This window comes from Amphiura filiformis, chromosome 17, assembly GCF_039555335.1.
Source record: "Amphiura filiformis chromosome 17, Afil_fr2py, whole genome shotgun sequence".
In the NCBI taxonomy this organism is placed as follows: domain Eukaryota; kingdom Metazoa; phylum Echinodermata; class Ophiuroidea; order Amphilepidida; family Amphiuridae; genus Amphiura; species Amphiura filiformis.
The window spans coordinates 63,725,067-63,797,155 of record NC_092644.1 but is presented as its reverse complement, the minus strand read 5'-3'; the positions used below and the strand labels follow the sequence as shown (position 1 = coordinate 63,797,155).

Here is a 72,089-nt window from a genome sequence, read left to right as displayed (position 1 = left end):
TACGATTGTAAAGCGGTACGATCCTCTGTGTGTGGAGGGGGTGTGTGCGTATGTGTGTCATGCACGCGTATTTTTCTGCAACTATAACGGGACGCAATACGATACCGGTATGTTATAAGAATCAAACTTACAATAAAGATGGCTCTTGTCAAATCCTACAATTCTGTCAGAGAAAATATGCATATTTGCATTAAATTTTTTATTAATTGACATAATTGATTAATTAATAAATATTTTATTTTATGATTTACCATAATTCCAAACATGTCAAACAATATGTCAAATTAAAGCTAATGAAATGCTTTATAAATTGGTAAGAGCACATTTTGCAGAATGCATTTAGTATTTTAGTTACATGATTCCAAACATTCTATTCCAATTTTTTACTACACACGCATAGGAGCTGTACTTTTAGAATCCGCGCCTAATCAATAATAATAGTCTTTCACTCCATTGTCAAAGTACTGTGCTCCCTGTAGCATTATAGTGACCAGGTCGCGATATTTTTTTTCCTAGTCAACATTTGCATCACATAATACATTTACATGATATAGGCCTATATGAGGCTGGATTGAGCTGTGTTCAGTTTTATACGGCGGATTTATTGCCATAATTATTACCTCTTACTTAAGGGATCTAAAATGAGCGTTTATTGCGTTTCGACAGTATTTTTTGTGGGACATGAGAGCACCTCGGACCTATCGAATTGCATTCTGAATACGAAGCATGTCTTTCTGATATCAAATAATTTTCATTTTTGAAAATCACAATATACTAGTAATACAAATTTTATGACAAATTATAAAAATTTGATATTTTTCAAATTTTTGATATATAACAGTCCTCGAAGTAAATTATATAAATCTAATGATATATTCTTAAAGTGTATGTAGCAGGGAGGAAAAAGCCGACCAATTGAAAATTTTGACATTTCATATTGAAGATATGGATTTTTTCCCAAAAGACCTAATTTTTGTTGGTGTTTTGGGGAAAAAATCCATATCTTCAATACGAAAGGTCAAAATTTTCAATTGATCGTCGGCTTTTCATCCCACCTCATACACTTTTAAGTATAAATCATCAGATTTATAAAGTTTACTTCAAGTACTGTTAAATATCAAAAATATCAATTTTAATGATTTGCCATAAAATGTGTATTAAATTGCGAATTTCAAAAATCAAAATTATTTGATATCAGAATGACATTCTTCATATTCAGAATGCAATTCGATATGTCTGATGTGCTCTGATGTCCCAAAATAAATACTGTCCAAACGTTCATACCCCAGCCCTTAAGGGGGAATATGAAGAATGTCATTCTGATATCAAATAATTTTGATTTTTGAAATTCGCAATTTAATACACATTTTATGGCAAATCATTAAAATTGATATTTTTGATATTTAACAGTACTTGAAGTAAACTTTATAAATCTGACGATTTATACTTAAAGTGTATGTAGGTGGGATGAAAAGCCGACGATCAATTGAAAATTTTGACCTTTCGTATTGAAGATATGGATTTTTTTTCCCAAAACACAAAAAAAAAAAATAGGTCTTTTTGGGAAAAAAATCCATATCTTCAATATGAAAGGTCAAAATTTTCAATTGACCGTCGGCTTTTCCTCCCTGCTACATACACTTTAAGAATATATCATTAGATTTATATAATTTACTTCGAGGACTGTTATATATCAAAATTGGAAAAATATCAAATTTTTATAATTTGTCATAAAATTTGTATTATATTGTGATTTAAAAAATGAAAATTATTTGATATCAGAAAGACATGCTTCGTATTCGGAATGCAATTCGATAGGTCTGAGGTGCTCTCATGTCCCACAAAAAATACTGTCGAAACGCAATAAACGCTCATTTTGGATCCCTTAACAAAAGAAAAACAAATTTATTCCAATTAAAATTCTACCAGGGTTCGAACCCACAACCTTTTATTTAACAGTCGAGATCGAATACCACTACGCTGTGAGCGCTTCTGCCAGAAATGCGTTTGTTCATCATACTTATTGATTACGGAATAAATCGCAAACACACGATATATATATATTACTTGTCTATTAGTAATAAATACGTATATAATCTCCAATCAATAATGAACCTTGCCTCCGACTATGCGGTTCCTATGCAAATGTTGACTAGTAATTAATATAGGCGACCAGGTCCTAGAGTGTGATGGTTTTGTAGCAGATGACAGTGCTCATTCAAGCCTGTCAAGGTCAGTTAGTAGCCACTTGCTGAATGGATGGCCATTATCAGCTATCAAAGAGATGCCTTGTGCAGCTGCCAATCACAGTAGAGGTTTGATAACATTTTGTTAAAAACCCAAATGTGATATAAGGACAAAGCTGTGCATGTAGGTACTTAATTGTTTGGATTCTTATGTTGAAATTCCCTTGTATTAGTATTTTTATGTGTAGTGTATATTGTTCATAAATTATATAGCTTTTAAATTTTGGGCATTTTTGCTCTGTTGCACTGTACCATTATGGAATTTGAGCAAATCAATTACCGACACAAGCAGGTATACAGTGTATTATTTTATTTTTATTTCGTATCTCAGGAGCACAGCTCACTTGGTAAGGCGTCAGAATTTGGTACACGAGCGCTTCGAACTTTAAATCGGAAGGTGGTGAGTTCGAGCCTCATCACGGTCACATTAATTTTATAAACCAAATATTGTTCGAACTTTTCATATTTGTTTTTCTTTTATTGTTTCTTTTTCTTTTTTTTTCTTTTTTCTTTAATTTTTTCTTTATTTTTCTTTGATTCATATTGCCAGGGTAAGGAGTGGAGGGAACTAACGGCCCATTCAGTGATTTTTTCATCTGGACGATCGTAAAAATCATCAAAATTCAGATTTTGTACAATGATATAGTCAGTAATAATCTTTTGATCATTATATGACTATCATCATCCGAAGAGCAGTTTCAGACAATTGCTTGGGATTGTTGGGACAGAGGTTATCTTTTGAATTCTTTCATGACCGCTGAAGCAGAGTCAAACCTGTCAAGGACACTCGGCGTGAATTGAACTGATTTAATTTATATACTGACAGTATATATAAATTAGCTACATGTAGGCCTATTTGAATGGGGCTTCAACTTCGTCGATACTGCCGTTTTCTTGGGTTTTTGCCATTTTTTCATTAAAAAATTTATAAAAGTAACAATTTGATTTTTTTTTCCTTTTTTTCTTGTATCACTGAATGGGACTTTTCAACGCGATATATTCAAAACTTGTATTCACCTACTTTTATAGCATTAATCCGATTATTACACAACTTCGCCAGCGTATTCAAGACATCCAATGCAAATAATCACCTAGAGCGTGTTTATAGTGAGACAATCTTTCCGTTATTTAGCTAAACTACCGCGTAGTCTAGATTTGCAATGGTTAGTAACTGAAACATAAACAAATATAGACTGCCACGCATAAATACCGCATAATCTGGCTCACTATAAACACGCTCATAGATTATGACGTTCATACCGTAAATATGGCGGAGTACTCAAATTCATTCAACAAAAGCATGATTACAAGCTATTGCAATCTACCGCGACAGCTCGTCTCACACACATAACAAATGCACTATAGGATCAAATAGGTTGACGACAACGTTTGATTGAATGCACTGCATTGCGCCATGATTACGGTGAAGGACACCGGTTCAAATCCTTTGTATGGAGCTAATCAATAATTTCACGCACATCCTCTATTATTGCCCAATTATTGCCCGGGATGATTGCACACTGTAAAAGAGCTATTGTTATAATGTTTGATGAAATCGTGTTTAACTATTTGCTTAAGAAAGGCACAATACAGATGAAAGCAGACAGATTTACTACATGTGGTACATGTATATACATATAGGGAATGTGTTCGAGTATTACCTAATTATAATAGGGGCGTATCCAAAAATGAATTCACACCCCTTTCAAATGTCGAGCCAAAGTGCAGGCCCTATGACCCAAAATTTTGTATCTTCGTTATCTGGCCAAATTTCGACCTAAAAACAACTGTTATGTATAGTTCAGGTCTTCGTAAGTCTTTTGACACCATTTTTGGACATCCGAAAATTTTGGCCAAAATATACAAAATTTTGTATCTTCGTTATTTGGCCAAATTTTACCTAAAATCAAACTCTTGTGTGTAGTTTAAGTCTTCTACAATCTTTTGACACCATTTTTGGACATCCGAAAAATTTGGCCAAAAATGTCAAAATTTTGCATCTTCGTTATCTGACCAAATTTCGACCTAAAACAACTCTTATGTATAGTTCAGGTCTTCGTAAGTCTTTTGACACCATTTTTGGACATCCGAAAATGTTGGCCAAATTACTCAAAAATTTGGTATCTTCGTTATCTGGCCAAATTTCGACCTAAAAACAACTGTAATGTATAGTTCAGGTCTTCGTAAGTCTTTTAACACCATTTTGGGACATCCGAAAATTTTGGCCAAAATACTCAAAATTTTGTATCTTCCTTATCTGACCAAATTTCGACCTAAAATCAACTGTTATGTATAGTTTAAGTCTTCTTAAGTCTTTTGACACCATTTTGGAGTATTCAAAAATTTGGCCAAAAATTTCAAAATTTATATCTTCGTTTTCTGGCCAAATTTCGACCTAAAACAACTGTTATGTATAGTTCAAGTCTTCTACAATTTTTGACACTATTTTTGGACATCCAAAAACTTTTGCCAAAATGTACCAAATTTTGGATCTTCGTTATTTGGCCAAATTTCGACCTAAAATCAAACTCTGAAATGTATAGTTTAAGTCTTCTACAATCTTCTGACACCATTTTTGGACATCCGAAAAAATGTGGCCAAAAATGTCAAAATTTTGTATCTTCGTTATCTAACCACATTTTGACCTAAAACGATTGGTATGTATACTTAAAGTCTTCTTAAGTCTTTTGACACCATTTTTGACATCCGAAAATTTTGGCCAAAATACCCAAAATTTTGTATCTTCGTTATCTGGTCAAATTTCGACCTAAAAACAACTCTTATGTATACTTCAAGTCTTCTACATATATTTGACACCATGTTTGGACATCCAACGCTCTTCGGATCAAAATATTCTCCATTTTGTATCTTCGTTATTTGGCCAAATTTCGACCTAAAACAACTCTTATGTATTTCAGGTCTTCATAAGTCTTTTGACACCATTTTTGACATCCAAAATGTTGACCAAAATACTCAAAATTTTGCATCGTCGTTATCTGGCCAAATTTCGACCTAAAACAACTGTTATGTATAGTTCAGGTCTTCGTAAGTCTTTTGACACCATTTTTGGACATCCGAAAATTTTGGCCAAATTACTCAAAAATTTGGTATCTTCGTTATCTGGCCAAATTTCGACCTAAAAACAACTGTAATGTATAGTTCAAGTCTTCTACAATTTTTGACACTATTTTTGGACATCCAAAACTTTTGCCAAAATATACAAAATTTTGGATCTTCGTTATTTGGCCAAATTTCGACCTAAAATCAAACTCTGAAATGTATAGTTTAAGTCTTCTACAATCTTCTGACACCATTTTTGGACATCCGAAAAAATGTGGCCAAAAATGTCAAAATTTTGTATCTTCGTTATCTAACCACATTTTGACCTAAAAACGATTGGTATGTATACTTAAAGTCTTCTTAAGTCTTTTGACACCATTTTTGTACATCCGAAAATTTTGGCCAAAATACCCAAAATTTTGTATCTTCGTTATCTGGTCAAATTTCGACCTAAAAACAACTCTTATGTATACTTCAAGTCTTCTACATATATTTGACACCATTTTGTCATGGAGTCATTTGACATCATTTTTAGACATTGGACACCACATTAGACATTCGAAAATTTTGACCAAAAGATCTCAATTTTTTGACATTCGTTATTTCGCAGAATATCGACCTAAAACCGCTTTTCTACACAGATCACGTGTCCTGGAGTAAAATGACACCATTTTGACCTTCCCGAACATTTTTGACCCAAAAATTTGCATTTTAGACATTCGAGAGTAGAAATTAGACATTCGTGATTTCCGAAAATTGTCATATTTTATCACTTTTCTACATCGATCAAGTGCCATGGAGTCATCTGACACCACTTTTTGACATCAAAAAATTTTTGACCCAAAAAAATTCCGAGGTTAGAAAGTAGACATTCGTGATTTCCAAAAATTGCCATATAAAAACCACTTTTCCTCATCGATCGAGTACCATGGAGTCATCTGACACCACTTTTTGACATCAAACAATTTTTGACCCAAAAAATTGCATTTTTAGACATTCAAAATTAGAAATTAGACATTCGTGATTTCGCAGAATTTCGAGCTAAAAACCACTTTTCTACCAAGATCACGTGTCCTGGAGTAATATGACACCGTTTCTGACCTACCCGAACATTTTTTGACCCAAAAATTTGCATTTTTAGACATTCGAGGTTAGAAATTAGACATTCGTGATTTCCAAAAATTGTCATATAAAAAGCACTTTTCTACACCGATCAAGGGCCATGGAGTCATCTGACACCACTTTTTGACATCAAAAAATTTTTGACCCAAAAAATTGCATTTTTAGACATTCGAGATTTGAAATTAGACATTCGTTATTCCGCAGAATGTCGATCTAAAATCCACTTTCCTACACCAATCACGTGTCATGGAGTCATTGGACATCATTTTTGGACATTCGACACCACTTTAGACATGCGAAAAATTTTGACCAAAAAATCTCAATTTTTAGACATTCGTTTTTTCGCAGAATTTCGATCTAAAAACCACTTTTCTACACAGATCACGTGTCCAGGAGTAATACGACCCCATTTTTGACCTTCCCAAAAATATTTGACCCAAAAAATGCATTTTTAGACATTCGAGATTAGAAATTAGACATTCGTGATTTCCGAAAATTGTCATATAAAACCACTTTTCTACACCGATCAAGGGCCATGGAGTCATCTGACACCACTTTTTGGCATCAACAAATTTTGACCCAAAAATTGCATTTTTAGACATTCGAGATTTGAAAATAGACATTCGTTATTCCGCAGAATTTCGATCTAAAATCCACTTTCCTACACCGATCACTTGTCATGGAGTCATTGGACATCATTTTTAGACATTCGACACCACTTTAGACATTCGAAAAATTTTGACCAAAAAATCTCAATTTTAGACATTCGTTATTTCGCAGAATTTCGATCTAAAACCACTTTTCTACACAGATCACGTGTCCAGGAGTAATAATACGACACCATTTTGACCTTCCTGAAAATATTTGACCCAAAAAATGCATTTTTAGACATTCGAGATTAGAAATTAGACATTCGTGATTTCCGAAAATTAAAAACCACTTTTCTACACCGATCAAGGGCCATGGAGTCATCTGACACCACTTTTTGACATCAAAAAATTTTGACCCAAAAAATTGCATTTTTAGACATTCGAGATCTGAAATTAGACATTCGTTATTCCGCAGAATTTCGATCTAAAATCCACTTTCCTACACCAATCACGTGTCATGGAGTCATTGGACATCATTTTTAGACATTCGACACCACTTTAGACATTCGAAAAATTTTGACCAAAAATCTCAATTTTAGACATTCGTTATTTCGCAGAATTTCGATCTAAAAACCACTTTTCTACACAGATCACGTGTCCAGGAGTAATACGACACCATTTTTGACCTTCCCGAAAATATTTGACCCAAAAAAAATCATTTTTAGACATTCGAGATTAGAAATTAGACATTCGTGATTTCCGAAAATTGTCATATAAAAACCACTTTTCTACACCGATCAAGTGTCATGGAGTCATCTGACACCACTTTTGACATCAAAAATTTTGACCCAAAAATTTCATTTTAGACATTCGAGATTAGAAATTAGACATTCGTGATTTTCGAAAAGTGTCATATAAAACCACTTTTCTTCACCGATCAAGGGCCATGGAGTCATCTGACACCACTTTTTGACATCAAAAAATTTTGACCCAAAAATTGCATTTTAGACATTCGAGATTTGAAATTAGACATTCGTTATTCCGCAGAATTTCGATCTAAAATCCACTTTCCTACACCGATCACGTGTCATGGAGTCATTGGACATCATTTTTAGACATTCGACACCACTTTAGACATTCGAAAATTTTGACCAAAAAATCTCAATTTTAGACATTCGTTATTTCGCAGAATTTCGATCTAAAACCACTTTTCTACACAGATCACGTGTCCAGGAGTAATACGACACCATTTTTTTCTTTTCGAAAATATTTGACCCCAAAAATGCATTTTTAGACATTCGAGATTAGAAATTAGACATTCGTGATTTCCGAAAATTGTCATATAAAAACCACTTTTCTACACCGATCAAGTGCCATGTAGTCATCTGACACCACTTTTTGACATCAAAAAATGTTGACCCAAAATTTTTTATTTTTAGACATTCGAGATTTGAAATTAGACATTCGTTATTCAGCAGAATTTCGATCTAAAATCCACTTTTCTACACCAATCACGTGTCATGGAGTCATTGGACATCATTTTAGACATTCGACACCACTTTAGACATTCGAAAAATTTTGACCAAAAATCTCAATTTTAGACATTCGTTATTTCGCAGAATTTCGATCTAAAAACCACTTTTCTACACAGATCACGTGTCCAGGAGTAATATGACACCATTTTTGACCTTCCCGAAAATATTTGATCCAAAAAATTGCATTTTTAGACATTCGAGATTAGAAATTAGACATTCGTGATTTTTTTTTTTTTATAAAATTGCAAATCTATATAGGTGCTGGAGAGAAATAGCAATGTGATCAGTGAAAGCACACATTTTGTGGAAAATATAATAAGAATCTATTTGATATGCAAATCGCACGTTAATACTGCTTTAATATGAGTAGACCTAATATATACGCAGCTTTGATCAATATCATGATCATATGCGCATGTTTAGGCTTTATGCTGAACACATAATTTTAGTGCCCTTTACTACATGTATTATGTAACACTATTAAACATGTTTGGACCAGACCTTCAAAATGATGTAATTGTAATCCACTATGATCCCACCATGGTCCGACAGAGAAGGGACAAACTTGACCTGTATGGCCGTGTGTCTTGTATTTTGTACTTGTATATGGTGGTGCACAAGAGTGCACTATGTAGGCCTAGTGTGTATTTGATATGATAAAGGCCAAGTAAAATAAAAAAAACATGTTTCACATCCGGATTTTTGAAGAAAAAAAAAAAAGGTTGAGGAGGGGCTTTTTATTTTTATTGCAAAATCGGTGTAAATACCCATAATTAGAGCTGTTTTAGCGTACGCAATAATGCCTGGAAAAAGGAGGAGGCCTCTTTTTATTTGTTGTTCTGAGAGGTAGGCCCTCTCATTGAAGAAACCTCTAGGCCCTAAATATAATTGAAGAAATCTCAAAAAGGAAGCGGGAGGGGACGTGAAACATGTTTATTTTATGTTTTATTTGCCCTAATAATATGAGGATGAGAGGAAAACATCTGGGAAAGTATCTTAGTGCCTGATATTTTGGCTTATTTTCAATTAAAATTAAAGAAGTTTTTACAAACTGTTACCGTCTGTTATTTTCCACCAAGTTACGGGGCTGTGCCCCGGGGGGCTGTACAATAATTATGAACAGGGGGCAAAATCCGGGGGCACAATAACACAAATGACCATATGTATTTCCCCGGAAAGTTCCCCTTTTGGATTTCACAGCTCCGAAAGACCCCTTTATATTTGACCAAAATGACAGCTCTGAACCACCATTGATTTTGATAATTTCAGCTTTAAGAGAAACAAAAAAAATTGCTCATTCCGAAATCCTCATATTTCTGTATTTTCAGGCGATTTTTAACCAGAAAGCCAAGAAAGATCCTTAATTTTGACCCGGGAATTTTGACTGGTCGCAGCTCCAAAAGCCCCCATTTTTAATTGTTCGCTGCTCCAAAAGACCGCCTTTTACCGGTACGCCGACTTGAGGATGCCTCCTCCCTCGATGATGAGCATTTTAACATCACAGACTTATCCTGGGGGGAGCCCGAGGGAGGGCGTTCCGCCAATTTTACCCTCCCGGGATCATAATGCAGACGTCAAAGGAAGTTTTGCACCTACCCTCCTCAAGCCGTTCACCTTGGATTATACTCTTTAAAATTATTTTTAGGCAACAAAATTTTCTGTAGTTTCCTGCATAACCCGTCCCCTTGGTGGAGCCCGAGGGAGGGGGTTCCCCCTGGAGTCGAGAAAATTGGGCAAAAATGTCGCAATCGCCCATTTTAAAAATTATGATCATTTTCTTCTGTAATGCTTCATTTACCAGTCCGGTGGAGGGGTGGCCTGAGGGTTCCCTGGGAGTCAATGATGGCAAAATCGACCATTGTCACAATACTAGAATCTGTACTCGCCTGAAACAATGGTAAGTGGTAAAAATCTTGTTTTTCGAAGTTAATTAACTGATTAATTTAATTGAAAGTGACAAAATAAGACAAATTGTACAGACCTTCAATTTGTTTCTACTTTCGCTTGAAATTACAACATGTATCCACCTATACATTATACTCTCTTAACCCTATTAAATGGCATACCTATTGCAAAAATAAGTTTAACTCCATTCGAAGAGAATAATTACTACATTACAAGTTGACACTCGTTGTTTCTCCTGAAAAAAAGAGAATTTGTGTTGGTGCCCTAATATATATGAGGATGAGAGGAAAACATCTGGGAAAGTACCTTAGTGCCTGATATTTTGGCTTATTTTCAATTAAAAGTAAAGAAGCTTTTACAAACTGTTACCGTCTGTTAATTTCCACCGAATGCTCGTACGGGGAGCCCTGAAATTTTTATCAACTTTTACTTCAAATAGTATGAAATGGAATGAATGTTTGCGCACTACGCGCACGTATCTCATAACATTGGGCCGAACTAATGATCACTATCAAATTTTGTTGTTACTCTCCTCCCGACAAAATTCAGGTACGTTCCTGATTTCAACTCTTTACCATTGGGCCCCGGGCCCCGTGATATTTTGCTGACAGGGCCCTTTTCCTTAAATCCGCCTCTGAGGTCAATGTCAAGCAGCTCTAGTTGTAATTATGCTCATGACTGGAGACAGTTTTGTTAATACAAGAGCATTGCCTCTATCATGCCACATGCATCTGTTTTCCATAATTTACATAAATTCGATTTTTTTATGTTTCTGTTTTGTAAATGTGAAACTGCTTGTGAATTTTTGTCATTACTAACAAATAATTTCCAAATGTTTGCTTATCGGTTGATCTACAAAACAAAACATGGAGGGATTTGATATTGTGTCATATATCTAAAAACATGAGGGATATCCACTCCCCTTGTCCCCCGGGATTTATGTCTCCCTGTCTCCCGGGATTGATGCCCATGTTTGCAGTTATTATCTCACCATTTGAGGGAGGAATAGTTATTTTAAATTTGGTAAATTTGATTCGCTATAAACAGCAGCCGTAGCGATAAATTAAAGATAATCGTCAAAGATGTACTTAAAATTCAGCAAATTTACTATAATATAGCCTAAACACGCTCATATTGCCACGATTCAGATCTACACATCACATCATTGCAAAACTCTTTGTACACAGCTGGTCCGAATGACGTTTTCTACACGTCAGCACAGAGGATGATTTAAGGAAGCCCCATCATGCACTGTAAAAGTGTTATCACTAGAGTTTCAACTGCCACTTTACTTTCCAAATCCCATTGAACTCTGTGCAAAAGATGTTGTTTTAGAATTGCCCGTGTGTCATTATTACTTGGTCGATTTCAGGTCTAAGGTGATGTATGCATGAAGGATAATTCACACCTTCTGTAGATAACATAAAATGTGAAATCGACCAACCTTTTGAAGGTGATTTTATTGTAAATATATCTGTCCAAATTCAAATTTAACCATGCACGTGTGTATGCAGTGGGCGGGCAGTGGTGTCATGTTCACTCACACAGCTGTGCTAACCGCAAGACTTGCTGGGAAGTGCTTAAATCATCCTCTGACGTCAGCATAAGCTAGCATAGTCGACAATACAAACTCAACAACACGGATCTTACATTATTTAACATTTACATTAATTTATCCATAAAATAGACATTATCAAAGTATTTAATTGATCGTTTATGTGAATATTTCTACATGTAACAGTTGTTTGTCTTTGATGTCACTACAGCATCATTTAAACAGAATTAATGGTCAACATCTGTTGCGTGTTATTGTCAAAAAGAACGCACGTAGATATTGTTGAAGGGTTAAATGTTTTCCCTATCAACGTGCATGGGTTCATGTAATAATGTAATATTTACATATTACATGAGTCTTACATATTGAGTCAGGTCTTTTTAACAAACTGTAACGGTTATCACATTATCATTACTGTGTAGCATTAAAAATTAAATAAAAAAATAAAAAAGTTACAAAACTCACCAGAAATATGTCAGATTTATAATAAGTGGCTAGAAAACCATAGAATAAATAATAGTAAAAAAAACACCACAATTTTCTCATGTACTGTATACTTCTTACTAGTTTAATATAATTGAAAGACATAAAGAAAGCTTTATAAAAAATTATATAATTATTTTAGCATAAGCATAATTATTAACTAATTTGTTGTATTAAAAAAACAATGATAACCGTCAGTCCAGATATTTGTTTACATTAATTAGTGTCTTCCTAAATTTATCAAAAAAGTTACAGCTGAAGAACAGCCTGGAAGTGTAGGGCCTACGACAGTTCAAACAAGTCAATTAATGCAATAAAAAAACGTTCATTTCAGGCAATTATCACAAATCAAATAAAGAAAAACCAACCATATTATTCTCAAGTTTGCCATGCATAGAATATTTTATCATGATAATGCTCATCACAGACGGGATAATTATAATTTAATTTCAGTTGACAATAGTCGACATATCAACACCAACGAGAGTCGTAAGTTTTCAAGTACCAGTATTTCAGGTTGTGTAAGCCGGTGAAGAAAGCATAGCTTTCTAGCACACCACTCTTCGTCATACATAAATTCTCGCAGCCATATTTCCCTAACATAATATGAAATTTAAAAAAAGGAAATTAAATTTCGGCAGAGGTGGGCTTGAACCCACGCTGCAATGCGCCGCTATCATGTATGCAGTAACGTACCATATTTTGGAATTGTATATGTTTAAAAACATTAATGTGTATAGCGCTCAATTCAGGCGGCGGATGACACGATCGAGCCAGCAACTTGTGAAACCGCCCGGCCGTATGGCATTTTCCAATATACTCGGTTAGTTTTGTGGGGTTCATTATCGAACCCCAACGGTTTTAGCTTGTATTTATATTATTTATCAACATAGGCCTATTTGTTTGTGATATTTCAAGCGTTTTAAAATTTCAAAATAATCCCATTCAATTACACGGTTGACGATGAAAATTTACTGAATTTAGAGAATGCAATGCGGCCACCACCTGGCTCAATTGTTGATAACTGCGTGTTCTACATACAGAAATCCGACAATAAAATGGGCAGCTATACATGCACAATACATTATCGATTTGAACGCACGTGCTATACTCCAATATTATACCGGGTCAGTATGGAGCCTACCATTTTTCGTACGGTCTGGATTTTTGCAATTTATAGGAGAAGTCCTTGTAGGTCCTCAAAATTTTCTCCCAGATATTGGCGATTAGATTCCCATAAAGACGAAACAGTAATTTTTAGTGGGGACTTTACATAGTTAATTTCCACTAAATTCAGAAAAAATATTTTGGCGTATATAAAATTGAAATAAAATTCTCTGCTTTCTAAACCACATAAACTGTAGCACCATTGGGTATCATGAATCGTCATACATGATGTACAGTTAATATTCAAATATTTTTTATACATATGATGCTTCAGTTTTTACACACAAAATATTTCATTGAAAACCCTCCCACTCGGCTCTTTTAACAAGGTAATCAGGCTTCCTCAGCATGTGCAAGAAAAGAGCATCAAAATGTCTTCTTATTCTAGCAGCCTTTTAGAAATACTGGTGAACGGCGTCCACTGCTGTAGCTTTCTAGTAGTTGCTAGTGGCCAAGCATACAACTCGACGCGGTGGCAAGCTAACGACGAATGGCTCGTGGTCACCACGAAAGTGGGAGGCGATAATGTGCAGACTCGCCTTATAGCCGGTTTCTATTGTTCTAAACATTGTGGAATGCAGTTCAACCGCCACTAACTGCCGGTCAACCGGCTGTTGAGTTTTGAAGCCACCCATAAACTATTATCAGCTAACACACTATGCATTACAATGTACTAAAATGAGCAAAAACGCAAGAAGCCATGTCCAGGGGGTAAAATGCCCGAATCAAACGAAATAAAGGTTATTTTCCCACTCACACAATGTCACTACAATTATTTCCACAAGTATTTTAAAACTTTGGTCAGAGATCACCCATCTACTCCTAGGGTAGAGAACCTAGGGTTAGGGTAAGACTTAGGGTTAGACTTCGGTAAGACTTAGGATTAGGGTAACTTAGGCTTAGGGTTAGTTTAGGCTTAGGTTTAGGTTTAGGGTTAGGGTATAGGTTAGGTTAGGGTTAAGTTTAGGATTAGGGTTAAATTAAGGTTAGGGTATAGGTTCGAGTTAGGGTTAAGGTTAGGGGTTGGGTTAGGGGGGTTCGGGTTCTTGTTTGGGTTTGTTCAGGGTTAGGATTAGACGCGAACAACTCCTGAGAACCTAGGGTTAGGGTAAGGCTTAGGGTTAGGCTTCGGTATAGGATTATGGTTAGACTTCGGCTTATGGTTAGTTTAGGCTTTAGTTTAGGCTTAGGGTTACGGTTATGGTTAAGTTTAGAATTAGGGTTAGAATTCGGGTTTGGGTCAGGGTTAGGGTTAGACACGAGAACAACTCCTAAGAACCTAGGGTTAGGGTAATACTTCGGTTTAGGATTAGGTTTAGGGTTAGGGGTAGGCTATGGGTTAGGATTATAGGCTAAGGGTTAGGCTTAGCGTTGGGGCAAGGGTTAAGATCAGGGTCATGGTTAGGGTTCGGGTTTGACCCCGGAAGAACACCTAAGAATCTTAACCTGTTGTCAAAACTTGACCTTAATACTGATAGCCTTATAATTGGCGCTATATAGGCACAATTATACTCGATGGTGCCTACGTTAGGCTCGGGTTAGGGTAAGGGTTCGGGTAAGGGTTAGGATTAGGGTTAGGGCATGAGTTAAGGTTAGGGTTAGGTTTAAGGGTTAGGTTAAAGATCAGGGTATGGGTTAGGGTTAGGGTTATGGTTATTGTTGTGGTTAGGCTTAAATTTAGGACTAGGATTAAGGGTAGGGTTTGGCTCATTGTTGGACTTAGTATTAGGGTCAGGATATAGGTAAAGGGTTAGGGTTAGGCGTGGGGTTATGGTTATGGTTACTGTTAGGTTAAGGCTTAAGTTTAGGGTTAGGGTTAGGGTTAAGGTTTGGGTTAGGGTTCGGGTAAGGGTTATTTTTAGACGCCGGAACAACGCCTAAGAAACTAGGGTCAGGGTAAGGATTAGGGTTACGGTTAAGGTTAGAGTTCTGGTCAGGTTTGGGGTTAGACGCCGGAACAACTCCTAATAACCTAGGGTTAAAGGGACCATTGAAAGAAAATATGATTTGGTATCAAAATAAAGCCCATAAAATATAGAATCAATATCTAAAACAATTGAGGAACTAACTATTTTAGAAATAAAAATACAATGAAAACAACGTACTCGATTTACCCCTTCCGACGTTACATCGCGCGTCATTTATCAAAAGTAGAAAATTGGGCGCTTTCCTGATGATGCCGGATAATTTAACAACAGCGATCGCGATCTAAATATCGGATGCAATAATCATGATAATACAACCACTTATAATTATTTAAAGGTAAAGTAAAAATAAAATTCCAGTTGATTGTCCACATGTTATCAAAAAGAGGAAGTGGAGGGCCATTTTATTTATCATTTATTAGTTATTTTTTACAATGCAAATGGAACATTTAGGCCGGCCTATGTATTATTCCCGGACATTATTACTAGTTGTGTAATTTGTAGAGGAGGATGATAGGATCGAGGCTCTTGTTATATGTTATTTGATGGTTTTCTGAGAGGATGATTAAAACAAAGCCTCTAAATTGATATGCTTATTGGACAGAAGCAAATATAAACTATTGACAATATTATTAACTTTTGAAATATTAAAAAAAGAAGTTTTCCTTATAATAAAGAAAATAGCATTAAACATTTCAGACTCCCTCAATTGCAATGCCATGCGAAAGGAAGCGGCGGGGACGATCAATTGTTTTGTTTTTAATCATCATCAAGCATGCAGCTTCCTATTTTACTTACCGGGGTATTCATAAATTCAACCCCGGTCAACATGACTAAGATATGATTTCGATGACTTTATGTAGTAGGCCCTACATGGCATATATAAAACCATAAAACTAATTATGAGTATGCCTATAGACCTATGATATATATTATCATATCATGGGTATTATTATTATAGGCCTATGTATTTTTTCCGTAGGACCTACCTAAAAAAATATTCAAGAGAAGATTATTTTTTCCAAAACCTGACAATTGGTATAAAAAGCTTTTTCTTCCATAAGTTAACTTTCAAAAGTGCTTATTTTCATACCCCAAACAATGCAAAGTAGGCCTAGGCCCTTTTATTTTACAAATTTATTCCCCTATAGGCCTACCATGTGTTATACGGGAGACTTGCCAATATTATTTGAGCCGTTGGCACTGGGGCAGTAGCTGAACGGCAGATGAAGAAGTTGGTTCAGAAGAACATGACATGCAAGCTTTTCTTGAAATAAATTACGAGGAGCCCCTACAAACATACATAGGCCGAACATGTTCAAAAAGCCTATATGCTACAAACATAATGGGAAATACTATAGGCCTACACTTATTTTAATCCATGGATGGTTAGGACCGGGGTAGGCCTAGGCTATGCGAAATTGATGTCAGTCATTTCCGAAATATCCAGCCAGGCGCGCTGTATTTTACAAGATTTACCCAATCAACATAAACTTTGTAACTGTAGGCCTACCTTTGATAAAACGCTCGGACACTTTGCACTTTCAAGTTGAGATTGGATTAGGCCTATAAGCATTTTTGATTGATTGATTGATTTTTGGTACTATAAGAATAACATACAAATTACACTACATATACAGTATTATTATAACAAAATAAAATATATTGCACATCAAAATTGTATAACGAAATTACAAATCAACACAAGTACCAAGGATAGCCCAAAAGCCTTGGGAAAAGCTTATTTCCATTGGGGTCCTTTACAAGCAAGAGAAAGATAGGAACAAACTGCCATACAAAAACAAGAACAGAGACAACGTGCACAAAGGACGCAAAAAGCAGAAATGTGAGACCAGCTCAAACCCTCAAAATCAAATGGGCCCTTGATCAGCTAAAAACTGTTTGACAGATTGTTTGTACAATTTAAAATCATTGATGTTCTTGATTTCATTTGGCAGTGAGTTCCAATGATGAATTGCACTATTAAAGAAAGTGAGGCTATTTTGGCCCTTGGAGTGAGGAACCTTAAAGTTGAATGGACTACCCCTGGTACTGTAATTATGAAGAGATGATACTCTAGTAAAATGCATTTTCATATATTCAGGACAACAGTTATGGAAAATTTTAAAAACATGACTAAGTTTTAATTGAACTACTCTGTCTTGACTTGATAGCATACCCACCAAATCCAATTCTTTCTGCCCAATATGAGTACGTGGCCCCACATCCAAAATAAAACGAACGATCTTGTTTTGCATAATTTGTAATTTGTTTTTGTAGTTTTTAGATAACCCTGTATACCATGAAGAACATGCATAATCGAAATGACAAAGAATTAAAGCTGAACACAGTGTCTTGCGTGTTTTCATGCATAAAAAGTCTGCATGTCTGTACAAGAATTTGAGTCTCCCGTTTGCTTTTTTGATAATATTAGAAGCAATTGATTCACCGGAAAGAGTGTTATCGAGGGTGACCCCTAAATATTTCACAGACAGAGAGGTATTAATTAGCTCCCCATTGCAAGCAACAGTAAAACTATCAACTGAATTTAGCTTCCTTTTGGTACCAAATAAGATGGCCTCAGTTTTACCAAGATGAAGGAGAGCTTATTATCTATCATCCATTGCCTCAGACTCAGTTTATCAGCAATCTTTTGGGGATCTTTATCAGAAACAAGCAAGACACTGTCATCAGCGTATAAAAGTGATTTGCAGTCGACACTGGTGGGCATGTCATTCACATAGCAGAGAAAGAGGAGTGGACCAAGGATACTGCCTTGCGGAACTCCACAGGAAATATCAAGTGGGGCAGAATCAACCTGGTTGACATTGACGATTTGCCTCCTACAAGATTTAAACCACTCAACCGAGGACACTCCCAAGGCCTCTAATTTTTTCAAAAGAATGACATGGTCAACAGTGTCGAAAGCCTTTTGCAGATCAATCAAAACCATACCAGTAAAATTGCCAGAAGCGGTCTGACTATGAATATAGTCAGTAAGGTGAGTCAAACATGTGTCCGTTGAGAAAAGCCCCCTAAATCCAGACTGGAAGCTGTAAAGGATGTTATTCTTTGTTAAGTAGTTCTCAAGCTGGACATAGACGGCCCTCTCAAGGATCTTGGAAGTAACAGTAAGAATGCTCACAGGACGATAGTTACCAACTTCTGTTCTTACATTTTTCTTAAAAAGTGGTTTAACACGAGCCACTTTAAATTCGGTTGGAACTGAACTTGAACTGATAGATAAATTGATAATGTGCGTTAAATGATCTTTGATGACCAAGGCTCCATCCCTAAGAAATCTTGCTGGGATACCATCGAGCCCAGTACTTTTAGATATGTTTAATGAACAGAGTTCTTTAAAAACAAAATCAGAAGTGATGGATGAGAGTCTAAAACTGTTTGGTTTCACATCCTTTTCTTTATAAAATTTTTATAAACTTCAGACTCAGTCGAAAAAAGACCTTTCGATGGTGGGAGATCTTTCACTAGGTTGCCAGCAACAGTAGTGTAAAAATCATTAAAACAATTGGCGACTTTTTTAGAATTAAAACACTTCTCACCATTCACAGTTAAAACAATTTGAGAATGATCTTTACCTTTGGAGCTGTAGCCAAGAGATTTAAATTGTTTCCAAAGACCTTTAGGATTGTTTTTGTTTTCTTCAATTTTGTTAGAAAAAATATGAAGCTTTTGCCTTTTGATATCCCGTTGAATTTGATTTCTGATTTTACAGAACTTTGTGTAAACCTCAGGATTGTTATCATGTTTAAAATTGTGCAAAAGCTTATCTCTTGTACGGATGTTATCCAAGATGTCATTATTCATCCATGGTTCGGTTTTATTTTTATTCGAACCTCTTTGACAGGAGCTATTTTGTCAATGACACTCAACAAGTTCATTTTAAATACATTCCAAGCAGAATCCACATCACTGCAATAAACATGTGACCAGTCAGTATCAGTCAGTGCAACCAGCAGATCATCTTTGCTGTAATTCTTAAGAGAACGCACGTTGACCACGTTGTGTTTATTGAACTTCACCTTCTTTGTCTTTCTAGTGCAATAAATAAGAAACTGATGTTCCAAAATTTTGAAATTGTTGGCTAAAATTTTTGAATGTCCAAAAATGGTGTAAAAATACTCGAGAACACTTGACCGATGCATAAAAGTGGGTTTTAGGTCGAAATTCGCCCAAATAACGAAGTTCAAAAATTTTGAAATTTTTGGGCCAAAATTTTGAAAGTCCAAAACGGTCTCAAATGACTCCAGTACCCTTGATCGATGCAGAAAAACGATTGAAAGTGTAATATTCAACGTAATAACGAATGTCTAATCTCTAATCTCTAATCTCGAGCCAACTTCACCGTGCCTGTATATCCTCATGTCAGAAATTGCCATGATAGTATGACGAATCCACTAGTTCTGCAACAGCCACGCATGGCGATTTTGTTCGAGAAAAGCCGATCGACTCAGGCTAAGCACACATCAGGTTACGATAAAAATATACGTTTCTTTCCCATTACATTTATCAGATGAAATGATTCATTTTTACGATCTACGCATGCTCATTACCCTCTTTAACGTTGCCACCTCAAGCAAATTCGATTTTTTTGGGTCAATTTTTGTTTGAAAGACTCGACTTTCATCAATAGGCCTACAATGACAATAGGTTTAGCCTGGATATTTTGAAAGACAGCACTCATAGCTGAAATAATTGCATCGCTGAGCTATTAGCAATTGCTTTTTAGCCAATGTTTGGTTTTTAACCAATTGCTCAGAGTTTAGTATAAGCTTATTTTGTAATAGAAGCTACCGTACTTTTAGCAGCCGGCGCCCGGCGGACAGTTTATATAAAGACACGTCCTTTGAAGCCTATACAAAATAATTCTTTACCTGGCGTGGACGATGTGCGATAAGAATATTATCGAATGATAAAATAACGAAAGCGAGGGCAAGAAAGCCGTGATTGGTGTTCACCCCACCCATACCTCGGCACTTCAAGACAGGCATGCATTTCTTTTGTGATTCGACATTTATCACACATAAATTGCTGATTTTGTCTTTCAAAGATGCATGTTATGCATTGAGTAGGCCTATTATGAAGTCAACCATGACGCGTGAGTTAATCCAAAATATATGGATGGCGGATACCTTCAAAATACGCCTAAGAATACGCCTAAGAATACGCCTAACCTTAGGCGTCTAAGATGCAATCTTAGACGTCTAAGATGCATTCTTAGGCGTCTAAGATGCAATCTTAGGCGTCTAAGAAATTCGCGGTAGACTTAAATCAACGAATCACAGGACCAGACATCCCAAACAACCAATCATCTTAGGCGTATTCAATTATTGACCAATGAAATCTTAGACGCCTAAGATTTTACACGCCTAAGAATTCTTACACGTCTAAGATTGACCATTTAACCGTGACTAGTGATGGACGGTATCGCAAATTCGATCAAAACGTACAACGGACGCTGTGCGTTAGAGAATATTTCGAACAATGGCTGGGTGGTATGTTTTTAATAAACTCATTTTCTCTCCATAGACATGGGCGTCAATCCAAAAGAGAAAGGGGTGATGGGGTGGGAGGGGGATAGGGTACATGTTCTCCCACCTTTCGCCACAATGGCCCATTGTTTTGTTCTTTTCAGCCACTTTTTGACAATTCAGGCGGAACAATGTATTTTTACACAATTACACAAAGGCTTTTTTTCATTTGAACATAATCTAGCAGTTGATGTTGTTGTTGCAAACTGATAAAACAATAATTTGTTTTAAATATTTTGTTTTTCTGATGACTTGCAGTTAATGTAAGATTTCTATTTGTGTGGCTATACATGTAGTGTAAATGATGATGATGATGTTCTTATTGTTGTTGTTGTTGTTGTTGTTGTTGTTGTTGTTGTTGTTGTTGTTGATGATGATGATGATGATGATGATGATGATGATGATGATGATGATGATGATGGTGATGAGGGATTAAATTTAGTATGAAATCTTCCCCCCCCCCACCCCCACAACCACCCATTCATTGTTGTTTTGATACTGAGATAGGAACGGACTAGTATTGGCTCCAACATTGATGGGGGGGGGGAGGGGGTTGTAAGCAATATGAAACATTAATGTTTGCCACTCATGTTACCTGTAATGTTTAAACAAAGAGCACGTGTCTATGGTGTCACCCTTCTCACTTTTCATGAATATGTTTTTTCTTAACACGTATGCTATAACTGAACCAAAAAGACCTCATCTCCAAATACACAGTTAAGAGACCTCGATACCTACATTCAACAAGAAAGTTAACCTGACGGTGTAGGGTATGATGCGTTTATATCCAATACGTTCAGAGGTCAAGTTATTACTGCACACACATTATAAGGTCAACCAACTATGTCTTTATAATTCGAACAGCGTGTGACATATTTTCGCCAAGGCCACCGGGCCAAGGCCAAATCGTCTTTTATAATTGAAGAGATCAGATATGCATAATTTCAGTCTGCAAAGTGCAAGAAGACAATTGGTCAAATTTTCTATGTTAAAAATAGAATCATGGAGGTATATAAATATATGCTAGGCATGTTTGTTCCTCTTTGTTGTTTGTATATTAATTTTCATCATCATCATCATCATAATCATCATCATCATCATTTATCATCATCATCGTCGTCGTCGTCGTCGTCGTCGTCGTCCGCCGCCGTCATCATCCTCATCAACATTAATACCTGACTACTACTAGCCACACCAAAACAGCACACCAAACCAACGAAAATAAAATCAAACCAATTGATCAATTTTGCTGCAAGTCCACAGAGAAAATCACATTGGTGATACCGTCCATCACTAAAATATCAATCTTAGACGTGTAAGAATTCTTAGGCGTGTAAAATCTTAGGCGTCTAAGATTTCATTGGTCAATAATTGAATACGCCTAAGATGATTGGTTGTTTGGGATTTCTGGTCCTGTGATTCGTTGATTTAAGTCTACCGCGAATTTCTTAGACGCCTAAGATTGCATCTTAGACGCCTAAGAATGCATCTTAGACGTCTAAGATTGCATCTTAGACGCCTAAGGTTAGGCGTATTCTTAGGCGTATTTTGAAGGTATCCGCCATCCATAAAATAGTTTCATAACGTTTAAAAAAATCAAAGGATTGCTCTTCACATCCTGACTTATGATAATTATTGACTTTATAAGTTGAAAAATCCTTCTGCAGGAGTTTCGTTTTTGGATGACAGCTCCTCGTTCATGGGACTTTTGCTGTAATTAGTAGAACTCGCTCTAGTTGTCGTCTCTTTAGATATTCTTGACATCGTGGCGTCATGAGGAGTAGCCTGGGCAGGTACTGATTGGATTTGAACCTGGTGCCTGTGTTTGAGTTCATCCAAGCATCTTCTTCGGCCTTCCATTTTCTTTCTGACGTCATCATGTTCCCCAAAAGATGCTCCACGTAGTGCACTTATCGGAAGAAACCTAGACATTGCGCAAGCTAAAAACTGCTTTCGAAACAATGTCTCCTCGTCTACAGGTTTATCACGTTGTCCAGGCTGAAACACAGTGGACTGTAACTTGTTTGTTACGGGGTGCGTTTTATGTTTACGTTTATTACGAGGGACAATTTCCCAAGCGATTGTTGGCTCGCATTTCTTACACCGGGCCCTCCTCGTCGCTGACAACGGTTTGTAAGGCTGTGCATCAGAAGAGCTCCACGCTGGCTTCTTAGCTGTCATAGAACCATTATAACCTGCTGCGGGGTTCGAACTCGGGACCGTCCCCCAAGTAACAGATTGTCGCCCAGTACTTGGTCGAGACGCAGCGCTCTTTTTCCTAGAAGGAGTTCGGTGTAGTGGTTCTAACGAAGCCGATTCATGAATACTTAGTCGACTCGGTGCATGTTCAGCAGATTGCTCTTCAGTCTGAAAGATTCCCGAAACGTCATTAACGCGGGTTCGACTCCGGCGTCTTAAACCAGTTTCTTCATTTTCATGACCACAACAGGCAGATTTTCTCCCGTCGGAATAATCATCAAATCCGCGCACAAAATTCTGACGACTGTCTCCTCTGAAATATTGGGCACTACTTACACGGAAATTCTCCCCGAGAGTTGATTTCTCCGGGGGTGCCGCTCTTTCATGTTCACAACCAGGCACCACGTGAAGCTCGGAATCAGTAAGAACATTTTTAATGGGCACGGTAAAACTTTTCATTCTTTTTAACGACTTACGCCTGGACCCTCTCAATCGAGCGTCAGCACTATTCTTTTGATCTTTTACCATATGGTCTCCGATTTCTATTTCTAGTTTCCCAGCAGCAATTTCACACTGCCTTTCGAACAAGTTAGTAAGATTCTCCAAAAAGAGTTCTTGTTCTTGGTCTAGTTCTCTGGCGCGATAACTTCTGGATTTTTCCAGGTGGTGAAGTTCTTTGTCCCTAAGTGCATCGAATCTCCTATCTACTCGCATAGATTTCCACATGGTATTCATATGTCGACGGGCGCAATATGATCTTGCATCTTTGTAAAGAAGCGATTCTGATTTGGATGTAGCTGCCATCTTGTTGCAGTATCTATAAAAAATCATAATGATAAAATGTCAAAAATGATATGCGGCAAACGATAAAGACAAGCAACAATGCTATTGGCTGAGCACACAGCAAGCTCTCTCAGACCAGTATAAATAACTCGGGACTTGTAATCACAGACCCAACAGACATATCAAATGAAATCCCGATATTTACACTTGTTTTTTGAGCCTAAACTATATGATTTATAAAGAATATTGTTAATTGTTCGTTTGTGTAAGTTTTTTTTAATGTGAGCCTTAGGGTCTGTAACTCATTTAAGGAGAGACTGAAGTTGTAAAGTGTATGTGCATCTTCCATTTTAGCCGAAAAACGCTATGTTTTTGGCCAAAATAGCCTACAAAAAATGAAAAATTTGACGCGCTTCACGCGCACTGGCCTGTTATATAGCAAATTTCAGCTTTAATTTGGGCTAAAATAGTCTATAGTTAAAAATTATCGCGCGCTTCGCGCGAAAATGTCCTAGTATAATCTAAAAACGTGGCCCAGAGTGCACATGCCTTCCTGACGGTCCGTTTGGGGCTTCCAAATTTTGGCCTGGCCCAGGGCCCCAAAAAGGTAAATCCGGCCCTGAACCTATTGCACCATTTTACAACTTCAGTCTCCTTAAGCCCATGCATCTCACACTCACAGTTTGGCAACATGTATTGATAGCAAAATTTTTTAAAAAAATAAGTAAACTTTTCTTACCTTTTAGTATAAAGAATGCGTGTTAAGATGTCGCTTTGGGTAAATGTCTTCTCTGATGTTATCCAACTTTGCTTACTGGTTGTTATAATTATTAAAATCGCAATGAAATCACCGTTGTTTTACAGCTGAACTTCGTTATTACGGCTATGTCTGTCTGGTTTATACAGTCTAATGTTTATGACGGTTGCCAAGTAGTAGAGAGCTGTTGAAGTCAGTAGATATCCATGTAAAAGATTTAAAATAGGCTATATGATGAAACCAGCTGCATTTTGTGCATGGCCCGCAGCTGATTGATGCTGTGTATTCATCATCATGCATAGGCCTATTCATCCACTGAAAGTCACCCGGTTCTTTTGTCTTAATGTTTATATCCATTTCATCGCATAATACCTGTTGTCGCACTTAAATGTATTCTATATATATATATAAAAATAAAGGTTGCAGTGCCACCTTCAGCAATGACCTTTTTTTTAAAAAATATTTCACTGACTCCAGTGCAATAGCGGGCAAACTTACAAGGGGATAAGATAAATGATGGTAGGCTATACACTATTTCACCACCAGGATGCCCACTATTGAAGAGCGCAAAAAGTTGCAGTTTCTGCTAAAATGTACTAAATTTTGACCTACTAGAACAGACCAAATTAAGGTGCACATCACACATTTATGTTCCTTAATTTATTCCGGTATTTCGAGCCAAGTGGATGTGGAAGCGTGGGGGAAATCGACAAAGATATCCACCTTTCAGGCAAAGTGGAGCTAAATGGCGCGCAAAAAAGTCAAAGAAGGTAAAGAAGAAGTTCAATTTGTGCAAAAAAAAGTTCTGCACTTTAGAAATTCCACACACCCCGCACAAACACACTGCTCACGGTTTACAACTCCAAGTCTAAACATTATGTAAACTACACACAATCTGTTTATTTCGATCAATTGTTGAAGTGGTACCGACGTGAAGTCAATCAGGTATCATTAATACAATTAACTTACAGCTCTACTCTAATTACCAAACATTATAAAACAAAAGCTATTTCATGCTAACTTACAGCTCTGCTCTAATTACAAACGTTATACAAAACAAAAGTAATTTATACTATTCGTGCAGATGCGTGAAACAATTGGCGGCCTCCGTTCTGATATAAAATAGGCCTACGCAATATAAAAATTTTCGCCAGCCCATAGGGCTGGTATCTAATTTTAGATGGGATTTGTGTACACTAAAGATTAGGTAAGATTATAGCCTTCTTCTATTGGTATGAATTATTTTTTTAACTTCTTGTGGTGGAAATGTTTTTGATGTCTGCTAATTCGATTTGCAAGGAAAAGAAAGTATGTTTTGCCGTTTCAACGAACGAAATCGATTGAGTATTGCCAAAGTTATGTTTGAATTAATTATGACTTAAAAAGTTATCATAGGTTAGGCCTACACATATAAACATAAACTTGTTCAGCAATCAGCATATCACAAAAATGACATGGTCAACAATTAGTAATTAGCGGGGAATGATCACTGGACGAGGTCATATCAGTGGACTACTGAGCATAGCATGATGTTTGGTTGCCTGTGAGTGCATAATTGATATGTTGATAACAGATCTAATGTTGTAGAATCAAAATCTTCATTATATGGACCACATTGAAGTCAAAGTAATTATCTATCCTATCCTGTATCGTTTTATGGATAAAATGACCCAAAATGTTATTGATGATATTATTGCTATCTTTAACATCAGTTTTGTCTTTTCAACGGGAAAAAATCCAATAGAAAATAAAGTTTTTAGGGGCTAGCTATAATATTGAACAATATATCCCATATTTTGACATGCACTTATAGAAAATAAATAAATTATTGTCTTACTTTATAAATTATAAATACTATAAAATGACACATAACTAAAGTGAGGCCACTTTCTATCTTTTTATTTGATTCATAAAATTACATTCAACAAAATGATTGAAGACTGAGAAAACACACAATGCAGACTATTACAGAATGGAGTAGGTAAGATGCCATGTCCATATAGCTTTGCAGGAGTTTCGGACTAACAATCAACACATTCAAATACAGTTTAAAAGTGAAGATTGCAGTGAATGATCAGTCCTTTATCATGTGCGTGCCACTATCTACTTTATAGTAAACTATACATTGTGAAATAATATAAAATCATTTTAAAATAAAATGTGCATGTAAGTTGAGTTTACATAGCGAATTAACTAACAACTGCAGTGTATTTCTTGATTTTAATAATAAGCATGGGTAAAAAGCAGTAAAGACAAAAATACAGAACAATTTGGAGTAATGAATTAAAGAGTTGACAGGAGTTATAGGAGTTAATGTTTTTTTCTTTTTTAGTGTGCATGTTCTCACCATTCATGGTTTGGTGGACTGTCATGTAACATGGATGTAAGCGTGATCCTAAAAATGCCTTTCACGGTGACCCAAACTATTTACAAGACCTCTTCTGCATTGAGGCTGGCCTTCCCTTTTAAAGGGAATTTTATTATAGCAGAGGCCACATTGGTCTATTGCATTTGAGATTTTCGTATAACAATTTTGCATTTGGATGAAACTTCTTATGGTGTTCAAATATACACACCCTCTGATCTTTTCATTTTACCCCAGCTGTCATTTCAGAAAGGTGACGTGAGTTGAGATATTTGGGTTGAAAAATAAATGCAGTTTTTGTGACTTGTTTACTTTTTTTACCAAATATGTCATAACTTTGAGAGTAAATAAAGTATCATGAACTTCATATTTGCTCTGAAGAATAGGCCTACATGTCACATTTAATTTTTTTTAATTGCATCTTTATCTTGATGCAATATTTTTGGGGAAATGCATTATTTTGATGATTTTGTTCAGATTTGACCAAAAAAGTTAATTTTACATGGTAAATAAAATTTAAGATGTTTGAAATAAATGTAGCCTATACCAATGCATTGGTATGAATGTGTACAGCAAAATGGTGAGTCATGACAACTGAAATTAAAGGTTTTTGACCTAGGCCTATTCTGAACACGAAGAATGTCCTTCTTATATCAAATAATGTTTTTTTAATTCGCGATATAGGGCCTAATATAGGCCTACATTTTATGGCAAATGATTAAAAATTGATATTTAACAGTCCTCGAAGTAAACTTTATAAATCTAATGATATGTAGGCCTACTTAAAGTTAGTCTACTGGGCTAGACCATTTTAATTTTATAATATCATCCCCTAATCCCTCGATCACCATGGAAAATCCACCAATCCTGTTCTGGTTCAACAGCGCAGCTATCCATGAGAAAATTTTTCTGAGCAGAGCAGTCACTGGGGATGTGTTATGTTTTTGCATGGTATGAATTGTTTATCAAAAAAAAAAAAAAGAAGAAAAAAAGGAAAAGGCCTACAGAGCAGTCTAACTTTAAGTGTAGCCTATGTAGTTGGGATGAAAACCCGACGACCAATTGAAAATTTTGACCATTCATATTATATTGAAGATATGGATTTTTTCCCAAAACACCAAAAAAATAGGTCTTTTTGGGAAAAAATGTATATCTTCAAAGACAATATGGAAGGTCAAAATTTTCAATTGATCGTCGGCTTTTCAAATTTTAAACTATCGCAATTAAACATTAGTTCTTTTTCAAATTATGAGACGTAAAAACCTAGTTCGCAAGGCAAACTTAGAAAACGGGCAAACAGACACATCATTTATCGGTATGACATTTTTGTTATTGGTTATTGGTTATTTTCGTTATTGAAACCATGCAATTGCGTTGCACTAGCTTTTTCTGCCGAAAGCAGTATGTATTCGAATTTTAACCTGAAACACGACTATTGGGCGGAATAATAGCCGGATTGCCATGACAAATCATTCTGTCAAGTATAAATATTAATAGCGTTCAGGTTTGGGCTACGTTTTCCATGTTGCCACGAAGTTCTTACAGTACAAAATGCTCAATGAGTCTGCATTTCGGGCTAATGAATTATGCATTAGAAAAAAAAATGACAGGGACGGTCATAAATTCTTTATACGGGGTTGTAGTAAAATATTTGCCTTGAAGAGTGATTATAAAAATGTTTGACTTGATTCTGGACTTTGAAAAGAATATAAAGCTTTGCATGTGTAAAGTTTTTATTGTTTTAAAGAAGTTAATCTGAAATAAGGTATCTGTGAAGGATTTTAGGGATATTTAAAGGGCCTGCACCCCCCGTCTTACAAAAATTTCGAATTTTTTGTCAACGGTACCTAAATAGTTCAGCCTGAGACGAATATTTAGGGGAGATCGGGGCAAAGTGGAACACGGGGCAAAGCGGAATCATCAGTCGGCTGCGGAGCAGGTGACTACAAGCTCCTATCTTTGGCTGCATCCTTTTTGTACTTTGTGTACTTAACCCTCTATCTTTTTAACCAAATATCCCACAGAGTCGTGCGATATGTCAAACTTTTCCTCTGGTCATAAAGAACAAAAAGTCAGTGGTCACATCTCTGTAGGATCATTGGTTGATGAGATATAGTCACTTTTTTCTACTTTGTGCATTTAACCCTCTATCTTGTTAACCAAATATACCACAGAGTCGTGCGATATGTCATACTTTTCCTCCGGTCATAAGGAACAAAAAAGTCAGTGGTCGCATATCTGTAGGATCATTGGTTAACGAGATATATTCACTTTTTCTACTTTGTGCATTTAACCCTCTATCTTTTTAACCAAATATACCACAGAGTCGTGCGATATGTCAAACTTTTCCTCTGGTCATAAGGAACAAAAAAGTCAGTGGTCGCATTTCTGTAGGATCATTGGTTTATGAGATATAGTCACTTTTTTCTACTTTGTGCATTTAGCCCTCTATCTTGTTAACCAAATATACCACAGAGTCGTGCGATATGTCATACTTTTCCTCCGGTCATAAGGAACAAAAAAGTCAGTGGTCGCATATCTGTAGGATCATTGGTTAACGAGATATATTCACTTTTTCTACTTTGTGCATTTAACCCTCTATCTTTTTAACCAAATATACCACAGAGTCGTGCGATATGTCAAACTTCTCCTCTGGTCATAAAGAACAAAAAAGTCAGTGGTCGCATTTCTGTAGGATCATTGGTTTATGAGATATAGTCACTTTTTCTACTTTGTGCATTTAGCCCTCTATCTTTTTAACCAAATATACCACAGAGTCGTGCGATATGTCATACTTTTCCTCTGGTCATAAGGAACAAAAAAGTCAGTGGTCGCATATCTGTAGGATCATTGGTTAACGAGATATAGTCACTTTTTCTACTTTGTGCATTTAACCCTCTATCTTTTTAACCAAATATACCACAGAGTCGTGCGATATGTCAAACTTTTCCTCTGGTCATAAGGAACAAAAAAGTCAGTGGTCGCATTTCTGTAGGATCATTGGTTTATGAGATATAGTCACTTTTTCTACTTTGTGCATTTAGCCCTCTATCTTTTTAACCAAATATACCACAGAGTCGTGCGATATGTCATACTTTTCCACTGGTCATAAGGAACAAAAAAGTCAGTGGTCGCATATCTGTAGGATCATTGGTTGATGAGATATAGTCACTTTTTTCTACTTTGTGCATTTAACCCTCTATCTTTTTAACCAAATATACCACAGAGTCGTGCGATATGTCAAACTTTTCCTCTGGTCATAAGGAACAAAAAAGTCAGTGGTCGCATATCTGTAGGATTATTGGTTAATGAGATATAGTCACTTTTTTCTACTTTGTGCATTTAACCCTCTATCTTGTTAACCAAATATACCACAGAGTTGTGCGATATGTCAAACTTTTCCTCTGGTCATAAGGAACAAAAAAAGTCAGTGGTCGCATATCTATAGGATCATTGTTAATGAAATATAGTTACTTTTTTGTACTTTGTGCACTTAACCCTCTATCCTTTTAACCAAATATCCCAGAGTCGTGCGATATGTCAAACTTTACCTCTGGTACGTGAAGACGGCCCGATTGGCGCGAGGTTCATATTGGTGCGTATGCACCAAATATGTATCTTGTAAACCTTAAATTTTGCCTTGCCTTCCTTCGTAATCCTGATTGGGCCACAAAAAAAAAAATGTGTTCCACTTTGCCCCGGTCTCCCCCCCCCCCCCCGGGTCTCCCCTATACTAGGTATATTCGTCTCGGGCTGTCTCCGGTTTTAAAGCATCGCTCGATGGGTTAAGCTTTACTGATTTTCTTTATTTTAATACTAGTATATTGTAAAAAACCAAGTAGCTGTGGTGTTAGCTCAATATGCTAGGAAAATATTATAACCGATGACTTCATGTTCACTTTGGCTAAATCAGCTGTATTTTTGCTGATAAGGGTGCATAAATTAGCATTCAACATGTTGGAGAAATTCGCGTCAACTGTTTCACTATTGAAGTAGTAGCACTGACAACGTTCTTCTTCTTCTTCTACCGGTGAGTACATTCCTCTCTTCGAGAGTATCGCCGTACACACGACGAAATGATTGCAAATTTACACATTTGTAATCATTTTGACCACAAAATATGATGTGAAAATACCGGGTAAAATACATTTACCCTCGGGTAGGCCTAAGCAATGAGAACAAGTCCTCAAACATTTGAAATTTGTAGCGTTACTATAGGTATGCCAGGCAAACCTTAGTTAACACATTTGCTAGTCAGCCAAATTCGCCTAGAACACAATACATATATTTACATAGAAATATAAAAGAACTGGCCGGTCAAGGAAACCTACATAAATATGTTGTCTATACTTCACTGGTGATAAGTCACTCGCACATGGAATTTTAGAGGGATTTTGATAGCAGTTCCATTTAAAAAGCTGCTGTCAACATGAGGTCTAAGATCTAGAAACACCACCGAAATGCTTTTTGGGGAATTTTGCTAGATGAATCTTTTTGATGAAAGTCAATCTTTGACAAGATGTAACTTTACTATGGAAAGTGCTATGAAAAAAAGGTTTTTCAGTTTTGGCTTTCTTTACTCAAGGGCTTTAATTTGATATATAAAATGATGCAGTTTGATGGCAAATTTGAATTCACCTGGCATACCTACTTACTACAACCTGATGAGGCTGAGACTTTTGAATGAACGCAGGTTTCAACAGCTGCACTCGATCCAACCGCGATCGTATATCGCGTATTTCAAACTACAACGCGAACGCACGACCTTGGATACAATGCTAACCAATCACGAGTGCATTCCCAGACAAACGAGCACCTAGACCAGTGACTTTGACTCGCGTAGTGAAGCGGACACTGCTTAGCAACGACTTTGACTAGACTGATTCCAATCAGCCGGCTACACTTCGCAGGTCCTGTGTATGCTTCGTAGTGACGACTGATTATCTTACAGCCAATATCATGACGGACTTCTGAAAACTATTCAATGCGACTTTGGTTGTGCGCCGTGGCGCGACTGACTAGCGGCGCCACAGCGCAGCGTCGCTGTACCGCGCCGCTGTGACAAGATCGCGCTCTGAACTTCTAAAAACAACAAACTCGGTCAAAAGGTCAATTTGGACACAACTGCGCATGCTCTATGCCACAGGAATCCTGTTGCAAAATCCGCCACTTTTTTTTCCACGAGTTTTCTCGAGTCGTCAATCCAGACGGTTGACGACTGAGGGCAGCAGTCTAGACTTTGACACGGACGCATACCTGGGCGCAAGCAAGCAGATATGTTCGCGTCTACGGAACATGTTGTATTTGATGCGAGCGATAATGGCGCTGGAATCACACAAACCAGCGCCGCTTTTCTCTCCAGTCGCGTGTACAGAACATGTTGCATTTGACACGAGTGATAATGGAGCAGCAATCACGCAAAGCGCGTCTTTCTCTCCAGATATGAACGCTTTTTTTTTCTCCGCGTCCGACCAACCGACCAAAATCACCTTGGATACGTGGCTTCACCTACTGCCATGGTTATGGATGGGCACTCATAGGTCTAGGTGGTATGTCTATGAGTGCGTTGGCATGGTTGGATTCACTTCCGCGATACTCACACACAATCGCACACGCTGGCGTATATCGCGCAGTGTACGCAAAAATTCGTCACGCTATTGAAAGTTCATTCAATTGGAATTCCCTCAGCCGAATTCCTACTGAAGACATAAATCATCTACACATGTCAGATGTATTTATTGTATTAGCAAATATCCACAAAAGCATTCATTATAAATTTATTTTGATGATTTGTCATATTTTATGCCATATATTATATCCTTAAAACTAACCGGTGGATTTGCGAACAATTTGTCGACATAAATGACGTTATTTGTAGTAATATGCAGACGAATGGCCAAATTACCTGTTGTGATAAATTTATCAGTACAAATTGTCGCACTCCGAGTGACATATGGTACGGTATATTTGCAACCCTGCTGTGGATTTGTGAACAATTTGTCGACATAAATGACGCTTATGGAGAAATTATTAGAAAAAAAGGGTTTTTTTGCCTAGGCCTGTCCTAGGCCTATGCTAGGTATGATCATCAAATTTCTAAGTAGCCTTTTTAGTACTTTTTTTGGTCCTGGTGACAACCCTGCAAGTAGGATATTTCACATTGAAATTGTTTTGTTTAGAAAGGTGATTATTTAACTTAGAAAATGAGGAGTCAACCATGTCTGTAGGGAAAAAATTAAGTTATGGGCAAATGTATTTTTCCCAATTCTGTGACCAACATTGATGGTACCTTACAATAAATACCTGTACAAAAAAGCAAGTACCCATTATGCAACATTTTTCAGCACAGCAATCAATTTTACAGAAAATAGATTTTATTTGAAAAAATCTTACTATCACTGTATGATAACTTCTGCTGTATAAAGGTGTACCAATTGACACTTTTTGACTTTCAACCTTAAGTTTCTGGTGTCCAAATTTCAATTTTTTTTTTTTCCTACACAGTTATTAAGCTATTTCTGTGGTCACAAGTTGGGAGTTGAAGGAGGCCCTCTATTATATATAAGCATCCGGGGCTCATCATGATACGTGATTATAGCCTAGTTTCCTTGTGTGTAGCCTCAGTACGAAGGCTACAGCATCAATGTATTGAAAAATGCAGGGTCCATCGATCATGTCAGTAAATGAATAGTTTGTTTTGGGACTGATTATTCGGACTACCACCCGGCATGCAGGTATTCCTGCATTAAATACATCAGAATTATTACCATTGCAAGATGGCTTAATGCTAGCATTTCAAGTATCTCTTATAAGCTAATAACAAATGGTTCCCGCTGGAATCTCTTGAGGCATTGTCTTTTTTAAAGACATTTCTTGTTGTATACACTTTGTCCCATACCGTTGTGCAGAGCTACTACGGTATGTGTGTTAATATTGACCAACGAAGATACACCAAACACAAGATATGTTTAGCTTGACAAGAGTATTTTAATGGTGGCCGCTAGTCTCAAGTTACTATGCGTAATGAACGTTGGGGTGCTATACAAACAGTGCACGACATAATACTACATCTCCCCTTAAGTATGAAACTGTGCATTTAAATGTTTTTGTAAAAGTTCTCAATGAGAAGTTATTAAATTCAGATTTTATACTCCATTGAACTGAGTATGATTGTTTCTTTCACTTGAGTGTCCTTTTCCTTTCCATGTTCATAACTTGTCCATTTCTGATTTTAGTGTCTTTTGCACAATGTCCTTTTTTAAAAGCACTTCTTGTTTTTGCTTAACTATTTAACACAACTGAAACTTTTGCAACTTCATTTTTGTAAACTTTGTAAACAACAAAGTAGAAATAGATAAGTCCAATTCTTTTTGGCTTTTAACAGTTCAAACTTTTTAACTACTCAACATTAAAATGCTTTGGGCACTAAATTAGGTCAAATTTGTTTTGCCCAATTGAAAGGTCCATAGTTTCTTTTTCTGAAACTTAACTTGAACAAACTTGATTGTCTTTAGTTTCTTTTTCTGAAACTTTGAACTTCAACAAACTTCAAAACTTCAACAAACTTCAAAAGGTAAACTTGATTGTCTTTAGTTTCTTTTTCTGAAACTTAACTTGAACAAACTTCAAAAGGTAAACTTGATTGTCTTTAGTTTCTTTTTCTGAAACTTTTAACTTCAACAAACTTCAAAAGGTAAACTTGATTGTCTTTTAGCGCACAAAGTCACTGTATTTTGGATTTGGCTTTACTACTCTGCCACTGTGAGTCTTCATCTGAGTGACTGGTTCTGGCGTAGCTTACACGAACTGTTGTTGCTGGTTGAAGACGCTGGAACTGTTGCAGCTGTCTGAAGCTTGCTGGTTGGGGGAGCTGGGACTTGTGGCTGTTGAACTTGCTGATACCGATGATTGGTGCTTGTCTTTGGTTGTACTTGTTCTTGCTGTGTACTGACAGCTGTGTCTTTAGGTTGTGTGGTGGACACCAGTGCTGATCTGTTACGGGCGCACTGTGCCTTGCATAGTTTTTACTAAGTAAGATCTTGGCTCAGACCTTCGCTCTATTATCTGTCCATAACGCTTTTGATCTCGCAGCCAAACATTGTCACCCGGCTGAAGAGTTGGCAACTCTCTAGCATTGTGTCTGTTGTTAAAGTTACGTTGCTGATTGTCTCTGTACATTTCTTCCTTCTCGCGAACCTTCTGAAGATCTTGTTGAGATCTTGGTTGCAGTGTTGACGGGAGCACTGGAAGCTGCGTCACGAAGTCTGCGCCCATTAACAACTCGCTAGGGACAGGCCATTCTGTAGTGGGGTTGATCTGTAGCTGAGCAGCGCTAAGTAAGAGTCACTGTTCTTTTTTTTTTTTTTTTTAATGGTGCGAACTGCTCTCTCAGCCTCACCGTTGGCTGGTGGGTATAGTGGACTACTGGTTGTGTGCGCGAATCCGTAAGTTGTTGCAAACTTGCGGAATATGGCTGCGCTTAAACTGTGGGCCATTGTCCGAAACCAAAAGATCTGGGATACCGTGTTGCGCAAAAAGCTCTTTGAGCGCTATTATGGTGCTTTCTGAAGTTTCGTCATTGAGCTTTTTAATTTCAATCCATCGCGAATAATAATCAACGACGATAACATATGTTTGACCTTGGTGATGGAAAAGATCAGTACCAAGACGCTGCCAAGGTCTGTCAGGGAGTGAGGAGGGCATGAGTGGTTCTTTGGTTTCCGGTCTATTTATAGCACAAGTGACACATTTGTTTACCATTTCTTCGATGGTTTTTGACATTCCTGGCCACCAGACAGAGATACGTGCACGAGCTCTGCATTTACTAACACCCAAATGACCTTGATGGATAGACTCCAGAATCTCTAACCTCATGGACTGTGGAATCACAAGTCGATCATCATACAACAAAAGATCCTCAACTATTGCAAAGTGACCTCGATTCTCCCAGTAAGGACGTAATAGTGGCAAATGCGGCATGTATGCAGGCCATCCCGTAGTGCAGTATTCTGTAATTTTCATGCAAATTTCATCAGCCTTCTGGGCCCTAATTACCTGCTGTAGACGCTGTTCAGTTGCTGGCAGTGTACTAAGGATGGATTCTGCAAAGGCCTCAACTTCGCCAATGAACATCAAGTCGGCTTCTGACGGAAGACCGGTAGGTGCCCGTGACAGAGAATCTGCAATAACTTGAAGTTTACCAGGAACGTGTTGGATCCTAGGGCTGAACCTCATCATTCTCAGCCTGAATCTTTGGATGCTTGAGCTGGCAATTTGGCTAGTTCTTTGGAACTTAACAGTGGAACGAGTGGTTTGTGATCTGTTTCTAGCAAAAATCCAAGCCCAGGACATACTCAGAGAACTTTTCACATGCCCAGGTTGCTGCAAGAGCCTCCTTCTCAATAACAGCATACCGCTGTTCTGTCTCCGTCAAAGATCGTGAAGCGTAGCTGATTGGACGTCGTTTCCCATCATCTTGTACTTGCATGAGAACTGCCCCTATGCCGGTTGAAGATGCGTCGGCTGCAATAATAGTAGGTAGTGCCGGGTTGTAGTGTGCTAGGATACTTTGTGAGACTAGGACTTCTTTGACCTCCTGGAAAGCTCTTTCTTGCTCCACACCCCAGTACCATGCTGTTTCCTTTCGTAACAGCTGTCTCATGGGCTCTGTCATGTTTGCTAATGAAGGAATATACTTCCCAGTTGGTTTACCATACCCATGAACCTCTGAAGCTCTGTGATATTGGTAGGTGCCGGAAACTTCGTAATTGCGCTGGTTTTATCCGGATCAGCATGGCGCCCTCTAGAGTCCACTATGCACCCCAGGAACCTGATTCTTTGCTTGAAGAACTCACATTTGTTGTTGAGTGTGATTCCAGCTTCAGCTAATCTTTGTAACACTGCCCTTACATGTTTCAAATGCTCTTCATGTGTTGGACTGTGAATCAAAATATCGTCCATGTGACAAATCACTCCGTCAAGATCTTCCAAGACCTCCGACATCATTCTCTGGTATATTTCCGTGCACTGCTTATACCAAATGGGAGACGGTTGAAACAATAACGACCAAAAGGTGTAACAAAAGTAGTGAGAAGTCTAGACTGTGTGTCCAGTGGGATTTGCCAGAATCCACTATTGGCGCCGAGCTTGCTGAAAAACTTGCTGTCACTGCCCCTAACTTGGCCAATGAATCATCCACAGATGCCATGGGATGTATTTCCCTTTGAACACTCTTATTCAGTGCTGTCAGATCTACACAAATGCGCACTGAACCACTTGGCTTTGGAACACATACAAGTCCTGAACACCATTCTGTTGGTTGTTTGACTGGGGATATTACACCTTGTTTCACCATTTTCTCAATCTCAGACTTCACCTTGGGTAGCAATGAGTGTGGAATTTTTCTTGGTGTGTACAAGCATACAGGCCTACAATTCTCCTGTAGTGTAATACGGTGCACGTATACTGATCCTTGACCTTACCTAGACCTGTGAACAAACTGGGAAATTCCTCTCTAAAATTAGGTCCAATCTCTCCATGTGACTGTACCTCATTCACCCGTGTGATCAATCCTAACCTGTGACATGCTTTTCTACTCAGGAGAGAACACTTTTGGTTTTTGATAACATAGACCTCTTCATTAAGCTTAACATCACCATACTGGAGTGTTGCCATGAACCTACCAACAACTGGGAGCTTGATACGACCAGGACCATACAGTGGGTTGGTGTTTTTATCTAATTTCTGACCTTTGACCCATGGTAAGTGTTCACTTACCACCGTGACCCTAGCCCCAGAGTCTAGTTTGAAGTGTGTGTCATTATTATTGACATTGACATTCTCAGACCAATAATCCTCATCATCAGCTAGATCACAACTATCAACGACATAGACTTCACCAAGAAACGGGATGTCCACATCCTCATCTGACGATTGATCATAACCTAAATCTGCATAACATTGGGATTGCTCATCATCAATTTCATTGACTGACCTACCTCCTTGTTGACATACCACTGCGTAGTGACCAGGCTTGTCACATTTATTACATGACACATTTCTAGCCGGACAGTTACGGCGATCGTGTTTTCTTTACCACACCACTGGCACTGACCTGCTCTCCCTGACCCTGACCGTTTATTGAACTTGGGTTTTTGACTAGGGTTTTGACCAGGGTTAGGCCGATATGAAGTAGATTTGTGCGCATTACCATAGCGTTTTGCGTGCGGGTTTGCGTGTGATTTTTTGACATAGTTTACTTCGGAAGCGCTTGCAGCGGCACCGCGTACCAGGGATTTGTTTTGGTTTCTTTCTTCCGCCTGCCTGCATATTTTAACAGCTTGGGCCAAAGTTAGGTTTGTTCCTTTCCCTTGCAAATGGTCAGACAACTTGTCGCTCAATACCCCTACTACTATGCGATCACGAATCAACTGTTCCTTTAGATCACCGTACTCACAGGTATCTGCGAGCTTATACAAGTCTTGAATAAATGAGTCTATGGGTTCTCCTGGCGTTTGTTTTCTTGTGTTAAACCTTGCACGTTCCACCAGCACGTTCCTTCTGTCTTGGAAGTACTCATTAAATGCTTTTGTAATCTCATCATATGTTGCCTTTTCTTCATCGATGTGTTTTAATGTCACCAAAATGTCATCACCTGTGTCGCCCATGGCGTACAAAAGGTGCTTACTTGATCTACATCTGGTTTGTTTACAAGTCCCGATGCGTATCGGTATCGTTGAAATCGTCTGCTCCATTTTGACCACTTTTCAGCTTTGTCTGGTCCCGATGCATTTATATCAAATCGTTCGGGCATTGGCAAATTGGCGTTGAACCCAACCGATTGCACCCCTTCTCCTGGTGGAGGGCCCTGTTCGGCTTCATTTGGCATTGTTTGTGGGTCACACCGCTGCCTCCATGTGTTAATATTGACCAACGAAGATACACCAAACACAAGATATGTTTAGCTTGACAAGAGTATTTTAATGGTGGCCGCTAGTCTCGTTACTATGCGTAATGAACGTTGGGGGTGCTATACAAACAGTGCACGTACATAATACTACAGTATGGGTTCCTCGTACTAGTAAAAACCCAAATCTAGTACAAAGAGTAAAATTGTACAATTGTGTTTGGGAGTGGCCTTCTCTCCTGTCTCCTTTTCCTTGCTATTTTCGTCCATTTCTTGCTTTGTTTTTCAAAGCTATCTGGGCCAGCATTAATATGCCTACATCTGATCTTATTAGCCTGCACCATGTAGGCTGGTTAGGCCGTATAAAATTAATGTTTTGGTTCTCGTCCCTCCCTCGTCAATTTCTGGGATTTGTCAGATTTTTTTTTTTTTTTTTAGATTTTTCAATTATTTTAGACTTTGGATTGATTCAAGAATTTTTCATACATATAAATAAGTTTATTAGAGAACAAGGATCACTTCCAAGTCTTTTTGTGGTACTCTAGGGGGTTTATCCCTCAGAATCTCACATTTGAAAAAAAAAAAAGCGCCTCATCGTTTCCTCGAGCACTGTTTGAAAAGACCGAAAACTACTGACAATGCTGATTTTACATTGAAAAAAAAAAAAAAAAAAAAAAAACACCTCCTCCCTCATCAATTCATGAAAATCCTCTGGACGAGAACCAAAATATTAATTTTATACGGCCTTATCCAGGCTGCGCCCTGCAGAATAGCAGCCGACGTGTGTTATCAAACTGGCAACCTTGATACCTTCTTCCAGCTGATGGCAAATAAAATCAAAATATCGAAATGAATTTCCAGAAAAGCAATGGCAGAACCACAGAAAAAGAAAGTTAGGATTGAAACATTACATTCAGATAGCGTTGACGATGTAGCTACGGCATCAAACTACAAGTATGTCAGAGTTACGCATTATCATCTCGACTTTCAGATTAGTTTCGAGAGAAAAGAGATCAAGGGCAATGCACGACTGCTGATGAAATGTCTCAAGTCATGCAATCACGGTAGGTCAAAAAGTTCAAACTCGAATGTGAGGTAAGCTTATAAAGTTACGTTTTGTATAAGGAAATACACCAACCCGTAGTCAGAAACTCATATACGAATTCCCTCATATACAACCTTTGCGATACATGTATATTTTGCAGAAAGTGCATAAAATACATGACTGCATATAAATGGGATTTGACAAAGGACTCTCTCTGTTAGTGTTTACTGATAAGTTATTACCGTGCCGTACTTAAAAAGTACATTTCGTGATCCACAGCATCATCCCTCCCCGGCTCCCCAACTCAACACACAATTTGACAACCATGAGAGTTACCAAAAATCACAGAAAAGGGGTTTTGGGGAAAATCTGGTATTCGTCCGTCGTTGACTCGTCATCCCTCAGCACTCCCAGGAAGTAATGTCATCGTTGTGCCATCGCGATATAAGGATGTCAACCCCGTCACAAGGAATGATTTGAAGTAGCCTAAATCTTTCAACGCCCCGATTAGGGGCACACCACTAAATCAATGCGCCATTTGTGTAAGGCCAAGTAAAAAATAAAACATGTTTCATGTCCGGGTTTTCAAAAAAAGGAGGAAGAGGGGGCTTTTTATTTTCTATTTTTTATCGCAAAATTGATGTAAATACCCATACTTAGAGCTGTTTTAGCGTACATACAATAATGCCTGGAAAAAGGAGGAGGCCCTTTTTTATTTGTTGTTCTGAGAGTTACACCCCTTCTAATGATCACAAAACCTTCCTAAAATGTGTCTTGTATCTTAACAAGGCTACAGAAAGCATCCCAACTTCCTAGACATATTTTTTGAAAAGTTATAAGTGAATTTCAAAAAATAAAAATATATTTCAGGAAACCTCAAAAAAGGAAGCGGGAGGGGACGTGAAACATGTTTATTTTTTTATTTGGCCTAACCCTAATGAGTTCCGGTAAAATACAGAAACTTTTTGAGGTATTTTGGGCTGGTCGTTAGACTTATTAATCAGAAAGAGTGGCGAATTATAGCTTAAATAAAAGTGTAAAGCCTAGGCCTATACAGGGTGGGCCATTAAAAAGTTCACACTTTTTCGATGGCTTATTTCTCAGAAATGAAAACACATATTGAAATAAGTTGAACATATTTGTAAACCTCTATGTCTGGACTGTCATTGCTGAAAAGGGCATTAACATCCATGGTCTAATTACAAAATGGCGACCATTTAAAGCAGAGAAGTCAAAAACCACTTTGCACACACGTAAGACTACAGACAATGATCATGCATATTAAGTTTTTAGGCTTAAGCAAGTTTTAAAAAAGTTTGATGACTCTATATGCATTTACTTGAGTGTCATTGCGGGGTCATCGGACTCATGCGTGTATGAGTTGTTTACTGTTTGAAAATCATTCACCTGTGAAATTGACACAAAAGGCTGATTGGACATGCTCATTTACATAACAAATACACTAGTTTTGGAGGAACTTCAAATTTAAAATGCCTTGCGTGCGTTCTTGTCATTCATGTTAGAGATACCCATGTAAGTACTTTGAGGTGATTCTTGCTGTTCAAAATGCGGCAGTTTACAAAGGAGGAACGAATTTTCATCGAGGAGGAAATTTCAAGAACCGGAAAGGTGCGTTCGGTCCTGAATGCATTGCCGAAGCAGTTTCCGAATACCAGACTTCCTAGTCGCCGACACATCTATAATATTAAACAAAAGTTTCACTTACATGGAACTGTTCTCAAGCGGAACAAATCTAACAGTGGGAGACCACGAACAGGAAGATCAGCCAATCACATTGCCGATGTTAGAAGGGATTTGCAAGCTAACCCAAGATTGAGTACTCGACGGAACAATTGTCCCCATATTCTAAGGACAACGTTCAGACGAATCATCACTCATGATATCGAATAGCACCCTTACAAGATCCTTAAGCGTCATGGACTGCAACCAGGAGATCCAAATCGGCGACTTCAGTTTTGTAACTGGTTAGTTAACAGAGCACGTCTCTTTCTTGATACCGCTGTTGTTGTTGACGAGGCAAACTTTCAAATGGACGGGTCTGTCTCTTCTCAAAACGTACGGATGTATGCACCGAAAGGCAATCCTCCGAGAGACTTTGCTTTTAACGTTCCACATGACAAACGCTTAGTGTTAGTGTTAAGTTAGTGTTCTCGCAGCCGTCACAGGAAACAACCGGTTGATAGGACCGATATTCGTTGACCAGAACATAAATGGAAACGTTTACCTCGACATAATCAATGATCAACTAGAGCCTCAACTGGTCCAAATATTTGGACAGCAAGCGAACGGGCCATCCGCAGGGCGTGGTTCTTTCAAGGCGGAGCGCCAGCTCACTGTCTTATCGCTGTTAGAGACAGATTGCAGGAGTTGTTTCCGCATCGTGTTGTCGGCCTTGGACATCATGTGGAGTGGCCTCCGAGGAGTCCTGATCTGACACCTTTGGACTTCTGGCTTTGGGGTGATGTCAAGGCGTCTGTGTATGCCGAAGGTCCGCCTAGGAATTTGCGGGGAGCTGAGGAGACGTGTACAGATGCGTTCACAAGGATCCGGCGCACCAGGGTTACTTCAAGAGCAGTTCACCATATGTACGATCGTGCGATGATTTGTATTCGTGAGCAAGGAGGCCACGTTGAAGGACGATAAGAACACTTGAGAGACAGAAGCATTTTCACTGTGGCATGCATAAATACGTGACTTTATGGAACCATGATAAGCAGTAATGAAGAACAGAACTATTTTTATCGAGTCAAATATGATTTTACTTGTATTCTTACTTTTCTAGTGCAATATTTTTAATTTCATGACAATTTGAGACAAATAACTTCGTTTCCATTGAAGCACTGCTACGGTTTACATGTGTCTATATGAAGAAATAATTTCCGAAGAGAAGGAGAGACATTCCTGACACCTATTTATAAATTTATCTTGTTATAAGTTTAAAGCTACTGTTACATATTCTGTTCAACTGGAAGGCTACATATTCTGTTTGAAAAAGAAATATTTATTTAAATATGGTTAATTTACAAGAGAAATATTGACAGAACTTTCATGCGTACTGTTATTTTTCTTCCTTTGTTCCTAATCCATTGTGGTGTGAACCAGTGACCACCATATATCGCGTGATCATCCGCTCCATTTGACTTACGTGTGTGCAAAGTGGTTTTTGACCCCTTGCTTCAAATGGCGCCATTTTGTAATTAGACCATGGATGTTAATGCCCTTTTCAGCAATGACAGTCCAGACATAGAGGTTTACAAATATGTTCAACTATAAGCCATCAAATAAGCCATCAAAAAAGTGTGAAGTTTTTAATGGCCCACCCTGTACATAAATTTGAGTCGCCAAAAAAGTCGCATTTTTATAATTATTGAGAAAATAGGTCAGCGAATTAAAAAATGGCAGAATCGGGTTTGCAGTCTTGAGAACACGTCAAAAACAGTGAGGGCGCTCTTCGCGGCCTCGTAGCGGGAAAACGAGGTGGAAGGACCCCCATACATTGAAACATATGTTAAACTTTCATCGATTTGCAATCGACTGGTCATCATAAAATATTTTAAAATGAGCCCAAAAGGCCTCAAAATGAGCAAAGAAAACCGGTGTTTTTACACGTGTTTCAATGGGAAGATTATTTAGTGGTGTGCGCCCATTACGTCAATGGGGACTTACCGGTGATCTTAAATACAATAAATTGTTCAATTGACTTCGGTGGGACTTACTCAGTTTGCCCGCTGATTCCATGGGACTTTTTTTGTGGGCTTTATTAATGACGCGCCGGCCTGCGGAGCCACAAGAAACTGGGTATCCACAAGTCTCTTCAAAATGGCACCCGATCATAAGATTATCAGCAGATGAGCGATTCTCTTGTATTTATGTATTGAACACCTTCTAGCAGATTGACCTAGTAACTTGTTCTTCACATCTCTCCCAATTGGGTGTGCTTTTAAAAAGTCTTTGTTACTTTACAGTCCCGGTCGGTTGCCCTATTTTATATCAATATTGAGTGTCATTGAAAAGGGGTGTTTGAAATTCTAGTCATTGAAAACCACAAAAAAGGGGTTGTTTTTGGCCAAATTTTGTCCTCAATTTTGCATGAAAAAGGGGGTAAATTTGATGAAAAATTATTGCAAAATGGGGTCTTTGAAAGATTTGGTAACTCTCATGGTTGTCAAATTGTGTGTTGAGTTGGGGGGCTGGGCATCCCTCCACTTTTCTAAAAAGAAAGATTTTTAATTTTATATCACTGGAAACCTCTGGCTACATAATGCTTATCTACAAAAAAATTCTTGCAGATTAATTTGTTTAGCAAAGATATCATGATACTTGAATTTCATTCTGGTATACCAGAACGAAATTACAACACATTGTAGGTATGCCAGGCAAACCTTAACTTAATTAACACATTTGCTAGTCAGCCAAATTCGCCTAGAACACAATAAATATTTACATGGAAATTTAAAAGAACAGGTAGGTCAAGGAAACCTACATAAATATGTTGTCTATACTTCACTTGTCTCAAATATATGATTTTTTAGGGTGATGAGACACTCGCACATGGAATTTTAGAGGGATTTTGCTCAGTTCCACATAGAAAAGCTGCTATCATCATGAGACTAAGATCTAGAAACACCACCAAAATGCTGTTTTGTTAGCTGAATCTTTTTGATGAAAGTCAATCTTTGACAAGATGTAACTTTGCTACGAAAAGTGCTATGACAAAAGGTTTTAATTTATGGCTTTCTTTAAAGGGCTTTAATTTGATATAAAATGATGCAGTTTGATAGCAAATTTTAATTCACCTGAGATACCTACACATCGTCTATGGAGCAGTGTAATACACATAATCATGCATAAACTTGCAAACGCAAAATCGGAATTAACTGAAATTTTGGGAATAAGCTTTTTTCGTGGATATCTACTGAAAAATGTCCTAAAAAGAGGATTCTAGGATCACAAAATACTTCTTTAAGTAGTAGTATTTACTATAAACACTTTGACTTTGACTAGACACTATACAGTAGAAATTTCAATTAAATGAACACAGCTTTTAACAGCTGTATGCTATCCAACCGTGATAGAATATCGCATATATATATTTCAAACTACAACAAGAAAGCTTGACCTCTTGGGTACAATACTAACCAATCACGAGTGAATTGGCATGGTTTGGCCTAGGATTATGCACCTTCAGTTTCCCACACGTTTGAATGGGCATTGGATTGCATATGTTTGGTGAGCATATTTCTCCAATATTTTGAGAAGGTGACGTTGAATGTTCTGGATCTGGATCTGGATGCTGTACTCCGATTAAGCAGGACTAGCCTACATCACATCAGAGGGTTATGACCTATAAATGATCTGAGTTGTTGGAGTGACTGGGTTTGTTGAGGGCTATGAAATTTCGAGTCCAGGAGTTTGACGAGTTCTGTCTTGAAGCTTGTGAGTTTGGTTGAATCCAATATATGCCATGGGGCAAGTCATTCCAGGCTTTGGTGTCCATGGAAAGAAACTTAGTTCCCGGATGCGAGTTCTTGATTGTTGTCATTGATAGGACAGAGCATGGGTATTTTTAAGTAAACATTGGAGTTTGGTGAGGTGGTCTTTCCCGTCAATATCAACTAGATTATGTGAAATCTTAAACATCACTCAAATTAGTACATTTCATGTAGCGAATTTGCAAATGAGCATTTGGTATATCAGCATTGTCATTTTATGTCATGCATGTTAAATATTATGACATTTTGATGTGATCACCTGTCTTGATTTTCTGTGTTTCTTCTGAACTTCGATAGCTTCGGACTCAAACCTTGAATGTGAAGCTATTGTTTTTAGCAAATTTCATCCTAAGAAGTGAAAACCACAAGCCCCTGGAAGGTGAGCCATGTTGTTACTATGGCATGGTATTGTGGGGTGCTGTCCATCATCAGTTGAATCAGCTGGTTATAGACTCAATGTCATGAAGGTTTGTTAATAATGTATCCTCACAGAATTAATGTTACTCAATAATGAAATTGCTATAAAATGTTATAAAAAAAGTAAGGTTCAATTCAAGTAATGTGAGAGGAAATTGAATCATGAACAGGGTATTCTTTAAGCATTTTGCTGAAGGGGTATTTTCAAATTTTTTTGACCCTTTCAATTGTGAATTTTTCCTCTGAAGGAGTCAAAAACATTGCCCTAGGGGTATTTTTATAATATTATTTTTGAAGACATTTTTAACAATATGTGTGTTTCTGGAGCCATAGGCGTAGATCCGGAGGGGAGTGGGGGGAAATCTCCCGCAATGTTTTGCCAGGGCGATGGTTCATACAATCATCCCCCAATGTTCACGCCTGTATGTGGGTTTCTGACCAAATTAACCTCATATTTGGCCATTTATTAACCTCATATTTGGCCATTTTAGCCCCAAATGTGCAAATTTGTGTGCGATGCGCGCGAATTTATTCCACTTTTGCACCATATTTCAACAGTTTAGCTACAAAATGGCAAATTTTGTTTGTACCATAAACTTATTCTTTCTCCAAAAGGTGCTGGATTCACTATACTTCAAGACATTTTTTCACACCCCCCGAGTCAAAAAAAGAAATCTACGCCACTGTTTGGAGCAGTGGCGGATCTAGAGCAGTCAGAAGGGGGTGGAGGAAATTTTAGAAGAAAATAATAATATTTAAAAATGCCCCTGAGAAGTAAGAAACTTTTGCAAAATGAAGACCTAATTGAAGCAATTTGGTGGATCATTTTGGCACTATTGATGTGTAAAATTTTAGTTTAAAAAATCCGAACATTTGTGAAATGAGTCCATGGAGTTTATCGTGGACGGCAAGTTTTCCCTATTATAGTATACCGTAAAACCCCGTCTACAAGGATATACCTAAGAAACGCCCTCAATAAAATTGGTTGCTTGTTGTATTTGGAGTTTGAGCAAATATATACTGGCACTGGGTGGCTATGCATTCCATCTAAGTATGTTGTAACACCAATCAATTGTATTGACATAATAACGACTGTTTCGTATATCAGGATCGTATAGCTCAATTGATAGAGCGTCAGACTTTGGAACTGAAGACATGCTGAAGAGAGCATGCATGGTCCGGGCACCGGTTCCGTTTTTCATTCTCGTTTAATTTTAACTTTTTGACATGTTCTTTTTATCTTTCTTTAAATCTCTACCTTTCTACTTTTAATTTTAGGTGCGTTTTTTTTTTTTTTTTTTTTTTTTTTTAGTTTTTTTATAGTTTTTTTAGTAATTTTGTGGTTTTATAGAAACTAGTAAAAGCATTTATTCTAAATAATAAGCGAAACCCACGGTTAGACAGATGTGTTGTAACTACTTGTCTGTCCTCGTCTTTGCTATAAAAACCTATCTTTCACCTTTTTGCCATCCCAATTCTTGAGGTAGGGTGCGTTTTTGGCTTAAGCACAATTTTGTTTCTACTTGAAATGAAATCAAAATAAATATTGTTCTGTTGCCACAATTGCAGTTTTTTCAATAAAAAAAAATAGATGAGGAATAATAATTATTCCATATTTGAATCTATTGTCCCATCAAGAATAGAGTGTCTTCAAAAACTTCAATCAATTCATCTGACAAAGGAAACTATTCTGGTCATTCAATTTTGTTTTCGCTTGCACCTGTTATATCACAGGCGTTGGTAGAGAAGGCACGCTTCTCTTGTCTTCACCGAAGTAGTGATGTAAACACTAACATGATTAATTACCATAGCTAGCAATGGACATACACTATTTTTTGTTCCACTTGAACCCATACTATAGGCTATTAAGCGCTGTCGATGTGGCGTAATTAATCGGATTAACTACCATAGCAATTGATGAATACAATTTGAATATATAGCCCTGCACTTCATCGTTCACGTGGCACCTATGCATTAAACCATAGTTGTCAAAGAAATGCTAATCACTCGCCATGTAAGATTAGTATTTATGAAAAGAGTGGTATTCAATCTATGTTTGGTGACATACGCGGTGATTAGTGCAGTCTGCTTGATGGTAGTTATTGCGATTATTACGTCACCTCGACAGCGAATTGTAGTATAAACGAATCCAACAAGCCAAGTGATGGTCAGAATTTATTCGGCCATTATCGCTGGTGAAGTTAAATGTAATTAATCGGATTAATTACCATAGCAATAGGTGAAAACAATTTTGAACATATCGCGCTGCGCTACAAGCAGGTAACACTCATCACCTGTACTGTGTATGTCTGCAATCATAGATTGAATACAATACTGGTCTTTTCAAAGATCTTACAGGTGCAGCATGATATGGTTCAATGAAGAGGTACCGCCTGAGCGTATCAGTGTATAACGCGGTATATTCAAAAATTGTTTTCACCTATTGCTATGGTAGTTAAACCGATTATTACGTAACCGCCAGCGTATTGAAATAAAACAGGAGGATGTGAGTTCATAAGGGCAATGTCGGGATAGGTCACAATCGATGTGGAGAGATGAGAGGTCCGACCAACAGCCATAGCGATTCAACTAATTCCAGCAGACGGTCTGTGGCTAGTAAGGAATCGTCTTTGACCACATGCGCAGATCTGTCTCGTCAGGAAAATATTTAATATCCCGAATTTATAATAGGCCTATGCCTACCAGTTCCATCAGATAACCGATCTGCTAGAGAATATTTGTTACCATGTTTAATAAATTCATATTTATCGTATAATAAAATGTAGCCAAATGTATATTATGTGTCACACGGTTTTCTGCTGAACCACTAGCAGGCTATGTTACCACATCTATGACAATGACAAAGGTGAATTTTGATGATTTTTACGATCGTCCGGATGAGCAAATCACTGAATGGGTCTTTAGTTCCTCCTCTCCTTATCCTGCCAATATTATATGAATCAAAGAAAAATAAGGAAAAAATAAAATTAAAAAATAAAAAAAGACAAAGAAAAGAAACAATAAAAGAAAAACAATAGAATAAATTAAACTAAATATGAAAAAAAAAATGATCACGAAAAAGGAGTCTTTAGAAAATGCAAGAAAATATAAATGAAAAGTTTGAACAATATTTTGTTTATAAAAGTTTGTGTGACCGTGATGAGGCTCGAACTCACCATCTTCCGAAGTTCCGATCTAAAGAACCAAAGTCTTATGCCTTGCCGGAGCCAAGTGAGCTATGCTCGTGAGATGCGAAATAAAGATAAAATAATACATTGTATACCTGCTTGCGTCGGTAAATGATTTGCTCAAATTCCATAATGATATAATATTGTGGAGGGCGCTAGCGTGAAATATGCTATCATCACAGTCGCTTCTATTCCTTATAGACGGGTTTCTACGGTATAGGCCTATAAATTGTGTAAAAACATAAATTGGCAAATGTCGAAAGCAGAAATGAAAGAGGCCATTTGTTTATCAACTAAGCAGGGTGATGTTCCCCCAATAGAACTTGGAAAATTTTGCAAAATGAAGACCTAATTGAAGCGATTTGGTGGACCATTTTATACTGTGTAAAATTTAAGTTTGAACAGTTGAAAAGCCGAAAATTGTGAAATGACCATAAAGCCTTTCGTTGTCACATTTTCCCCATTATACCTATAAATTGTGTTAATAGGGCCTAAATTGGCAAATGTCGAAAGCAGAAGCGAAAATGGTCACTTGTTTATCCACTACGCATGGGGGTGTCTGAGGGGGGATGTTCCCCCCTGAGAGGGAAAATTTTGCAAAATTAAAGTCCAATTGAAGACATATTTGGTGCCTCATTTAAACAGAAAAAAGGACCCGGGAACCCAATTTGCAACATTTCAAACTGACACTATACAATTTTAGAGACTCGCAATCACTAAAACATACATGGATCGATGCTGACAAAATGTGCATGGGACCTACATATCGGGACACAGTGTCAACACCCTGTATTATAATTTTTTTTTTCCATACAGCTCAATACTCCGTTGAAATCAATATTCTATTATTGACACAGATAAAGAAAGTTTACATATGCATTGTGTTATAGGGCTTGCACCTGGAACTTAACTGAATGGGCTAAACGTGTTCCTTTATACCTATAAAGTATTAATTGTAATTCTCAAAATTAAATATATCACAATTTTTACTTTGGATTTCAAAATCTTTACTTTTAAAATGCGGTAAAAGATATCCACAGCAAGCTGCAAGGCCCGCTAATTAGTGTATTGCTTTTTCGGTGAGTGTACTGGAAACAAAACCCTGGTTTTACCTGAAAACAAATCGATTTTCTTGTAATAGAAACATCATATGGGGTATTAGAGCATGCACAAATCATAATAATGTGTAGAATATAGAAACTCTGTTGTATCTCATATGATAGTCATGGTATGCTTAGCCTGAGTCGCTCGGCCTATCTCGAACAAAATCGTGATGCGTAGCTGTTGAAAAACGAGAGGATTCGCTGTACTATCACAGCAATTTTTGACACGAAGATATAGGGATGATGACGATGTGCGGGAGTAGGTCCTAAATGCCAAAAAGACTCCAAAAGCCGAGAATAAATGCACAATATCGGGTGTTTCTCTATTCAAATCTTGCAATATCTGAGCGTATGCGTTTTCAAGATTTTATACGCATTGGACTTTGGGACTTTGGATTTGAAGAAGTCAGAAAAGTGCCTGAACGCGTAAATACGTGTGTTTTATGCGTTAAAGTAAACCCTGATCATGAAGGTTAATTTGTAGTGAGTATATGGTTACTATTTTGTATTTTCAGTGACTTTGGACACACATCACACCATGTTTATTCATGAAGTTATTTACAAGAACCAATCAGTAGAATTTGAAGTAGCACCTTATACAGCTTATGGATCAGCACTTCATATACCACTATCATGTAGCGCTGGAGACGAGTTTGAATTGGCCATATCATACACAGCTGGCAACGGACCAGGAATATGCTGGCTGGAGCCGGCACAAACAGCTGGTAGGTATACACAGATCTTTGAATTTTTATTTATTTGTAATAGATAAATAAATAATTAACAATTGTTACAATTCGGTCAGAGACCAGGCGACAACCCAAAGTGTCTGAGCGCTAAATTAAAGGGTGGCCTAAATGAAATGTTAGTGTAATTAAATTGTAATAATGCAATGCCGCAGATTTACCATTAAAAAAAAAATTTGGATTTATAAAGCGCCTTTCTCCAGATCTTAGAGGACTCAAAGCGCTGTAATTTTGCTGCACTGGTGAATCATCACAATCAGATCGCATCAACTAGGTTGCTGCCGAGCGGCGCACACCTATCCGCATTTAGATTGTAACATCCACCAATTATCTGTGCAGCTCCCCAAATTCCATTGGGTGAAGGAAGTTTTGATATAAACCAAACAACTAATCACCGATTTTTTGCGATACAGGAGATCCCGGAGAAAACCTGCGAGAGCGAGCATGGAATCGGGATAAACCAAGTGCACATGAGTCCTTGGGCGGCGCCCGGGCTTAAACCGGGACCTCAGTGGTGCAAAGCGAGGAATTACCGCTGCGCTAACTCGCCCTCCCTATAGCAGTATGCACATTGCTATTTGGAGTTGGTATTCTCTAATCTAAACTCTTTGAGACAAAGTGTAAGAACAGTCTTCCAAATAGGCCCATGGTCAATATCATTTGTTTGTATGATTTTATCTTGCAGGAAAGTGTAAACCATACCTCTACTGTCTTGGGTTTCCTGTACATAACAGAGCTTTGTTCCCATCTACTGATACACCCTCTGTCAAGTCAACATTTTCTGCATCAGTCAAGGTATTCTATAGCACCAGTGTCTTCCATGTAGCTTGAAATTAATTACTTTTAAGTGTAATTGGTCTTCCTGATTTGACCTAATGTTACCCAGACTGCAGTAGTTTACTGCATTCAAATTTTGTGTCGGGGTTGCCAAAACATAGCAGAAACAAGAGTCAAACAATGATTTGACATGGGGACATGTACTCCCACATTTGGCCATAGTTTTCAGCCACTTCTTTACGATTTTTAAAGATGGTTTGATACTGATGTGTGCCTAACACTACATATTGGAATTTCATCTTGCACATGTTAATCTTTGAATGTTTTCATCAGTTTGCCTGTATTTGTTCTACTTGTATCTTCTCCAAACTTATGTCGACAGCAGAGATAAACTTGAAATGTTGCATCTGACAAAATCAGACAAAATATGCTGAACTGTGCAGGGCCTCTGCCCTACCGTTGTTAGATGCATCATTCCATGTTGATCTAAAATAAGCTGAACTGCGCAGGACCTGCTGCCCTGCCATCAGATGCATTATTTCATGTTGATCTATGCTGAACTACACAGGGCCTCTGCCATCAAATACATCATTCCGAGTTGATCTCTGCCAATGACTGTAATAAAATTTTCAAACAATTTAGTTGTCAATCATTTGACTGTTTCAATCTATTATGACAGGTACCTACTGGTTTCTCAGCTGTGATGAGTGCAGACAGGCGAGGCAAAGGAACCGAACCAAATATCTACATCGTTCAGCCTGGAACTGCCTGTAACATCATATCTTATATGTCTGGCAGTAGGCGATATTGTCAGTGTAGACATAGGGCCTAGGAGTGCTGTATATACCGAACCATGTCTTCTGGTATGTAATAGTCAAGTGGTCACACATTGGAGCTCAAGAATTGAGTGGACTAAAAAATGACAATACAAATAATTTTGACTATTAACTACCCACAAAACTTGGGCACCAAGATAATTATTGTGAAGCTTATTTAAAGTAGTGTATTCTATCTTTACTGTAGGAAATACCTGAAGGATATTAGCTAAAAGTTACTGGCAATATCAAGTTGTGCCACCTATGCTGTGACCTCAAATAATCATAGAATAAAGCAGTTGTGTTCATACTGTAGGTTTATAATGTCATAGTACCTGTCATGGGTGATGTAATGAGCTATTATCAGCTATACCAGTTGGAATCCATACACCACCATAGAAGACATGATCTTAGTCCCCCACACAGGGAGTGTAGATTTCAAGTCAACTGAAGTCGCCCATTCAGGTAATCACATTTGAAATTCTCAGTCCCTATGTGGACTTTAAAGGGTCATGTCTTCCATGGGATGTATGGTTTTAAACTGTAAGCCCAAAAAAAAAAAAGGTTTGTCTCAAAGCTAGCGCACGCGTTTGTAAAATCGCACGATTTGACAAAAAAGAAATGCAGAAATTTTTTTTATTTCAAAAATTTTTTTTTATAGTTTTTTCCAGAAAAAATCGGCGAAAATCAGACTTTTTTCTCAAAATACGTTATACCATGAAAAAAGTCGGGAATAAAAAAAAAAAAAAAAAAAAAATCTCATATCGCATTTGTTTTAAATTTCTCGTGAGCTTTGAGACAAACCTTTTTTTTTTGCCTAATAGCAAAATACAAGATGCCTAGTTGCTTAAGTTATCTCTACATTCTAAAGGTGAAGATCAAACTCACTAACATTTATGCAAAGATTCATCTTAATTTATTACAGGAAAAAGCGAGGCAAGAATTTGAAGGGTCAGTAGAGGATTATATCCAGGCTGGTGAGCGTCTGTTTGGCCCGTATGTTTGGGGACGATACGACGTCTTAGTGATGCCTCCTTCATTCCCATTTGGTGGTATGGAGAATCCATGCTTGACTGTCATCACACCATGTGTGTTAGTAGGAGACGGGTCCATGTCAGATGTGGTCATGCATGAAATTGTAAGTTCATTATATATTTCCTCTTAGACTTTAGGTGACAAAAAAACCCTGTTCTACTATTTGAACTTGCCTTCTGTTTTTGACTTGAATTTGTTTTTATAACTACAGCATATAGTTTTCGTTGTTTGCTTTTATATTAACCAGCCCCAAACATCAGATATAATTTGTTTTGATCTGATTCAGTCCCACAGCTGGTTTGGTAATCTTGTCACTCATGCTGCCTGGACTGAGTTCTGGATGAATGAAGGCTTTACTATGTACGCTCAGCGATGTATTTGTCATGAGGTCCATGGTGAGGCACTAACATGTCTTGAAGCCGCTACTGGGAGGGCTCTTTTGAAGAACAGATACAAAGAAGCAGGAGAGGTATGATTTGAATCTTTTTTGCATTCTACCCATTACCTTTCCATCTAGAAGAAAAAGACAGCTGTATCATCAAGATATAATATTTCATTCAATATTAATCTGTTATTAACATCCACTCAGAATTAATAAATTGTAGAATCCATTCAGTCGATTCACATACAAAATAAGGATTTGTATTGTCCACTGCTTCCAATCTGCTAATTATTATATCAAAATTAAATCAAAATTATCATAATATTATAATATTAATTGTCATGTATAAGCTTTTATAAATCATGATTTCAGCTGATTATAAACTTGTTTAAAAAAGAGCACCATTCTGTAGGTGTTAATAGAAAAACCTGCCAATCTTTGAAATAACATATATTTCATTATTCTTGACAGAGTCATCCACTAAACAAGTTGAGAGTGGCCTTGGACAGAAACATTGACCTGGAGGAGATTTATAATGAAGTGCCTTATGAGAAGGGATATGCATTCGTCACTTATCTGGAATACTTGGCAGGAAGCAGAACTAAATTCTGTGATTTCTTGAAAGCCTACTGTATCAAATTCAAGCATAAAGTAAGCTGTAATGACAATAGGCAGAGTTTCAAGCATGCATTGCATTGGGCAACAGTTTTAGTACAGCTTGAACTCTGATTTAGTATTCGCTGTTGTAGTGTGACATCAAATACGATCGTTGCCAGGTCAACTTGTTCGCCCTATCTGTGTTCAGAACCACAATCAAAATGATCTCAACACAAAGTCAATGGGTTGCTATCTAGTGTTCAAACCAAGCATGACCCAGTAACCAAGGTGTGATGTATTCCCTACAATTGCAAATACATTTATTATTGTAATAATGTTATCATTAAAAATATTATAAATAATTAAGTTCTAAGATAGCTATATTTTTGTTATTTATTTTAGAACATTTAACAATATATACACATCATGCTAGAAAGGAGCGTCTTCCATAGCTCTGCCTAATGAGCAAAGGGTAATAAGGTATTGTGCAGCATAATCGTTGCTGTAAAAAGTATTCAACTACCGTACTTTGGTTGATCGTGAAAATATGTAATGGTAATAGACCAATGAACTGTCTTGCATTTACGTTTGAGTGATATAATATTTATGATAAATTAGGATAATGGTTATTTTAGTGGAAATCCATACACCCCATGGAAGACATGACCTTAATCTCACACACAGGGGGTGAAGATTTCAAATGGAGTCACCCATTCATGCAGCCCCATTTGAAATTCACATTCCTTGTGTGAAAGATTAAGGTCATGTCTTCCATAGGGTGTATGGATTTCAACTGGAATAGCCCAATACTATGGTAAGTATGGTTAATAGTCATATGTTGCAATCACACCAATTTAATGTTTGGAGTATGTGGATGAGTCTATTATGTCATTCAAGAATCTGCAGCACTCAGTTCATGGCCAGTCTCAAAATTTCATAGCAACTGGAATTTTGTTGAGGTATTGTTGCCTAAAGGTCTTAGTTTTTGTATTATATGTTTATTTTCTCTTGTAGAGTGTTGTTGCCGAGGATTTGCTTGATTTCTTCCTAGATTTCTTCCCAGAGTTAAAACAGCAAGGTGTAGAAAATAAGTAAGTTGAGGAGTACATTTAGTTGGTATGTAGGAAATACCCCATATATATTTTTCAGGGATAAAATGGCGATGGCAAAGAGTTAATTGTCGTTAAAATTACTCAAAAAGTAACAATAGGATAACAAATTGACAAATGGGGACGAAAATTTGGCTTCTCCGCACCCTACTATAGTCCTGGCTATGTCAATGGTTCTTCGGTTGAATACCATTCAATATATTTACTATCAACCAATGCCGTTTGATAGTTTTCACCATCCCAACAATGCTTACATATCCCGGTATGTTATGAACCTTTGCCAGGGCTGTCCTTTTCGGAATTGCCTGGAGTGAGATATTGTCAAGGGGCATACCGGGACAGAATATTATTTTTACACACTAAAAATGTTGAATCTTTTGTTTTTTAGCCACAGTACTTGAGAAACTAAACGGTAGGGGCTAGGTAGGGACAAAATGTAGGCGATGTGTGAGGTTTTACTACCTTGGTATGGAAATGCTTGAGAATTGGCAGCCCTGTGCGAGGTTTTACTACCTTGGCATGAAAAAGTGCCCCAAAGTGTGAGACTCATGCTGAATGTGTGAGAGTTGACAGCCCTGTCTTTTTTTACATTTTTGTGTGTTTGTTTGTTTTCATGTCTAGGTCAGGGTTTGAGTTCACCAATTGGTTGAATGACTCCTCATGGCCACCATATGTTCCAGATTTGTCAGCAGGAGAATCTCTCATGAAACCTGCTGAAAAATTGGCCTATAAATGGATGGGTGTAGGAAATGATGAGGTAAGCAACTTGCTAGCTAGCATGGCTATAGTTGTCAGCAAGGTTCTTCAGCGGTCTGCTGATTTGGCGCTGTTTATAGCGTAAACAAGGAAGTGGGGTTCTGATTGGCTAATTAAATCATGTCATCATCGCATCGGCACCTCATTCGCCAATCAAATTGCAGCAAAGCGATAATCAGGAAGCGCAGTCAGACACCACCAAAGGATTTTGCCGAATACTATAGCTTTCTAAGAGAAGGCCATGAAAAAAGTATGACACAGAAACAAATGGGTAGTGAACCTTTAAACAACTTTATTATTTGTGTTAGTTATTGGGTATTCTGCATAATTTATGATTTTTTTTTAATGTGTGCAGCCAATACCTTTTTTTTGCTACAATATTGATATTGTAAAATCTATGCTTGTGGACTTTTGAGACACTGTTTTTGCCTGAAACAAGAGCACCAATACCAACATTAACACTTGGTAACCTGTCTATTGTTTATTGTTTTGCTGTATTATATCATAAATTTTAGGTTTTTTCCCAGAGCTTATTTTCAAAAAGAGCATTAGCTGTCCAAAACTAACCATGCTGCCCTTTTCTAACTCTAACCCCACCCCTTACCCTGTAAATACTTGATTTCATGCAAAATACATCCATGTCTGGGATCTGTTTTTTGTATCTAAATTCTAATGCACATATGTGACATGATCAAGGAAATGAGTCGGATGTCGCTAATATTGATTTTGAGATATTGGCAAAGAAAGTGTTAAAATTCTTTTGTTTTATATTGTTTTCAGCGATTGATAAATTGACATAACTTCACAAAGAAAATTAATTAGTAGATAATTAAATCTGGTCAACCAGAAAAACTCACTTTTGGTCAGATGGAATCACCGACGTTTTACACAGTTTTATTCACAAAGAAAAGTCGTATCAATATGGGGTTTTCAGTTTCTGAAAGCTCTAACATGTGTAAAACTCATTTTCGACCAGGGCCGACATGTGACTCATTCCCCTTGATCATGTCACATATCGTTATGAACACGGCAGAGTGCCGAATACGTAAAATTGCTGTTCTGAGTAAACGGCGTTTGAAAATCTTGGTACCATTCCATTGGTCCTTCTAAAATTTAGAACATTCGTGAGCACTCATTTGAAATGTATATTATAGAAGTGAATGTACACGAATTATTAAATACTTGCATGTTCTGAAATAATCGATATATCCCTCAAAATGCGTTTTAACAGCTATTCGGCTTTATGCTGTATCCAAAATGTCTCTACCACTGCACAGAGAGAGGTCGAATACGCATTCAGCTACGTGTAAACCATAGCACGCATTCTTGATTTGGGGCTTTTGTGTAGAAATTACTGGTTGTGCTAAGGCTATGTAGACTTAACTAAGTTAACTTGCTATATAAGTTATAAATAGTCATCCCTGTAATATTTAGCAAAAACTCGAGGCTTTTAAAGCAAAAATAACAATATTGGCCTATATTTTGTGTATGATTTTCCGGGATTTTTCAATTTCACGGGCGCGCACTCACATTATTAAATCACAGCAATATCATGTGGGGAATGTTTGTACTTATTTTGGTATCACTGGATACCTTCAGCTATACGTTGGTATCAAAAATATTAGTATAGGACATGTAATATATAAAATTCGGGGTTTCCCGCTATAAAATACTATAGATCAACATGATTTGTACAGCTAAGTATACGATTAAGCCTCTCTGCCAATTCATTTATCGCACTTAGGCGTGATTCGTCCAAATCAAAATTTCAATAACTACGTCGGTGAGTAAGATTTACCATTAATTTTTGGTGGAAATAAAAGATAACCTGAAACATAATCATAAGCATGCAAAAACTCAATTTGCTCAAAATTCTCGATTCGTCACTCTGCCGAATTCATAACGATATATACTTCAACAGCAAATACAAGTTTAAACAAAAACAGCTTCTTAGACCAAATGTTTGTATGTTTGTTTGTTTTAGAATGAGAGTAACTGTGTGAACACAGATATTAGCAATTGGAATACCTACCAAATAGTGCACTTCTTAGATCAGATTGTGATTGGTCCAAATCTACCAGATGGAACCATGGACAAACTGTGTAGTAGCTACAAGACTATAGTACAAACAGACAATGCTGAGGTAGGTAGCCTGCTGAACGAATTGTAATCTTTCCCCAGAGTAGGCCAGTGCACATATATGTTGAAGAAAAAAAAACAGTGCATCCGGCCGGATTCGAACGGCGACCTTTGTAATACTAGCACGACACTCTAACCAACTGAGCTAAAGAGGCACGTTGGAGAAGAGCGCAAGATATAAATCTATAGGTATTAGGTTCAATTCAAATGATGTTCGTCGCATTCCTAGCAGAAGGCATCAGAACTGCATATTTATAACAAATACACAAAGTCACATAAGTATGAAAATTATTATACTTAATAATTCCACTCTCCTCCAATGTGCCTCTTTAGCTCAGTTGGTTAGAGCGTCGTGCTAGTATTACGAAGGTTGCCGGTTCGAATCCGGCAGGATGCACTGGGTTTTTTTTCAACATTTATGTGCACTGGCCTACTCTGGGGAAAGATTACAATTTGTTGATCCTATTATCCCAAAGAACTACGTATAATAATTAGGTAGCCTGCTGTGTTGTACATATTAAGCAAATATATGGTGATTCCTTGTTCCTGTTTCCTGCCCATACCAATTTTTCTTTTTTGCCAAAACTCATTATTGTAATGACAGATCATTTTCTCATCATGCCAAGGTAGTAAAAGAATAGACTAATTCCAATCAGCCGTCTACACTTCGCATGTACTGTGTATGCTTCGTAGTGACGACTGATTATCTTACAGCCAATATCATGACGGACTTCTGAAAACTATTCAATGCGACTTCAGTTGTGCGACGTAGCGCGAATGACTAGCGGCGCCCGTGTATCACGTCGCTGTACCGCGCCGCTGTGACAAGATCGCGCTCTGAACTTCTAAAAACAACAAACTCGGTCAAAAGGTCAATATGGACACAACTGCGCATGCTCTATGCCACAGGAATCCTGTTGCAAAATCCGTCACTTTTTTTCCACGTAGTTTTCTCAGTCGTCAATCCAGACGGTTGACGACTGAGGGCAGCAGTCTAGTAAAAGAATACTAAGTATGTCAATTACTGGACCTCAAATGTTTGTTTGGAATTCCACAATCTCCCTCACATTTTCCACTTTAATTTTTATGGATGAAAAATAAAATGGTTGTATCGGGAATTATTTAAATAGTTGAATCTGGTTGGAATTCCAAATTCGTCCTCAATGGGGTATGGATTCATTTCATGGTCGGACTAGCCATGGAGAAGTTGGGAAGCTTCACACAGGGCCATTTGATGTTTGGGGCTGGTTGGACCACTAAAATAAACGAGAACAGGAAGAAGAAAATGGAATAAATGATATGTAAAAAGCTCCAATTGTGTCAGTTTTAATCTTTTTATATGGTTAGAACCTCAAGACGGGTCTACGGCTTAGAATAATGGAACATCAGTCTGTTGATACATGTTGCCAGGGCTGGTGTTTTGTGTAAGGATGCTCTACCTCATTGAAAATTGGGGAAAAGTTCCATGAAACAGTGGGGTGGGTTTTGGTCAACGCCTGACAGGGCCCGCCTGGAATGGTATTAGATCACAAGGGGCTAGGCTGGTGTTGTGTGAAAGAAAGTCTTCCATCATTAAGGTGGGGATACCATTGAGGGAGCTGTGTGGATTTCAAATGGGTATTTTGTTACCAATTTCATCATGTGTAAAGAAATAAATCCATTCTATGGGCGGATGGACCTTTCAAGTGGGGTCGTTGGCTTTATTTAGCAAATTACCCTAAAAAATGTGAAATACAAGAAAAAAAGTTCCTAAAATTTTGGAAATTTTGGTAGGCATTCATTTTTATAGGGGATAAAATTCAGCAAATTTTTAAAATCTGGGTCGGTCAGGCCTGTAGAACAGGGTTTCATTTCATTGCCTAAGACCTACCTAGTTTTAAGTGTGTAATAATAATATGTGTTAATTAGTCTGATATCTCATGTTATCTCTCAGGTGCGGTTGAGATGGTCTCAGCTTGTCATCAAACATGAGTACAAACCACAATATCCAAATATAGAGCAATTTTTACAAAGCCAAGGTAAGCAGTAAGTTTAGGGTATGCTTAGCTCCTAGTTTGCTTTCGCCTGTAGCGTAGCCAGCAGGCCCCCCCCCTTGCAAAAAAAAATGAAAGAAAACAGTGCCCTTGTGACAAAAAATTAAAGAGAAAATCAGGAGAGCAAAGGAAAAGAAAAGGGCAAGGAAAACCCTTTACCACCAAAATTCACCCGATCATGGGCCAAAATAGTGTAAAAGGCATTAACAGTTGCTATCAGTGTGATAGCGCTGATGGGTTGGGGCCCAGATAGTTGTTAACCTCCTGCTTGAAGCTCATCCTGATAATGGGCGAAAATAGTATAAAATATAAAATCTGCACATCGTACCAATAAAACCTTTTTTGGAAGCTCAAAGACATGTACAGTCTCTCTAAACAACTAAACCGGTATATGTATTGTATGATGCAACTGCAATTTTTTTTCTGTGCTCCTGAAATTTTATTTTGCCTCCTCCCCCCAACCAAGAAAGCTGGCTAGGCCCTGGCTTTTGCAATGTGATTTCTAGATCATTCAAAGAACATGTCTTATGTCTTATCCCATAGCATTCTGTTCATATCTGACAAATCTGACAATTCAGGTTATCTTATATTAGCCAAGTGATGGTGCTTAATATTATTATGAATTTGGCAGACAGCTGAATCCGGATTCGGCTTTTGGTAAATTCATGTTACACATGAATTATTTTTATTATTTAGAGAACAGGGGATCACTGCTTTACTAAATAGAGGGCAGCATATCAATTTTTAACAGAGATCATTTGATAACAGCATAATAAGTAGAAGTCCCAAAAGAGGGCGGCATACAGGGTTAGTTAACAATGCACTGCAGTACAGTCAACGATTATAACCGTTAAAAAATTGATATGCTGCTGTTTTTGAGTTATAGGCCTTTAAGGGGGTACTACACCCCTGCCCAATTTTGTGCCTATTTTTGCATTTTTCTCAAATATTATAGTAAGATATGTATATTATAGGGGCAAGGACTACAACTACTGCACTGGAAATTTTATTTCAGCACAGACAACAGTTGTGGAGTTACAGTAAAAAATGAGGGAAAACCAATATTTGATCAATAAATCAATAACTTCTTGTCTTGAGTTGCTGAATTTTCAGTGCAGTAGTTGTAGTCCTTACCCCTATAATATACATATCTTACTTAGCACCAATGTGCTATAATTTTTGAGAAAAATGCAGAAATAGGCACAAAATTGGCCAGGGGTATAGTACCCCTTAAAGATGACATTTCCATAAAGAAAATAATTTCATGATATATGACTGTGGGACAAGTGGACTTTCAAATCCTCGAAAGTGCTTATTAAAAAGAGGTTTATTTAATCAATAAATAACAGTTGAACTATAATAATCCCTATTCAACCCTGTGTAAGGCAGGAAACTAATTGGCACACTACTCAGAATAGCAATTTTGGACAAATATAAAGGTATCCTTTACAAAATTATCCATATCTTGGATGCTTTTAATATAATTTTGGTCTCATTTTAAAGCGTATTGTCTAGTGCTTACATTTGTATTCAAATCATGAAATGTCAAAAATGCAACTTGTTCCTTGTTTTGTCAGAGCAGATCACATATTTTGGTGATTTGGTGGTCAGAACTAATAATGCTCAAAAGTGATTATGGTTGTTGGTTATGATTACATGTATCCATCATAGTTTTATGTGTAGTACAGGGACTGGGATTATGATGGGAATGTTGATAATGACACAACAACAAAATTATACAAGAATTGGAAGGAAAGATACAACGATACATTATTTATTATTCTATCACCCTCACAACCCATTATTAAAATCGTGCACTGTGATTTGTTAAAACTCGTCATGTGAGAGCAGTCAATTTTGCCGCCCTTCCTCAACAGCCGAAAAGGTTGACCCAATTTTTGTTTCGATGGTTTGAAAAAGTGAAGAGCAAAAAAAAAAAAAAAGGATTATAGGCGCTACAACACATAGTACCATTTTTTCAAAATGTTTTATACTTTTTCACAATTTTTCCGCCCTTTTTGCTTTACTAATTCTTTTTGCTGCCCCTTCTTCTGCCGCCACCCCACTTTGCCGCCCCTTCTTCTTCCACCGCCCCTTTCGTTTTGGCCGCCCCCTGCTTTTACCCCGGGGGCTCGCACCCCCAAAGCCCCCCAAAAAATACATGCATGTGAGAGCTTTTTATTCTGCAATAATGGGTTGAGCGCTGTAACACATTCTATGCATAGCATTATGCTTGGTTAATACATGCTGTCACATACGCTTAAGTCCTCCATCTTGAAGTAAACAACTTAAAATATTTTGGCAAAAAAGTGATATTTTCTCTTTAAATTGCACAATTGTGTGGCAATTGAATTGAAATAAAAGGTTAAACCCCCTGGTTTTAGCCAAGAACTAGGGATATTGTGATAATGTATTTCTTTTGTTTTGTATTGTATTTGTGTATACAACTATGCATGTATGTGAATACAGTTACCAATTTCTGGGTCAAAACTTGGCAGATAAAACATTTTGTGGTTTTGAAATATGGATTAGAGACAACGCTAATAAAATAATTGGAGTTGATCAGGTAATCCCTTTTTATATTTCGTGAACACAGTTACCAGTGACTCCAAACACAATGTCAGGTATCACATTTCTGACAGAATAAAATTGAGTAAAATATACCATATTGGTAGATATCTAGGCATATATATTGTGCACATATTGAACTATATGAACATAAATAACCCTGTCAGTCAATGGTGAACCGAAACGACATGTTGAACTATTTAACTCTGATGCAAATTGACCTTGTATTTATTTATTTTCCACCTGTAGGTAAATTAAAGTACACTCTTCCAATTTATCTTGGTCTGTGGCGAGGATCAGAAGAATGTAGGAAACTTGCCGAGAAAATATTTGCTGAAACCAAAGATCAACTTCACCTAACCGTCAGGAAAAATGTGTCCAGGATACTTAGCTCATGACTATGGCCCAGACATTGGACTACAGAAAAATATGCTATATTTCACTAAACATTTTGCTTTGACTGTAAAATAGTTCATTTGATCTTCAAGCAAACATAATTATAATTAAAGTCAGGAATAAATTAAAGACCCATTCAGTGATCCCAGCGCAAGTGTAAACAAGTTAAGATTGTTTATTAATTGCTTAAAAGTGAAGGATAAGTCATTCAAATTGTCATTTGGTATTTTTGAAATGACAGATTTGGCAAAAACAAAGAAAACAGCAGTATTGACGAAGTTGAAGCTCCATTCAAATACATGTAGCTAATTTATATACTGTCAGTATATAAATTACAGATTCATATCACATGTAACATGTAACATGTGACATTGCCACATGAGAGGTGCTTGTAACTCCAACGGGGAACTACTGCTCTCATTCTGTGCTGAGAATCAGATGGCTGTGACCAATACCTACTTTCAGATGCCTGACAAATGGTACTACTCATGGCAACATCCTCGCTCAAAACGCTTCCATCTGCTGGACTATGTTCTTACAAGGCAGAGAGATATCTGTGATATCACTTCCACCAGAGTTATGTGAGGTGCAGATTGCTCTACAGATCACTTTCTTGTACGGACAATATGTAAGCTGCATATCAAACCCATGAGGAGGAAGACAAAGCCTAAACTCCCCAAGAAGGCAAATGTTAGAAGTCTCATCGATAACCTGGAAACAAGAGCAAAATTCCAGGAAGCACTATCTGTAAAACTGGATGCACTGAGACTGCCAAAGGAAGCTACAATCAATGAACAATGGCAGTCTCTTAGTAAGGCAACCCAAGAGGTTATGGGAGAACAGCTAAGCCCACCACTCCGTCGCAATGCTGACTGGTTTGATGAGAACAATGAACCAATCCAGGCTCTCCTTCATGAGAGGACAGTTGCCAGGAATGAGATGCTCAGGACAGGGCTCCGCTCGAAAAGCAGAAAGTTTAAGGAGTGCAAAAGTAATGTCCAAAGATCTTTACGTCAGATGAGGGATGAATGGTGGAATAAGAAAGCAGAAGCCGTGCAAGAACTGGCAGAGAGTGGTAACTCTCAAGCTTTCTTCACAGCCCTGAAGGAAGTCTATGGACCTAGGCTTTCAATTGCCTCTCCTCTTCTCAATAGCTCAGGTACAACTCTTTTAACTGACAAAGATGACATCAAGATCAGATGGCAGGAACATTTTCAGGATCTCCTTAACCGACCCTCTAGCACTGCACCAAATGTCTTGGATAACCTTGTAAAACCATCAAGCAAAACTGGAATGGAAAAGCCGCCAACCATGCAAGAAATTGAAGATGCTGTCAAGTCTATGAAGAATGGTAAAGCTCATGGAATGGACGGAATTCCCTCTTTGGTGTACAAGTTTGGCGGGCCTTGCATCATCCAAGCTCTGTGCAGTTTTTTCCAAAACTGCTGGGGTGCAGCTGAACTGCCCCAAGAATTTAAGGATGCAATGATTGTCACCATTTTTAAGAAGGGTGACCGCACTCAGTGTGGTAACTATCAAGGGATATCCCTGCTCTCAACTGCTGGTAAAGTTCTTGCAAAGATTCTCCTAGCCAGATTACAACAAGTTGCCAGTAAGATACTACCTAAAAGCCAATGTGGGTTCAGAGCCAGTCGATCCACAACTGATCCAATCTTCACCCTGCGCCAGCTTCAGGAGAAATCAATAGAACAGCAAAGACCACTTTACATGGTCTTCATCGACTTCACCAAAGCATTTGACACCATCGATAGAGAATTACTTTGGAAACTACTGGAGCATTATGGCTGTCCAGACATCTTTGTCAAGATCATTCGTGAATTCCATGATGGAATGCAGGCAATTGTTCTAGTTGATGGTGATACAACTGAGTCCTTCCCGGTTTGTCATGGTGTTAAGCAGGGATGTGTGTTGGCACCAACCTTGTTTGGTCTCTACCTGGCAGCTGTTTTGGAAATGTCATCTGACAACCTATCAGATGGTCAGCATGGAGTTTTCCTCCGTTCTAAGACAGATGGCAAACTCTTCAATCTAGCCCGTCTACGTGCCAAGACCCGATGTCAAGAAGTCTGTGTGCAAGAGCTTCTATATGCTGATGACACCGCCCTGGTAGCTCAATCCATTGAAGACCTGCAGAACATGGACTGTTTTGTGACTGCATCAGTTGCATTTGGCCTTACAATCAACATCAGTAAAACTGAGGTCATTTACCAACCTGCTCCTGGAACTCAGCACCAAGATCCTGATCTCTACATACATGGGGAACCTGTCAAATCGGTCACCAATTTCACCTACCTGGGGAGTGTGATTTCCATGGACAATTCCGTCGATCTGGAGATCACAAGACAATTCAGAGTGCCACCAGTGCCTTTGGATCTCTGGAAAAAAGAGTTTGGTCCCAGCGTGGTATAAGACTTGCGACCAAATGTAAACTGTATCGCGTGTTTGTCCTACCCTGTCTGCTGTATTCTACTGAGACCTACACACTCTATCGGAGACACATCAAGAAGTTAACTTCCATTCAACTTCGCCACCTAAGATGTATCATGGGAATAACATGGCAGGACCGAGTCCCTAATGGAGAGGTGCTTCAGAGAGCCAAAATGGAGAGCGTAGAAGCCATCCTAGTGAAAAGCCAACTGCGCTGGGCCGGTCATGTCGTGAGGATGCCTGATGAAAGACTACCAAAAGCTGTGATGTATGCTGAACTCACAGAAGGAAAGAAAAACGTGGTGGACAGAAACTTCGGTATAGAGATGTTGTGAAGCGTCATCTGAAGACAGCTGACATGGATGTTGATACATGGGAGATGAAAGCTAGTGACCGGGTCAATTGGAGGAAGAAGATCCACAATGCTGGGAAAACAGTGGAGCGGAAGCGAAAGGAGAAGTACCTTGAAGGATGGAGAAAGAGACACCCATCAACTTCGACAACTGAGCCTTCATCGAACTCGATGGGCAGCCGATGATGATGATGAACATTGAACATGTCTTATTTTGTCTTAAATACACAGCTTTAGGCTGAACCACTTGCAGGCGATGACAATGACAAAGGTACCAAAATCTGAATTTTGATGATTTTTACGATCGTCCGGATGAGCAAATCACTGAATGGGCCTTTAAGTTAATTAAACTCTCCACGACCCGTGATTGGTTAGTACCGAATAGGAGGTGTTGAATATGACATCGCTCATGACAGAGTCATCCTCATTGAATAAAATTGAGTCCTCCACCACGGGGCAATTTGCATTATAATGCAATAAAACAGGTGACATGACTCCATTTCAATTCTTATACCATTCTGGTTGGTTTATTGCATACATTCTATAATTAGGTAAGGCATTGCCCTAACATCACCGTAGTTATGCTATACTAACCAATCACAGGCTGTGCTTGAGTTTGATTGACAGAATCTATTTTAGCACCCCTCAATATCCTATTAAGGAGGGATGGAGTTCTCACGTTTTTCTCTAGTGCAGCATTGATGTCAGCATGTCAAAGTACTTTGCACATGCGCTTATTTAGCATCTATTAAATGTTTGGGTGTGTATGCCAGTGCCCAAGGTATCTTTAGCATTTCAAAATAGTAGACCAAAAATAATTGCACATTTCCCATGGAAGCCGTCATGTGACACACATGGTTGCCGACATTGCAGCAGCTAGTACAGGATGTATGGCAAGAGACATTCGGCATTGAGGATGGTCTTCCCGCAAGCATGACCAGTTTTAACAAAATGTCAACTTTATTGGAACTTTGTTAATTTATTGTAAGACACTTTGTCAATATTTGTTTCTGTTAGTAAAAAAAAATACTTTTAAATGTAGTTCTTGATAACATATGTTAAAATGGTTTTTTGTTTTTGTTTTGTTGAGATTTTGGTGGAACTGTAAATACAAGCTTTAAAATGACAAGTTTGTATCCATCCCTTTCATGTACCTCCATGTTATGTGACAATTTTTCATTTTTGCCAAAACTTTCATTAATTTCAATATAATGTCCTTTTTTCTGAAAAAGTTTTGATGAATATCTGTACAGGAAAAATGCAAACTAACAACCTACTTATCCTTCTGATGTGGTTTTTTTTAACACTTTTGTCATCAAAAGATGTATTGTCCATATAGTAAGTTTGTGTGGTAAGAGTGATCAATGCCAAGGGCTATTTTTATATTATATTTCCTGCATATTAACGCATGTGGGCTGACTATTGGTTTCCAACAGAAGCTAAAAGTTGTACCGTCAAGTTACTTAGAAATTCTCTGGTATTGATACTGAAAATGTAACTCTAGCATTTCAGTACCTGCAGTGGAGCCAAGGGGGGAGGGCTACTATTTAGGGCAAAACATGCAACATTTTATGTATTCATGTGACACCCAGATTTCACTTTCCCACCATTTCCCCCTGGAAAAAAATCCTGGTGCCATCACTGCTGTATTAATGTAAATGTAAAACTCAAAGTGTGTGTTTTAAGACCATATACTATGATCAGCTAGTAATAATAGGCGGGAATTATTCATTTTTTGTTGCTACGCAAGTCAATAAAGTCCCAATTTATGCTAGGGTAAAGTTCAGTTTGGGTAGGTCCTGCGCCAAGCTGTGTGTACTGTACGCCATTCTATATCAATCCACAATGTTATGAGTCCCGCCTATTATGAGCTGATCCGAGTATAGTGATGTAATCATGCCAAAATATTAAATTTTCACCTTTGAAGACAACTGCCACATTTTGATGTGTTGGGTCACTAATTGATCCAACTCTTCAGTGCTCGATACCATGAATGGGTGACTCCATTTGAAATTCACACCTCCTTTGTGGAAGATTAGTTAAGGTAATGTCTTCCATAGGGATGTAATTCAAGCAATTAAGGGGGTCAAGGGACAAGCATATTTTGTTCCAGTTTTACTGGGACTTCTTTTGGACTTGCAAACAATTTAAATTTCACACTATTTAAGGTTATTAATTATTTTAAAATGTTGTGATTTGGTAGTTCACAGCATCTTACGAATGGTAGTGAGCTTTGGCAAAAACTGCATTGCTCAATTCATAGCGAGCGTGTAGAAGAAATAAAATACCACAGATATACTTTTATAGGTGCTGCGGTTCTTGAGTTACGTTGTAAAGAGGGCTGAAACAACAACACTTTTGTAAAACGTACATAACTCATTAACAACAATAAATTAAGCATGTTTTCAAAGTATATGATTTGTAGAATGAACTTTTGCAAAACATCAAGGTGTTAATTTTCAATAATAATTTCAGAGATGCCAATCTTCCGATTTAAATCGGAATTCCGATTTTTTGTATTTTTCCAAAAAAATCAGATTTTCTAAAAAAATAAATAAATTTTTTTTTTTTTTTTTTTTCAAAAAATATTTTTGGCCAAAAAGCAAGTTATAGGCCTAAATTACTTGTTATTCAAGGTTGAAACCATAGAAATACTGCTATTTCAACAAAAAAAATTGCCAATTTTATTTTACAAAGTTGGATAAAGTTGTACATTTTGATTACTTTTGCTTCAATTGAACAGTCAGGAACACATTGAATTAATATACATTGCTAGCTGTTTTGTAGAAGTAAAAGTAATTAAAATGTTCAACTTTATCCAACTTTGTAAAATAAAATTGGCACTTTTTTTAAAATATCAGTATTTCTATGGTTTCCAACAATAAATAACAAGTAATTTAGGGCATATAACTTGCTTTTTTGGCAAAAAATATTTTTGAAAAGTTAACAAAAAAACAGGGGGGTCAAAAATTTGATGAATCATCGTTTTTATATTACGCATTATATATATCCATTTCAGCCATGTAGGCCATGTTATTAGGCAAAAAAAATACTTTGGAAAATGTCTCTCATGTACAAAAGTATAGGAAACTGAACATTTAAAACCACTTTTTTGGGATGAAGGAAGCATTTTTTTCAAAAAAGTCTAAAACTGGTTTTTATGTTAAAAATGGCCTTTTGGGGTGCTAATTCTGCTAAAATTGCCTGGGCTTAGGTACCTAATTTGCATATTTTATGGTATAATTTTGAGAAAACAAGCCTTGAAGAATATTACATGTATAATAGATAGTCTTCAATACTGCTATCTAGGCTTGTTTTCTCAAAAGAACCTTATTTTTTAATCCATTTGAATGTAATTTTACCCTCAGAAATGGTGTCTCCTGCAGTGTAAAAGTGTGTAGAAACCCTCTGGCTTTGGGGGGCTTCGCCCCCTCAACCCCCACCGGGGCTTTGCCCCTGGACCCCACCAGGGGCCCTTAAGCGGGCCCCTGGACCCCCGGCCGTGGGGGCGAGACTTCGGTCGCTTCGCTCCCTACGTTCGCAAATTTCAGATTTTTTTTTCATAACCCATTGGCATCTCTCAATAATATATTAATCTAGATAATAAAAATCGATTTTTAGGTTGCTTCGACCAACAACACCTCGTCTACCCTTAAGCCTCAAATGAAGGTGTGTCTTGCTATTCTATGGGCTAGTGCGCGTAAGCGTGGATTTTTTTGCAATGTTACCCTATTTTGGCCAAAACCTTGGTGTTTTCCATGCTAAAAAGGAAGATGCAGAGGCCAATTAGGGACCGTTCATTATTTATAGGGGAGGGGGGGCCGGGAGGATTTCAAAATTGAGTTCATAAAGTTACACAACCCCCCCTATTAGCAGCATCTAAAATTACATAACCCCCCTATTGCAGACAAAAAAATACGTAACCCCCCCCCCCCTCACATCGAGAAATACATTTTGCTGGTATACCATGGCCGGATTCACCTTTTGATGGCCCCTGGGCATGGCAACATGATTGCCACCTCTGGCTCTTCGTATAGAAGACACCCCTCTCCCCACAATTGTAATCCAAGTTTTTTCCAAGCTGTCCCCAGAAAATATGCTACTTCAATGCTAAAATTCAAAGAAAGATGTATCGGAGTCAGTGGCGTAACTAGGGGGGGCAGGGGGGCAACATGCCCCAGGCGCTACCGTTAGGGGGCGCCAAATTGACCAATTCAGCCAGGACCAGCATCAATTCTGCGCCCCTCCAAGGGATGAAAGTCAAAATTTTCGCGCGCTTCGCGCGCATTTCAACACAAAATCAATTCAAAGAACATTTTAAGATCTATATTCAACTTCTAGTAACCAAAATTAATTAGTGGTAGGCCTTATTTGTCCAAAATTTCGCGCGCTCCGCGCGTAATTCTTTCAGGTATTAAAAATTCGCGGGGGGATGGGGGGTAGGGCGCCAATTTTGTTTCTTGCCCCGGGCGCTACCAACCCTAGTTACGCCACTGATCGGAGTCACCGAGCCGGGGGGCAAAATTTCCAAATCGTCCCACTGATCTGCTACTAAAAGAACATTACCTGGACAGCAATTTGACATTTTGATACCGGTACTAAAAAACTGGGGTTAATTTAGGGTCTAAAATAGACCAAAAGGAAGATGCATAAGTTTTGTCACAATACATCTGTCGACTGAGCAGGAGAGGGGACTGACTTGCCACCCTGCCATGGCTAATGTGCTGATAAACAGTGGCGTAGATTTCTTTATGACATGAGGTGGTTGGAAAAATTTCTTGAAGGGTATTATGTGAATCCAGCTCCTTTTGGTTAGAGAATAAGTTTATGACACAAATGCGTGCGAAGGGCAAAAAATTGTTGCCATATTGAAGCTAAACTCAAAATATGGTGCAGGAATAGATTCGCGCGAAGCGCGCAAAATTTACATTTTGTGGCTAAAATGGCCAAATATGAGGTAAATAGGCCTATTGTAGTGAATCATACCGGTAATCATAGTGAATAATTTAATATTAAATTTCACCTGACCCCCCTATCAGGAAAAATAAAATCACATAACCCCCCTGTTTGTTAAAGTGAAAATCACATAGCCCCCCCTACATTTTTCCCGGCCCCCCCTCCCCTGTAAATAATGAGCGGTCCCTTATTGCTTCATTTTTTCTTCTATTATTATTTTAGGGGGTCAGACCCTCCCATCTAAATATTTATGGGTGTCCAGCCAACCGCACCCCCTCCTTCCACCGCCTATGTCAACTGGATTTAATAGCTAATTTGTTGGGCCTGTAATATCCTGATTTATTAACATCCATGTATTCATAATTGGTGAAGGAATATTTGGTGAAGGAAAAAACTCTGCTCTACGTGCGAGTGGCGGGCTTGCCAAGTACGGCAGTCCATCAGGATTTTTATTTTTTGTTTTCTGGAAGAGGTTAAAATGACCATAAAATATCACCCAAAGCTTAAAAAATATGAACAAATACGATTTTTTTTTGCAATATTTGCACTGAAAATATATCTAAAT

General features: G+C 37.7%; 2 protein-coding genes and 1 non-coding gene across 3 annotated transcripts; 2 read left to right on the top strand and 1 right to left on the bottom strand.

The window, feature by feature from the left end:
- Window positions 1-22,528: 22,528 nt before the first annotated feature.
- Window positions 22,529-25,057, bottom strand: LOC140138152 (uncharacterized). Its single transcript, XM_072160084.1, has 2 exons — window positions 24,862-25,057; window positions 22,529-24,156 (listed from the first exon to the last, which is right to left on the bottom strand). The coding sequence occupies exon 2, from the start codon at window positions 24,141-24,143 to the stop codon at window positions 22,782-22,784; it is 1,362 nt and encodes a 453-aa protein (XP_072016185.1). The 5' UTR covers window positions 24,144-24,156; window positions 24,862-25,057; the 3' UTR covers window positions 22,529-22,781.
- A 14,898-nt stretch (window positions 25,058-39,955) lies between these two features.
- LOC140138150 (aminopeptidase B-like) lies at window positions 39,956-64,352 on the top strand. The gene is given in 13 exon segments (XM_072160083.1): window positions 39,956-40,213; window positions 50,931-51,140; window positions 51,847-51,956; window positions 52,618-52,686; window positions 52,688-52,801; window positions 53,679-53,891; window positions 54,075-54,257; window positions 54,642-54,821; window positions 55,782-55,858; window positions 56,498-56,633; window positions 58,617-58,775; window positions 60,705-60,789; window positions 63,622-64,352. Coding segments are annotated over 13 exon segments (1,881 nt in total). The 5' UTR covers window positions 39,956-40,017; the 3' UTR covers window positions 63,771-64,352.
- Window positions 59,095-59,168, top strand: Trnat-agu (transfer RNA threonine (anticodon AGU)). The gene has a single exon. It is a non-coding gene; the product is annotated as a tRNA-Thr (tRNA).
- Window positions 64,353-72,089: the final 7,737 nt, after the last annotated feature.

Bases quoted from the DNA above. Each gene is read 5' to 3' on its own strand.
- LOC140138152 (XM_072160084.1), bottom strand. From the start codon at position 24,143: ATGGCAGCTACATCCAAATCAGAATCGCTTCTTTACAAAGATGCAAGA.